At 41.6% G+C, this 69,602-nt stretch overlaps 4 protein-coding genes across 8 annotated transcripts; 1 reads left to right on the forward strand and 3 right to left on the reverse strand.

Moving 5' to 3' along the window:
- Positions 1 to 4,496: 4,496 nt before the first annotated feature.
- Positions 4,497 to 49,522, reverse strand: tbc1d9b (TBC1 domain family member 9b). Of its 4 annotated transcripts, none has more exons than XM_028960766.1 (22): positions 49,245 to 49,522; positions 48,062 to 48,399; positions 47,737 to 47,965; positions 47,031 to 47,289; positions 46,630 to 46,837; positions 46,017 to 46,214; positions 45,755 to 45,919; positions 45,198 to 45,348; positions 44,442 to 44,656; positions 43,727 to 43,844; positions 43,156 to 43,441; positions 42,876 to 43,005; positions 37,933 to 38,031; positions 37,783 to 37,851; positions 37,396 to 37,636; positions 37,145 to 37,210; positions 35,950 to 36,018; positions 34,446 to 34,496; positions 32,692 to 32,748; positions 32,497 to 32,594; positions 32,081 to 32,419; positions 4,497 to 4,604 (listed from the first exon to the last, which is right to left on the reverse strand). In XM_028960766.1, the coding sequence occupies exons 1-22, from the start codon at positions 49,360 to 49,362 to the stop codon at positions 4,512 to 4,514; spliced, it is 3,597 nt and encodes a 1,198-aa protein (XP_028816599.1). In that variant the 5' UTR covers positions 49,363 to 49,522; the 3' UTR covers positions 4,497 to 4,511. The 4 variants fall into 4 exon arrangements, with proteins under 4 accessions (XP_028816599.1, XP_028816598.1, XP_028816597.1 ...); XM_028960765.1 differs by lacking the exon at positions 4,497 to 4,604 and having other exon boundaries at positions 30,359 to 32,419; positions 48,062 to 48,180; positions 48,289 to 48,399; XM_028960764.1 differs by lacking the exon at positions 4,497 to 4,604 and having other exon boundaries at positions 30,359 to 32,419.
- pmt (phosphoethanolamine methyltransferase) lies at positions 13,867 to 25,167 on the forward strand. 2 transcript variants are annotated; one of them, XM_028960768.1, is made up of 12 exons: positions 13,867 to 14,019; positions 15,001 to 15,178; positions 15,631 to 15,786; positions 15,881 to 16,017; positions 16,134 to 16,291; positions 16,385 to 16,573; positions 17,428 to 17,517; positions 17,601 to 17,690; positions 17,770 to 17,892; positions 17,975 to 18,106; positions 19,245 to 19,361; positions 24,950 to 25,167. In XM_028960768.1, exons 1-12 carry the CDS (start codon positions 14,010 to 14,012, stop codon positions 25,058 to 25,060), a joined length of 1,491 nt encoding a protein of 496 aa, XP_028816601.1. In that variant the 5' UTR covers positions 13,867 to 14,009; the 3' UTR covers positions 25,061 to 25,167. The 2 variants fall into 2 exon arrangements, with proteins under 2 accessions (XP_028816601.1, XP_028816602.1); XM_028960769.1 differs by lacking the exon at positions 24,950 to 25,167 and adding an exon at positions 19,568 to 19,628.
- Positions 49,523 to 52,187: 2,665 nt separating the features above from the next.
- Positions 52,188 to 53,685, reverse strand: lect2.1 (leukocyte cell derived chemotaxin 2, tandem duplicate 1). Its single transcript, XM_028960469.1, has 6 exons — positions 53,643 to 53,685; positions 53,317 to 53,419; positions 53,084 to 53,125; positions 52,899 to 52,998; positions 52,672 to 52,817; positions 52,188 to 52,488 (listed from the first exon to the last, which is right to left on the reverse strand). The coding sequence occupies exons 2-6, from the start codon at positions 53,354 to 53,356 to the stop codon at positions 52,322 to 52,324; spliced, it is 495 nt and encodes a 164-aa protein (XP_028816302.1). The 5' UTR covers positions 53,357 to 53,419; positions 53,643 to 53,685; the 3' UTR covers positions 52,188 to 52,321.
- Positions 53,686 to 58,204: 4,519 nt separating this feature from the next.
- On the reverse strand, positions 58,205 to 61,958 carry LOC114768302 (proteinase-activated receptor 4). Its single transcript, XM_028960508.1, has 2 exons — positions 61,545 to 61,958; positions 58,205 to 60,153 (listed from the first exon to the last, which is right to left on the reverse strand). The coding sequence occupies exons 1-2, from the start codon at positions 61,651 to 61,653 to the stop codon at positions 59,123 to 59,125; spliced, it is 1,140 nt and encodes a 379-aa protein (XP_028816341.1). The 5' UTR covers positions 61,654 to 61,958; the 3' UTR covers positions 58,205 to 59,122.
- Between the last annotated feature and the right edge of the window lie 7,644 nt (positions 61,959 to 69,602).

Genomic DNA, 69,602 nt, shown 5'->3' on the forward strand with positions numbered 1-69,602 from the left:
AGGACTTAATTAAAAGACAATTAAAATGACTAATCAATAATAATGCCATGTTGTGTGTGACATGGAAGTCATAAACAATTATCCTGTACAAACTATGCACAGACCATAGGTACCACATGTTGTCATGTTACACTTTGTACAAAGAGTGAGCATCTGATTCTGAAGGAGTAAACAGGATACAGTTATATAACAAATTACAGTTCTCAGAGCTAATGTGAATCAATTAACAGAGCCAATATTCTGTGCATACTTGTCTGAGGACAATAGCAGGAGCTTAACAACCCAGGAACAGATTAAACCAGTCCCACAGGAAATCGGTTCTTCTTACATCACATGAATGGCACAACCATTGAAAATGCTTTAAAACTTAATTCGAACATGCCTGGTGAAATTTCTTAAAATGAAGCCTCAATAAGTATGAGCACAGAACTTGGTTGGTCAGTGAGCATTTGCACAGAAGCTGGTCTGTTATCCCCACTTTTACCATCCCCACTTCTACCAGTGAAGATATATACATGTGTAGGTCTGCCGGTCCCCACCACTACCATTCCTGTCCAGTGAACATATACACAGAAGCTGGTCTGTCGGACTCCAACCTCTACCATGGGACACCAGGGACGACATTGTACACCAGCACAATACTGTGATGAGCCTATATTCAATAGGTGAGAAGAGATCAATTGTTGAAGCAATTATTAAAAAATGGAATCACTGATGATCTCACTCGACCTGGGGCTCCATGCAAGATCTTACCTTGTCGGGTACAAATGATCTTACAAACAATGAGGAAACAACAACAACAACAACATTTATTTCTTATATAGCCCTAAATCACATACAGTATGTCTCAATCGGCTTTGACAAGCCCTACAGTTGACAACCCCCACACAACCCAACAACCCAGAACTACATGGGGGAACTGGTCAACGACCTGAAGAGAGTTGGATAAAAGTTGTATACCTTACAGTTTTTTTGCACCATCTGATTCATATATGCGTCACTGATAAAACTATTAATTTGAACAATGTAGCCCAATCCTTCATTTGACCACACTGACTTTATTTCAGGTTCAAAATATACACACCTCACAACCTCAATGTCTCATGAAAAGTCGCTGTAAGTCGCTCTGGATAAGGGCGTCTGCCAAATGCCTTAAATGTAAATGAAAAAATTCATTACAAAATTATTCAAAATCAGTAAGAGCATTGAAGATGAAACATAACTGGATCTTTCAGTATGACAATGATCCCAAAAACACTACCCAGGCTACGTAAATTTTCTCATCTCTATTGAACCCTCCAACTCATCTTGCTCCACCTTACATTTACATTTACATTTACGGCATTTGGCAGACGCCCTTATCCAGAGCGACTTACAACGTGCTTTCAAGTTACCATCGATGAAGAGATCAATTCCGGTTCAGGACCCCAACTATGAATACAAATAATGACAGGCACCATCTGATTTGCTGCTGAAGATTTTGCCAAATTCATTACAGGGAAGGTTGAGCAAATCTGCATTCTCCACCACCACAACCCCTACTCTACCCCCTGAAGATACCAACGACTGCCATAGAGCAATTTCAACTGTTTTAATGTTGGGGTAAAAACCATTATTTATTGTTTGTCTGATACATGGGTGGGTCCAGGTCTATAAAGACTGGCACAAGTTTTTAGTAAGAGGAATGAAATAGAGAGAAGATTGAGAAAAAAAATTAAATGGAGAGAGTGTTTTTTATTGGAAATTTTTTAAAGGCTGACTTGTTTTATTATTTACACTACTCACAATAAGTTAGTGTCGCGACAAGCTGTCGTACAGGAAGAGGACACTGGACGAGCTGGGGAGGAGGACCGGTGGCGTTTGGTCTGTGAGGGGGAGACTGGCGGGGAGTGAGGATGGGGAGGAAACAGTGGACGTGCCGCAGCGTGGCAGGGAGTGAGTTCTGGATCTGTGGGAAGTCCCGGGCAGAGGAGAACCGGAAGACGCCAGGTTTAAGGATGGTCTGGGAGCGTGAACTGGACGGGAGGACGTCTTGGGTGGCAGGAAGGTAGGGGAGCATGGATTCACGTCTTAACACAAGGGGCAGGCAGGCTCAAGGTCAGGGACAGACAGGAGTCATGGCCAGGAAGTTCAATTCATGGTTTCAAGGGGATCAGGCAATTCTCAAATTCAGGGGCAGGCGAAGGTCGTATTTCATGGGTCAAATTATTTGGGCATGGGTAAGTGAGCTAGCGTCTCCTGACTTATATACTCGACGCTGCCCGCTTTCATTTCCACTTGTCTCCCTGAATTTACTCAATAAAAGTGAGGTAAGAATTTGCACTTGTTTTGTTTGGGTAGATTCTATCTTATATATTTGCGTAAGCAGTACCTAATATTAATAGCTATGACACACTTACAAAAATTAGGTAAGGTATACCAAATATTTTTATATTACTAATTACTTGTAAAAATTTAGTAAGATACTTTAATAAGTAAAAGTTAATCTACTTAATTATTATTAATAAAGATAAGCCAAAAAGAATAATTTCACATTCACATTAAAAACATTTCACAAGTGGGCCACCTTGGAGAAGCGATTCACTATGGTCAGGATGGTGGTCATTCCATTGGCTTCAGGGAGAACTTGGACTTGAAGTCCAAGGGAAGGTGGATCCAGGGACGACAAGGAATTGGAAGAGGATGCATGGAACCAACAGTCTTGGCCCGGGCACAGACATCGCAGGCATCCACGTAGGCCTGTACATCCCACCATGACGATGGCCACCAGGTTGCCCAGCGAATGAATGAGATGGTCTGTTGGTGTCCTGGATGGCCAGAGAGCACTGAGGAGTAACCCCAGTGCAGCACATTGGACCGGCAGGTGTTGGGAAAACACAGGCACCCTGGCCTCCCCCTAACACTGCTGCATCGGAGTGAAGAAGCAACACGGATGCAGTTTCTGGTCTAGAACACTTTGTGAGAGGACAGCACCAGCACTCATCTCTGATGCATTAATTTACATTTACAGCATTTATCAGGCGCCCTTATCTAGAGTAACTTACAATCATTAGTTACAGGGACAGTCCCCCTGGAGCAACTTAAGGTTAAGTCTTGCTCAGGGACACAATGGTAGTAATTGTGATTTGAACCTGGGTCTTCTGGTTCATAGGCGAGTGAGTGTGTTACCCACTAGGCTACTAACACCGCGTCTACTTCCACAACAAAAAGAAAGTGAAGGGTTTGTATGTTGGAGGACAGGGGCAGTGGTGACAGGGGACAGGTAGAGACAAGGGACAGCGCAGATGGTAGAGCTGCGACGCGACATCATCTGCCGGATGGCAGAACGTTGTTTTTAATTCTGCCACGAAGGCTGGATACATCAGCGACGTGGAAGTGGGGGTACTCACTGGCTGACCTCCTGTGACAAACATTCAATGAGGGTGGCCTGCCAGACCACTTGAGCACATAACACAGCAAATTCCATGGGGTTAACCCTGTAAGACCCAAATATAGAAAAAAAATTGCAAAAAAATTTGGACCTCTCAGATATTGTTTTAGTAGGCCTCTGATGTAGGAATTAAAGTTGGGCCTAGTTGTGAGCAGAATTTCTGTATTTGTACTCACTTTGCCTGAACTGGTATACAGAACATTTAAGCATTCATTTGCAGGGTTGTTCACTTATTTAGCCCCATAGCAGTATATATCATAAGTAATAATCCCACAACAATCATATTTTTTATGAATAAGCATTAATTAATAACATTTTTTGGAAATAATTATTTGGTCACATTCAGTGTGGTTTGAATGAAGTCTGTGTTTATTTGCAGTGATAGTCCCTAAGACAGTTCTTTTCATCTGAGAAGCACAGACGAACATTGCACTTCATACTCAGTGTTTGATGTTACTGAATCTCCCCTTGAAAGGAATCATCATTTCATCCACAGAGTTGTGTTCTTCAGGTACCACCTGCAGGCATCTTTCCCTAAATGAATTTAGCCATGGTCTGAGTTTCCAGAGTTTGTCCTTCTTTTCCATCTCTGACACAGTTAAATTGTTTATAAAGTGTAATGAAGTCAACAGAGATTGGAATCTGTTCCGGGACATCACATCAGAAACGGGGGTGTACCGTGTGTCTGTCTCCCAATACATACGGACTCCAGACATTTGCATTAGGCACATCTTCAGGTACATGCCAAGCATCATCTCAATTTCCTTATTATTGGTGTTTACAGATGTTCCATTTTTTTGTAAGCTGTACTCATTTGTGTTTCTTGTCAGAGTATCAATCACATCTTCCGTCACAAACTTTTGGAAGTACTCCAGTGGGGTCAGGAGGGAGGTGGCATCATTGGTGATTTCTGAACCAGAAAAATCTGTATTAGGACTGATAAACTCCTTTTTCAACCAACGAAACCTGTCACGGGGCACTGTGTGTTTTTTTGGTTGGGGCTTGATGTCCACATCATCATTAGCTGAGCAGTCAATGGGTTGGTGGTTTTCTTTGTCCATTTCACTTACATCCTCATTCTCTAAATCACTTGCATCGGTGTCATCCAAGTCCAAAATCGCTCTCTCCTTTTTGGACGGCAGCAATCACATTCTGCATTGGTGGCATTCTGAAACTGAGAAGGTTTGGAAAAATGTAATTAAATATGTGAGTAACACATATAGGTCTTATATTGTAGCAGATAAACAAAGAATAGACAGGGTAGTAGACCATGTATCAAGGGTAGAGAGCTAAGTATTATCCATCAAAGTATAAACATTTCAATGCAAATGCTGATCAAAATTCCACTACATTCAAACAATGCTGTCTAATTGGCATATTATAGTGTACTTATCATACTAAAAGGGACACATGCATCCCCCCCAGAGCACTAACAGGTTCCCATTCACACCTGTCCCTAAACAATGCATCAGGCTACCACTCTGACCCAACGTTGTAGAATTACAATATAGACATAATAAGCTCTAACAGAAGGCTCGGTCATTCTGTCATGGTTCCGGCGCGGGACCAGATTGTGAGCGTGTGTTGTAAGAAATGAGAAACCCTGGTGCGGTTGGACGCAAGGAGGTAGGTAAGTTTCCTACAGTTTAATAAACGAACGACAGCCGGCGTGAGCCCTAACAACATTTGAAACTTTTCTGGCAAGATGGCACTGGTGAGGTTTGCTGCCGTCGTGACTGCTCTGACCTCGGTTAGCTTGTTTTTGTCTTAGAAACTTTTTTTTAATAACCTTTCACCAGAAATCCACCACCATTGAGTGCATTAAGTACAGTAGAGACACTCTTGTTTCTATTCGTATACAATGCACTTACAATACGAAGATTTTAACTGCTCCGGATCCCATTCCATTGAAACCGGACATGGACACTGCCATATGCAAGCTGCATGAGGCACTTACACAACATCTAATGCAACACCGGGACGCCGTGCTTATTGTGGCAGGGGATTTCAATAATGCCAGCCTTAAACGCACAGTGCTAAACTTTCACCAGCATGTCACCTGCCCCACCATGGGGGATAGGACATTGGACCATTGTTACACAACAATTATGGATGGTTACAAGGCATAATCTCGTCCACTGTTCCTCATCTTCCTCATGCCTAAATACAAACCAAGGCTCAAACAGGACATTCCGGTTCGGAGGGAGGTAGCACGCTGGATGGACCAAAACAGCTTTGAGAACATTAACGTGTATACAGAAGCGGTTGTGAATTTCATTGGGAAACTAATGGACGATAACGTGCAGAAAACGATCGTCAGAATGTTTCCCAATAAGAAGCCGTGGGAGGATAAAACCATCCGCGATGCTCTGAGATCTCTGCAGTTTGCTTACCATCCATGCCATCTCTCATCTCCTCCACACAGCACTCACCCACCTGGACACTCGAAAGGGAAATTATGTTAAAATGCATTTAACACGATAATCACTTCCACACTCACCAGCAAGCTGGTGCACCTGAGATTTAGTTAATCTCTCTGTCAATGGATCTCCAACTTCCTAGTTGGGAAACCACTCTCAGCACTGGAGTCCCCCAGGGCTGTATTTTGAGCCCCCTGCTGTACTCTCTGTACACCTACAACTGTGCAGCGACTACAAACTCCACCACCATCATTAAGTTTGCTGACGACACTGTCGTGGTGGGCCTGATCTCTGACAACGAAGAGACAGCCTACCTGGAGGAGGTTGGAAATCTGGAGAATTGGTGCCAGAGGAAAAATCTCCACCTGAACGTCAGCAAGACAAACGAGTTAATAGTGGACTTTAGTACCAAGCAGGTGAGGACCTACCAGACCCCTATCATCAGAAGCCCAGTGGAGAGAGTGGACAGCTTCCGATACCTCTGTGTTCACATCACGCAGGATCTGTCAAGGTCCTGTCACATCAACGCTGTGTTGAAAAAGGGCCGGCAGCATCCCTACCACCTCAGACGGCTGAGAGACATTAGACTGCCCTCCAAGAGAGCTGTCTACTCCTGCACCATAGAGAGCATCTTGATGGGAAACATCTCAACCTGGTTCGGGAACAGCACCATGCAGGACAGGCGAGCACTACAGAGGTCAGCTGAATGATCTTGGCAACATCTGTACCAAGATCCCTGACCTTCAATCAATCTACAGCAAGCAGTGCTGGACCATGTCCAGCAAGATAGTGAAGGACCATAGCCAACCCAACAATAGACTGTTCAATAGACTGCTGTGATCAGGGAAGCGTTTCAACTCCCTGAAGGCCAACACAGAGAGAATGAGGAGGAGCTTCTTCCCACAGGCTATATGAGCTCCCAACAACCACAACACTTCATAAAACTCTAATACACTCCAGCACTTTCACTTTCAATCACTTCTGGACTCACCCCCAGAATCCTTGCACAAACTTTTTACTACAAACTTTTTTTTTGTACTTTTTACTTTACACTCATTTGCACACCTTCACCCTACCTGTAACACATATTTTAGGTTCATTGTATACTTGCAAAATTTGCAATACTGTGGTCTATAGCAGTCGCTAAAAATGTCATATCATACCGTGTATGACTGTGTATGTGAATTGTGTAATTTAAATTTGACATCTGTGTGTAAACTGAAATAATATCTAAAATGCTGTTAACAGCCATCTAAAAGTATTAGTGCAGATGCCTCTTCCAGTCCAGCACAGCTGGAAAGCTCTGATGGGGTTGTGGATATGCCATTCACACGATAAATGAGGACTTTACATCGAGATTTGATGTGTGGGAGAAAACAATGAACCCCGGTGCAGTGGGATGCAAGGAGGCAGGTAAGTTTGGTAGTAGTGGGTAACACAATCCCCTATGAACCAGAAGACCCAGGTTCAAACCCCACTTACTACCATTGTGTCCCTGAGCAAGACACTTAACCCCAAATTGCTCCAGGGGGGGACTTTCTTCCGGTTTACTATGCGATCGAGACCCGGCGTGAGCCGCAACATTACACAGATGTTGTCATTTTTGTTTGCAGAGGAGAGAGGATAGGAGATGAGATGAACAGGAGAGGTCTTACTGGTAGCAGGTTGAGTCGGAGCCAAATCGAGTTGACGGATGTCGATTAATGACTGAGCAGCTAGCAGTGGCCATCTTGTCAATTTATAGGAGTTTATAGGACACAGCAGGAGTCGCATTACCTCGTTTCCGTGTTGCTCTCAGTCACACGGATGGAATCATTTGACAGACAGTTTGTTTTATTTTAGCAGGGGAAAATAATTTGTTAACATTTTTTCTTAAAAGAAATAGGAATAGTTTCCAGTCTCTAGAAAATGAATCCTTTTACATTTTTTCTTTAACAAGAAATTATTTTAAAACATATATCATTAAAATAAGGTTTCTGTTTTAAAAGTGTGTGTGTGTGTGTGTGTGTGTGTGTGTGTGTGTGTGTGTGTGTGTGTGTGTGTGTGTGTGTGTGTGAACATGGGGATCTGTGAGGGGATGCTTCCTACATACCATTGTGTGATATATCTTTTGGAAAAATGGGGTATTCTACCATATTCAGTGAGTATACAAATAGCGTATTTTAAAAATAGGTATTGTGTTTAAACATGTTTAACACTGAAACAGTAGGTCAAGTAAAACCATACACTTTAAAACAGGGTGTGAAGTGTGTGAACAGGGAGTGTCCTGTGTCCGTGAGGTGATGGGGATCATAAACCATCAACAATGGTCATTGCTGCAAACAGCTTCAAGTGAGCAATAAATTGTGGTTGATAAGGTTTCTATTTTAAAAAGATAGTCTAAGGGATGGATGGTGGGAATGTCTGATGGGATGGGAAAGGTGTAATCTTTTCTAAAAGGTTTTGTTCATAAATATATTTGTTTGATAAACAGAAGTCCTATTGGTATGTCTGCTGTTAGAACCTTAAAAACTTTTTGTAGAAAAACAGAAGGTGTTTTTTATAATTACCATTATACCATTATATAATTCACTGTCTGCTTATTCATTTTTCTCTCTGTGTGTAAATTGAAATTATAGTTTGTTAAAGTTTTTGTGTGGAATGTCATATGACAACCCATAAATGAGACACTTTTGGATAGTTCATAAAACAACGTAAGGATTAGTTTTATTTTAGCAGGGGAAAATTATTTGTTAATATGTGTGTGTGTGTGTGTGTGTGTGTGTGTGTGTGTGTGTGTGTGTGTGTGTGTGTGTGTGTGTGTGTGTGTGTGTGTGTAAACATAGGGATCTGTGAGGTGACGGAAGGGGTGAGAAGGTAATGGGAAGGTTAATGTTAGGGAGGGGTGGACAGAAAGAGAGGGAGAGAGAGGGGGAAGGGTCATCAAACACTTTACCTCATATCGACAGGTCATAAATCATCATAAAGTGTATGTAAACACTACTACAGTAGCTTGGAAAATGTAATATATTCATCATTATTATTATCAAGATAAATTATTTCACTATATGGACACATGTTAATTTTCAAAGAAGTTTCATGCTGCAGTGAAACATTGACAGTGTTATTTGCTGATAACCAAGTTCGGCAAGTTCAAGCTAAAATTTTGAACTGAGTGCTCTCTGCATGGGTTTTGCATTTTTTTCACTTTTACTATATTCAAAAGCAAATACAGTTTTATCAGTAGAACTTATTACATTCAACGGGCGAGATCTCACATGACTGATATGGGTTCATAAATCCATCAATAAGGAAAGTTCACATTTACTTTCCATCTGCTTTTCTCCACTTGTTTAAACAGCTTGCGTAAAAGGTGAACAAATCTCATGGAAACAATAACAACATTAAACCAGTGTGTCTCAATCATGTATGCTGAAGGTTATGTTCATTTTAGCCTTACAGCTGGCAACTATTGTGGTTTTTCCAGGAACAGGCTGAGAACATTTGGCCTAAAGCAAAAGAAATGCTCAGCTCTAGGCAGTGCTGGACGAAATATAAAAACATGTACATCAGATAAAGTCGCAATTTTTTTAACAAATCACCAAACAATGACCTGACCGCGAACAGACACAAACAGGATAGTTTTATATAATTGGTCAACACGATTAGGAAACAGGATGAACATGAAACTCCGGTCCAAACTCCAGACCTGGATAAACCCCTGCCGGACCGGATCATGACATTACCCTACCTCGTAGGCATGACTCCTTGTGTGCCATCAAAAACGGTCCATGAAAGGGGGGAGGAAGTTAATAAGGATGAGTGGTGACCTTCCTGCACTGACGGCTTCAGGCCCGGGATAAAGCACGGCTCATCTGTGGGGGACCGGCATCCTGTCCGCCGTAAACAGTGCCTGCCACTCCGGTCAGTCTCCAGCATTCCCCACTGGGAAGTCTGCTGCTCTCCTTGTCTCGGTTATCGCCGGGAGCACTCCTCGACCCCACGGTAGATTTCGTAGGCCACCAAACTCGACACCCTCCACACCACGGCTGCGCCTAGAACCAGTGACAAAGGGCAGCCCAGGCAGAGTCCAACCCTTATTGGGAACAGGTCCGACTTGCTGCTGCACGCTCCTCTGGTACAGGGACTGAATGACCCATCACCTCAGAAAGGATCAAGAGCTTGTCCACAGTTCCTGCTACTTGGCGCATAAGTGCAAATAAACAGTCAGGACCCGTTCCCCAACCCGAAGGCACAGGGAGGCTACCCTCTCGTCCCCCTGGTTAAACCCCAACAAACAGACTGAGAGTCTTGGGGCTAACAAAAAGCCAACCCCAGCCCTCCGCCTCTCATCCGGAGCAAAGGAGAGTGTCCAACATCTCTCAAGAACTTGGGTTTCATTTTAAGCCAATGCTATGTGTCGAGGTGAGTCCGACTATATCTAGCTGGTACCGCTCAACCTCTTCCACAACCTCATCCCCGCCTGAGAGGTGATGTTCCATGTCCCAATAGCCAGTTTCCTTGTCCATGGACCGGATTGCCAAAGCTCCCGCCTCTGTCTCCCACTCAATCCACATTGCACCGGACCCTTCATGTTCCTCCTGTGGGTCCACAGTTGGATGAGCCGATGTATCCGGTTTGGGATGGGCCTGGCCGGGCCCCATGGGCGAAAGCCCGGCCACCAGGCGCTCACTCATGGGCCCCAACCCCAGGCCTGGCTACAGGGTGGGACCCCAGTAACCCTCTGTTCCGGGTACACTTGCTCTTTGTTCTTTCTGTCATGAACAATCTTCTGAAACCTTCTTTGTTTTACCCTTTACCTATGACCAATTTGTCATGGGAGACCCTACCAGGGGCACCAAGTGCCCCAGACAACATAGCTCCTAGGATCATTAGGGCTCTCAAACTCCTCCACCACGATAAGGAGGAGGACACCCAGTGGCGTGCCAGACAAATAATTGCCTGCCTTCTGCCACCAGTGGAGCAAGCGATGCCTGAGCGTGCTTCACCCCTATGCACGTGATGCACATGGGGTGGGGGTCCTTCCCTGATATCATGAACCCACAGGCGACGGGGCAATGGTGGGACACGACGTCCTTTGTCCGAGAGGACCCTGCTGGAGAGGGGTCAGCCATTAAGATATAGGGTGGCAGTAGCCTACAGGGTAACACACTCGCTTATAAACCAGAAGACCCAGGTTCAAATCCCACTTACTACCATTGTGTCCCTGAGCAAGACACTTAACCCTAAGTTGCTCCTGGGAGACTGTCCCTGTAACTACTGATTGTAAGTCGCTCCTACCACCTCACCTTGACGCATTAGACGGTATTCAGAGGGCACCAGGGTTGAGACCACTGATCCTCCACAGAAGCTAAGCAAAAGGAAGACCTCAGTACCTCGAGGAAGGCAACTGCAGGCCTGAATTTTGCAGTGAGGTGCTTGACGGATCGCCTGTGAACTGTAAGCAGGGGGCAGCCACAGTCCAGGCGCTGAGGAAAGTCTGCAGATCTTCATGGGGAAGAGTGCGAGAAGGCCGTTCCGGTGGACTGCAGAAACTGATATAGGGGAGGTGGGGCTCCTGGTGTGCAGCTGCCATTGGTCCATCATGCCCAAGTCGTCCTCCTGAGTGCACGGCAACAAACTCCGCCTAGTTTCCTTTCCAGCCCATATGAATGGAAACGCAACCGGAGTGTAGAGTCACGTCACCGGAATCAGAATGTGAGCACGTGTTGGAGGAGACGAGGAGACCTCTGTGCGATTGAACGCAAGGAGGCAGGTAACCCTCCGAGTTACTCTGCGAACGTGAAACAGCGTCAGCCACGACACCACGCGGATGTTGTCGTTCGCGTTAGGGTACAATAGAGGACAGGACAGGATGAGAGGAAAGAGTTCAGGAGAAAAGGATTCGATCAGGGCAGGAACGGTCTTACGAGGTGGTGAGGAGAGAGGAGCCAAGTTGTGATGACGCATGTCATTCAATGACTGAGCGGCTGGCAGCGGCCATCTAGCCAATTTATAGGAGTCACATTACCTTGTTTCATCATGTGACATGTAGACCCTGTTCTCATTCTCCCTTCAGCCCAAACTTCTTTCCGACGTTGACCTCAGCTGCTGTACGACAATCCCGCTGTAACACAAACACAGTCGGGCCAATAGATGGAATGCTTCAAGCCCACAGACAATAGCACGGAAACCAGAAATTACAACTCTGGTTGCGTTGGCGCTGCTCGCGCCACTGTTGTCGGTGACGTCACGTGTCCCAGTTCCGGGACCTCATCACTGCTGACCGCCCCCATGACTTAAGGTGGGCCCTGTTTATAAGATACACTGACCTACCCTCAACCAATACCCAGTCTTCTCAAATCAATCCATCAGAGTCATTGAAAGTCAGGCTGATGCAACACACAAGTCCAGCCATAGCCAGAACATAGCCAGCCATTATTAAGATTCAATTAAGATTCGCCAGTCAGTGGAAAAGTAGAACAGAAACATAACAGCCATTAACACAGTACTACAATTCCATGTACTTGACACAGGGAGGGGAGCTGGTTACTCTGCCAGTAGGGATGTGCAGCGAGAGGGGCTGGGGTGTAATAAGCGGTTGCCGGAGGGTCAGGGGCCGCTTCCCTGTGCAAGGCAGGGAGCGACGCAAGAAGTGTATGGAGACAGCCCTTGTGCTGTTTTATTTGTGTTTAATAAAGCATTGTTTCCCAGAATGTCCCACCGTTAGCTCATGGACGTAATAGTTGGAGCTTCCCAATGATGTTGTTATCTTCAACAAAACTATTACCAGCCAAGTCCTATGTATTCGACACTTAACTCTAGGGAATCTGTATAGCATAAGAGTTAATATTAGTCTCACAAACAGATGACAGACTTTTTGTGCCATTATGCCCAAAAATAGCATTACTCAGTGTACACTATTCACAAGAAAAGGCACAGCTGTACAATCTGAAAAAAGAACAGTGCTTTGGTGAGGGCAATTGACAGTTCAAGCTGTTTATTACTACTCATTTTAGGTATATAGTTAATAAAATTACTTTAGTAGTAGTAGTAATTATTCACTCAGTTATCCGAGCCATAATAGCAACAAATGTGTAAGGCATTGCAAAGGCTGCAAGTTCATCTTACAAATTAAAATCTGCATTTGTTAGCTTGTTTTCATCAGTGTGAGTAGCCTGGAGGGGCGGGGGTCATCATTTGTTTTTAATGTCATGTGTAGGAATAGTAGGCCACTTGAGTTCTTCTTCTGAACTTTGGAAGTGCGTTGTTGGAAGGACAATAAATCGGCGAATTATCTCTGACACAGTAGTTACACAATGACACAACTGGACTGTTTCCAAGATTCTGATGTAAAACTGGGTAATACCTTCTTAGGTATTTAAATTATTATATTCTTTTTTAAGCGTTTTGCATGCAAATGTCTATGACGGGTGTGTAACTGAATAACCTTGTGATGTTTAATATAGTTTATAATATATGTAGAATGAATGAATAGGACAGACACTGCACATACTCTTCTCCCGTCTGACTTCGTGGTTTCTTTTTTACCAAGCGCATGAGGCAATGTTGCGTAATCCGAACAGAGCCCCCGCATAATGGCGTTCTGGCCTCGTCAGCAAAAGTATGGCGAGAAGCGGTTCAAACCCGGGACAGCAGCGACAATACCGTCAACTAGTTGCGCGCGCGTGGCATAATCACGCATCAACGATAAAGACTTTTACAAATAGGAGGATACCAATCAGATCTATAGCATCTGTGTGATGGCATGCATGTCCATGCGCTGGCCAATAATTTTCCACACACAGCATCGGACGGTCTCCAGAAGCCTCCCACCTATAGGTGTTTACGGCAAGGAAGCTCTCGAGCCAGCAGCACCGTTTTAATCCATTCATAAGGAACCCGGTCAAACTCTCACACCCCTCCGATCCCGCGCACACGAGTGGTCGAACACACCTGCCGGTTCACGCGATTGGACTGAGCCGCGATATTTAAAGAGCGGCGTTGAAAACTTGTTAGTACCTGTTTTCATGGTCCAGTACCTCGCAGTTTTACAACCAAGCTTCGGGACGATATCTGGGCCTTGACACTTCTGTTTTAAAAAAGAAATATATATATATATGTATGTTTGTAGTTCATTTTGAGCAGTAATTAAGGGAGATACATTTTGTTTCCTTGACATGGAAAAAGGTAAGGTTTATTGGAGATTTTTTGTGGCTAAATACAAGTCAAATTGCTAATATTGAATGGTTAATATGGGTTACTTCTAAGTCGAAATCAGTTTCCTTTTGTTATAAATATGTTCTGTTAAACATGATTAATATATTGTATAAATATAGATTACAAATATGAACAATGCAATGAGTTACAGGAGAGTATACTGTCTAACTTTTACAGTCTAAAACAACTGAAAGAATTGTCTAAATTTATACCCAGTTAAAGAATAAAAAGATGGCTAGGTGGCCCATTTAAATGGAAACTAGCACATTGTTAAAAATTAAATGATTAAAAAATAAATGATTAAAATCAATATAATACCTCAACCATCAACAAGCTGCAGTTACCCTGGATGACAAAGAGAAACACAAAAAAAATTTTGTTTCTACTGCCTTACTGTTAAACAAACTTTAATAGAACCCACTTTAATAGAACCCACGCCGCCTGTGGGTTCAGGGAAGATTTCCTTCAAGGGAGCATCCACAGAACCTACAAGTTTACAAAACTGAATGTTTGGGGCTGTTGCACTGAACAAGGGAGGAGAGCAGGTTGCACAAGGTGCAGCTTTATTTTAAATATATTTTCATTAATTAAGATATCCCATCATACCACCCACTGTTTGCTATTATGGTGAAACTCTTGAGTGACAACACTTAGTGGTCAAAAATCGCAGTTAACATGGCAACAATCAGGACACTTGGGTACACTGAGATCAATTTACAGGTTACCTATTTACCTGTTTATTCAGTTGAGGTACTAGTGTGGGGGAAAATAGTCAGTTAAATATATAGTTAATATAGTTTATATATAAATACATAGTTCATTTATATACGTTTCAATGAAACAAATTAGATAAATATTACTTAAATGATATGCATTTCAAGAGGTTGTATGGATTTTAACTTAAGACTTTTTAACTTTCTACAGTATTAAGTTCTTTCTCTCACTCAAAAGGTGCTGAACGTCAAAATATGACAGAATTCTGGAAGGAGCATTCCCAGAATGCAACAGTAGAAGAAATGATGTTGGATTCTAATGCCCAGGTTCTCACTCAGCATGAGCTCCCTGAAATTCTTTCACTGCTACCTGATCTGACAGACAAAGATATCCTGGAATTGGGTTCTGGTATTGGGTAAGTTTTCCTATTCAGAAATAGAGCTTAATATTTTCAAGAACATTCCAGCATATGAAGATTATACCCTAAGATCACACTTACCAAAGGACGGATAATGCACACAAACCTCACGCAAAGTTCTTCTGAATGTTGATGTGCAGGACTAGATATTTCTGTACTTCAGATAATCAAACATTGCATATTCATACCACTGACATAACTTCCTTTTGCCAACCAAAAGTTTTTTTCTCATTTATTTATGTGGTATTTCTGTATCTATTTAGAGAACTTGTAAAGGTCTGCCATTATTTATATAGAAACCTGAAAAATTCTACCAAATTCAGCAAACAGAAGTTTGTTGTTCACCTTGAAATTACTTATTGAGTGGGATTAACGATTTCAGCAGTCAGGACTGAATTTAAAAACAAACATCTGTGAACCTTTTAACCAGTAACCTTTGACCCTTATAGGCGATACACGTGTCACCTCATTCAGAAGGCTCATCACGTGACTGCAGTGGACTTCATGGAGAAATTTGTTGAAAAGAACCGAGCAGACAACAGTCACCATAACAACGCTGACTTCATCCAGGCTGATGTTACCCTACTGGACTTTGACAAAAACAGGTGCTTGTTTGTCAGTGATTCATGATCCAAAGTTCCCGTCCAGCAGAAAACAAATGACAAATTTGCTGCTGCCCTGTCTTTCTTTTCTTCTCAGTTTTGACCTGATTTTTTCGAACTGGCTCATGATGTACCTGAGCAACGAGGAGCTGAGCTCACTGGTTACAAAGATACTGAGTTGGCTCAAGCCAGGAGGATATTTGTTTTTCAGGGAATCTTGTTTCCACCAGTCAGGTTAATTGTCAAATAAAATAAAATTTTCATACTCTTCACCTCTATGCAATGCCATTTACATTCCGCCGGAAACTCATGCTGCGCTGATCATGTGTAATATCATGTTCGTTCTTCAGGAGACAATAAGAGAAATTTTAACCCTACCAACTATAGAAGTCCTGCCATTTACAACGAAATAATGTTGTCAGCACAGTGGAATGAATCAGATGGGACAAAAAAAAAGTGCTTTGGGTTTGACATGGTTCTGTCCAAACCAGTGCAGACGTATATCAAGGTAAACATTTGAAGCAAAAGTGATAAAATCGGAATGTCTGCATTGATTTTGCTACCACAAAATACATTTTTGTTGCACTCCCTGCTGATCTAGATGAAGAAAAACCAGAATCAGGTCTGCTGGCTGCTGCAGAAAAGCCCCCGGAGCACCACTCAGCCAGGAGGCTTCAACACATTCCAGCAGTTCCTGGACAGCCAGCAGTACACACGTCGTGGCATCCTACGCTATGAGAAGATGTTTGGATCTGGTTACGTCAGTACTGGAGGACCTAAAACGACAAAGGTGGGGCGCAAAGTGGGATTAGGATGGTACTAACCTAGAGGGTAACATACCATTGAACCAGAAGATCACAAAGTCGCACTGGACATGGGACATGGACAAGTCTCCTTAAGGGTTTGGCAAATTTATTAAAAATAATAAAACTTATAAAACACATGTACTTAAGAATTCACAGCCTTTGATATGAATCTCAAAATTGAGCTCGGGTGCATCCTGTTTCCCCTGATTATTGTTGAGATGTTTCTGCAGCTTAATTGGAGTCCACCTGTGGAAAAAAACAGCTGATTGGACATGATTTGAAGATGCACACACCTTACTCTATAAGGTCCCACAGTTGACAATTCATGTCATAGCACAAACCAAGCCTGAAGTCAAAGGAATTGTCTGTAGACAGGATTGTCTCAAGGCAGAAATCTGGGGAAAGTTACAGAAAGATTTTCCTGCCGCTTTGAAGGTCCCAGTGAGCTCAGTTGCCTCCATCATCTGTAAGTGAAAGAAGTTCAAAACCACCTAAACTGAGAGATGAGGAGAGAAGTGCCTTAGTCAGGGAGCTGACCAGGAACCCAATGATTACTCTGTTAGACCTCCAGAGGTCCTTTGTGTATATAGGAGAACCTTCTAGAAGGACACAGTCTCTGCAGCAGTCCAACAATCAGGCCTGTATGGTAGAGTGGCCAAACGGGAATCACTCCTTAGTAAAAGGCACATGGCAAAAGGCACCTGAAGAATTCTCAGACCATGAGAAACAAAAGTCTCTGGTCTGATCAGACAAAGATTGAAAGGGGAATGACCCTAAACACACAGATATCTGAGTGGCTGAGTTGTCTCTTATATTAACTCTTTGTACCTCTGGACAGGAATTTGTCGACCTCTTGAATCTAACACCTGGCCAAAAGGTTCTAGATGTGGGATGTGGCATAGGTGGAGGAGACTTCTACATGGCAAAGGTTAGAGTGTCATGCATTTATCATTCATATCAGCACAGGTCTAGCATGCTTACTTTACTCACTGTGTGCTTTTGAATTGATAGAATTTTAGAGTTGAGGTCTTGGGAATGGACCTATCATCCAACATGGTGGACATTGCAATAGAAAGGGCAGTACAGGAGAAGTTGGCATTGGTAAGGCATCAATGCTGAGTGTAGTTTCATTATTAAATTTCTCGTTTGACAGGTCTTAACGAATAACTGCTGCTTTCAGGTGCAATTTGAGGTAGCTGATGCCACAAAGAGGGGTTTCCCAGAATCATCTTTTGATGTGGTTTATAGTAGAGACACCATCCTGCATATTAGTGAAAAACTGGACCTCTTCAAACGCTTCCATGTAAGCATGTGCGGCCTATGATCACAGTTTTATTGTTGAAGTGATCTTTCCATCTCTCATCAATGGGTTGCCCTTTTTGCAGTCCTGGCTGAAACCTGGAGGCAAGCTGCTGATCAGTGACTACTGTTGTGGTGAGAAGCCCTGGAGCCTCCAGTTTGTGGAGTATGTCAAACAAAGGGGCTACATCCTCTACACCCCACAGAGATATGGCCAGGTATAGCAGATATTAGGAAAAGCTATTGTGCATGATTATATGATATGAAATGTGTTGATACAGTTGAGGCCAAAATTATTAGCCCCTTTTATGAAATTAGACGACACTCTTGATTTCTCCATGAAAATGACCATTAACAACAAGTGTTTGTTTTTTTGGAAACAAATAGTCAATAAATAACAAATTAGGATATTTTATTGATACACAGAGCTGAAACAAGAAATGGCCAGACTAAAATCCAATTGAACATCTTTGGAGAGGTCCTAAATCCTGTGCATGACACTTCTCATCCAACCTCATGGAGCTTTAGAGGTGCTGCAAAGAGGAATGGGTGAAACTACCCTAGGATAGATATGCCAAGCTTGTGGCATCATATTCAAAAAGACTTGAGGCTGTAATTGCTGCCAAACGTACATCTACATCTACTTATGTACATGTGATTTCTTTTTTATTTTAATAATTTTTCCAAAACGTGATGTTCAAAGAGATGTTCAAAGCTGTTCATACTTTCTGGATGCACTGTATATAAATAGTTTGCAGCATAACAGCCTATACTGGGACTGGTTTTACAGGATCATTTGGCTGACAGTATAGTGTGAACAGCAGGGGGCAGTCCCGTACTACCTTGATGTGACTATGCAATTACAGCCACGGCCTGTTTAGTTTCATACAGAACTTGTACCTGGCAATTATGCAACATACAGCAGTTCTAGACACTGTGAATCTCTTGGAAATAGCAGTGTAGCCATTATCATGAGCCTCTACTCTCTTCTTTCTGAGCTCCAGACTGATTTTCTTTGTTTTTGGCAACATGAGTAACAGTAGTCCCTCTATGTGCAAGTGCCCTATTCATTGGAGTGGTTTCAAAGCTGGTTGGTTAATTAATGTAGATGTGTTTTGAAAGCAAACATTCATATGGGGCTAATAGTTTTGATGACCTAATTTTTAATTATATTTGTTAGTAAACAGAATTTTATATTATAAAATGGATGAGTAAATACCACTGGTAAATGTTTGATTATATCAAGATTCATCAATGCTGCAAACATTTGGAAGAGGTTTAATAAAATGTTCCATAATAATTCCTGGGGTCTAATGATTTTTGCCTCAACTATATGCATCTCTATTTATTGACCAGATGCTTGAGGAGGCTGGATTTGCCAATGTACATGTTGAGGACCGAACCGCACAGTTCATTGAGGTGATACAGGATGAGCTGCTGAAGGCAGAGGCTATGAGAGAGGAATTTACTGAGGTGAGAAGACCCTCCTCCTCACCATACACCAGACTTCACACTTGACTAAAACCATGACCTACAGTATTCACAGCACTTCACAGATTAAGTAACAGCCTTATTCAATATGGATTAAACTCATTCTACCTCAAAATACTACACACAATACCCCATAATGCCAGTGGTTCAACATACAGTATAGGCCACTGTGTTTTCTTTATTTTCAGGAGCATCTACATTGGTAGATTCTCACTGAAGGCATTAAAACTATGACTGAACACATGTGGAGTTATGTACTTAACAAAAAGTGGAGACCTGGCCTCCACAGTCACCGGACCTGAACCCAATCGAGATGGTTTGGGGTGAGCTGGGCCACAGAGTGAAGGCAAAGGGGCCAACAAGTGCTAAACACCTCTGGGAACTCCTTCAAGACTGTTGGAAAACCATTTCATGTGACTACCTCTTGAAGCTCATCGTGAGAATGCTAAGAGTATGCAAAGTAATCAGAGCAAAGGGTGGCTATTTCGAAGAAACTAGAACATAAAACATGTACAGTGGGCAAAAAAGTATTTAGTCAGCCACCAATTGTGCAAGTTCTACCACTTAAAAAGATGAGAGAGGCCTGTAATTTTCAACATAGGTATACCTCAACTATGAGAGATGAAATGAGAAAAAAAAATCACATGCTGATTTTTAAAGAATTTATTTGCAAATTATGTATTTGGTCACTAACAAACAAGCAATATACCTATAACTATATATAAATATAACTTATTCTGTAAAAGGCTCCTCTGCCCTGCACTCTACCTGTATTAATGGCCCCTGTTTGAACTCATTATCAGTATAAAAGACACTTGTCCACAACCTCCAACAGTCACACTCCAAACTCCACTATGGAGCTGTGTAAGGACACCAGAAACAAAATTGTAGACCTGCACAAGGCTGGGGATCTCCCAAAAGAGTAAGGGCCTAGCAGACCCTGGGTACCTCTCGAACACCATCCAAAGTCTCTTTATATAGGTGTAGGTGACCAATAGGCAGATGGTAGGTGGAGCTGGTAGGTCAACTTAGGTCAACCTAAAAGAGACATAGGTAAGCAGCTTGGTGTGAAGAAATCAACTGTGGGAGCAATAATTAGAAAATGGAAGACATGCAAGACCACTGTTAATCTCCCTCGATCTGGGGCTCCACGCAAGATTTCACCCCGTGGGGTCAAAATGATTACAAGAACGGTGATCAAAAATCCCAGAACCACACGGGGGGACCTAGTGAATGACATGCAGAGAGCTTCTGGATGATCCAGAAGAGGATTGGGAGAATGTCATATGGTCCGATGAAACTCTACTTGTGTTTGGAGGAGAAAGAATGCTGAGTTGCATCCAAAGAACACCATACCTACTGTGAAGTATGGGGGTGGAAACATCATTCTTTGGGGGTGTTTTTCTGCAAAGGGTGACTGATCCGTGTAAAGGAAAGAATGAATGGGGCCATGTATTGTGAGATTTTGAGTGAAAACCTCTTTCCATCAGCAAGGGCATTGAAGATGAAACATGGCTGGGTCTTTCAGCATGACAATGATCCCAAACACACCGCCTGGGCAACGAAGGCGTGGCTTTGTAAGAAGCACTTCAAGGTTCTGGAGTGGCCTAGCCAGTCTCCAGATCTCAACCCCATAGAAAATCTTTGGAGAAAGTCTGTGTTACCCAGCAACAGCCCCAAAACATCACTGCTCTAGAGGTGATCCGCATGGAAGAATGGGCCAAAATACCAGCAACAGTGTGTGAAAATCTTGTGAAGACTTTGACCTCCATCATTGCCAACAAAGGGTATATAAAAAAGTATTGAGTTGAACTTTTGTTAGTGACCAAATACTAATCTTCCACCACAATTTGCAAATGGCCTCCATGATCCACAAATAAAGAAATTTGGATCCACTAGGACTTTTCCTAGTGTCTTGAACCTGATTGAACATTTTCAGAGCTCTGAAAATAATTGAGCTTGAGAGATTCTGCAAAGATGAATGGGAGAAACTGCTACAAAATAGGTTAAAAAGAAAAAACTTGAGGCTGGTATTGCTGCCAAAGGTGCTTCAACAAAGTATTGACAAAATGTGGCAAAAGTGAAGTGCTGTGTTTACTACATTCTACATTCTGATCAAAGTCCCAATTTACCAATTCTGTATGTTATGTATACACAGCTGTACTGCAAATAATTGACTGTTGATGATTTATTGATGAATTAAAACTTTTATTTTGCCACGGCAACAAATAGAGAATAGTAAGTTCTGCATGAATGTCAAGATCATTTAGGATGTCCAGATATTTTTAATTTGGCTTCATTAAGAGACAGCGCTTCAGCTGTCAGATTGTTTTAGAGATTAATCCAAAACATGTGAATGCGTGCGCGGCAAATAGTAGTATGTGTGCAACGAAAAACTGGTGAATGTGCGAGCTTTGTATATAGATGCATAAGGAATACCTAATGTATATGCAAGCTAATATTATAATGAGGACTGTGCAGAGAACATTGCCAGTGGTTGGCTTGCCAAGCTGCTTGAACAGTCACCTTATCGTGGCGGAGGAGTTTGATACCCCTAATGATCCTAGGAGCTATGTTGTCTGGGGCACTTGGTGCCCCTTGTAGGGTCTCCCATGACAAATATGTCTTTGGTAAAGTCAAAGTGAAGTGATTGTCACATGTGATACACAGCACAAAGTGCACACAGTGAACTAGGCCCCCACTGCCACCACTGACCACTAAAGGGTGAAACAAAGAACATTTCAGAAGATCTTTCATAGTAGGAAAAACAAAAACTCCTAGTACCCAGCCCGGAGGGTTAACAGGGTCCTACCCTGGAGCAAGGCCTGGGATTGGGGCCCGTGAGCTCTCGTCTGGTGGCCATGGGGCCCGGCCAGGCCCAGCCCGAACCAAATACATGGGCTCGTAAAATTGTGGACCCACCACCTGCAGGAGGAACATGACGGGTTTGGTGCAATGTGGATCAGGTGGCAGACCGAGGTGAGAGCTTTTGGTTGACCCTTTTTGAAGTCCCTGGGACGAGTGGTAACAGCATGACCTGGAGGGGCGTGATTGGGAGAAACGGCCGGCCAAATCTGAACTCGAATGGTGTTTCGTTATTGGACTTCTGTGCAAGCCACTGTTTGTCCATACCGAATGTTCATATATAAAGATGGCCATCGGTACACTTGGTACCAGGGCAGCCTAGGTTGCAGGTTGATTATTGACTTTGTAGTCATATCATCTGACCTGCGGCCATATGTTTTGGACACTCGGGTGAAGAGAGGAGCGGAGCTGTCAATTGATCACCACCTAGTGGTGAGTTGGATCAAATGACAGGGGAAGATGCCACGTAGGCCTAGCAGACCCTCTGGTTAGGAGGAGGTTAAGGGAGCTGTCAAGGCTGAAGAAGGAGGCCTACAGGGCATGGCTGGTCTGTGGGTCTCCAGAAGCAGCAGAGAGGTACAAGACGGCCAAGCAGGGTGCAGCAGTGGCAGTCACCGAAGCAAAATCTTGGGAGTGGGAGGACTTCAGTGAGGCCATGTGGAAAGACTACTGAAAGACTACGCTCCAAAGAGGTTCTTGCAAGCCATCCAACGCCTCAGGAGAGGAAGGCAGCAACTCGCTCACACTGTTTACAGTGGCGATGGGGAGCTGCTGACGTCAACTGGGGCTATAGTCGGGCGGTGGAAGGAATACTTTGAGGAGCTCCTCAATCCCTCTGATGTGCATTCCAAGGAGGAACCAGGGCTGGAATGTCCAATCTCAGGGGCAGAAGTTGCTGAGGTTTTCAAACAGCTCCACAGCACTGGAGCCCCAGGGGTGGATGAGATCCATCCTGGGTATCATGACTGGTCCCCATTTTTAAGAAGTCACAGGTAACACTTTATGCTATTTCTACACATCCTATTTTACCCTAAACAAGTGAGTTTTCAGCGGCTCAAACCTTATGAACCCTAGTAAGAAATTTCTCACCTGGTAAGTGTTACGTCCCTGGATGGATGCTCCCACGTTTTCTGTGTGGCTGGCTGTGTTTTTGTGACCTGTCTCTTTTAGGTTGACCTAGGTTGACCTACCAGCTCCACCTACCATCTGCCTATTGGTCACCTACACCTATATAAAGAGACTTTGGATGGTGTTCAAGAGGTACACAGGGTCTGCTAGGCCCTTACTCTTTTGGGAGATCCCCAGGGTCCACGGAGATCTGCAACAGGCTCCATTGGGGATCTCTTTTGTGTGTCTAGTTGCTTTGTGTGATAGACCCTTTTTTGTTAGCCTGTGTTTACATTACATTTACATTTTACATTTACATTTACAGCATTTATCAGACGCCCTTATCCAGAGTGATTATCAGTCTTACAATCAGTAGTTACGGGGACAGTCTCCCTGGAGCAACTTAAGGTTAAGTGTATTGCTCAGGGACACAATGGTAGTAAGTGGGATTTGAACCTGGGTCTCCTGGTTCACAGGCGAGTGTCTTACCCACTAGGCTACTACCACCCTTGTTAGCCTGTTAGCTTTATGTGCCCTTTTCGTTAACTTTTGTGCGTGTTTAAGTTATCCCTGCAGGAACATCTCTTCCTTTAGGCTGTACTGATGTTGGTTAGCTGTGCAGAGTCCACTGTTATATTGTATCTGTTAGCTCACTGTAAATAAAAGCACTGTTTGTATGCTTTGTTTGGTTTGTGTATAACAGTGGACCTCCTCCTCTCCACACCCTTGTCGCGTTTCTTAGACCCCTAGACTTAGGAACCTAACAGTAAGACATTGCCATTCATCTTAATCCAATACACGGGTGAAATTTTCAGTGAATAGGGTGTTGAGCAAGGCAGGTACAATTGATAATATTTAAAAATGTTGAGCGCAGACAGAGATCATCACTACATACAGATTTAAAACATTCTTTATTCTTTATAACTTTCATTTCTAAAACAGATTTCCTGACTGTAAACCTCGCTCAACTCCCGGTATTATGGTTAGTGCAACCTGCTGATCGGCTTTTAAGGTGAAACTGTGAATTCTAATAAGGAACTGCCAATAAGGAACTAACTTCAGCGTGGTCTGTGACAATGCCATTAATGGCTTGACTCTCAAGTGATTCCTGCCATTTTTCCATGATGGTTAAATCCACTGTCTCTATTCTGTCTGAATGTCCAGAGCCCACAGGACCAGCTGGGCACCCGGCCAGTGGCAATGCTCTCTGCATGGTTCTCATTATAATATTAGCTCGCACATACACTATGTATTCCTTACGCATCTACATTTCCTTGCACACATACTACTTCTGCTGCGCACACATTCACATAGATTTTTTGCACATCACATATGACATTTTTGAAGAATATATGGTGTATGCTTGAGGTTTGAATGTAAATGTGAGAGGAATATAGGGTGTGTGTAAGAAGTTACTATGTAGATGTGTGCAAAATATATGCTGTATTCTTGAGGAATATATGGTGATGCGTGAGGAAAGGTGTGAGTTTTTCTTGATATATGGGCTAGGCAGTTTTGGCAAATGGCTTCATGCTTTCTGCAATCAGCATTCAATCTCGGGTGTGTAGGTGTTTGTCTAATTAAAATGAGTTTTTCAGGAATTCTCATTGGAAGATTATGATGCCATAGTGAACGGCTGGACTGAAAAACTACTGCGCTGTCAGAAAGGGGACCAACGCTGGGGACTCTTCTATGCCACAAAAAACTGAAACTGAGAGGGAGAGAGAGAGCGAGAGTGAAACCATTGTACATTTTTGCTTTCTCAGAAATGTTCTTTTAAAAAAAAAATAAATACTTCTGTGTTCGCCCAAATAAACTGTCTCTGAATGTTTGAAATGCCTCATGTCTTTGAGAGCAACGTTTTGAATGATTTTAAACACTTCCGATACCTCCTGGTCATCGGTGCAGACTGTGCGTGATGGCCTAAAGCGCTGCAGACGGTGGCCACCGCCTGTGACAGGGTGAAAGGGGAAAACGACTGAGCTGCTGTGTAACAGTAACTCCATGAGCCATACCTGGCCCTTCAGCGCAGTTGCAGAATTGGTTGGTAAGGACTATGCGTTGCACTTTAACATCTGCAACTCTGACAATATCCATATCATGTTCATATCCACATTAATACTCTATGTATTATAGTTCATATATGCATGTCTTGTTATAGTTCATAAGCATTATGCATTATCTGTCTCTCTTTGTCAGTTAATGCATCAGACCCTGGTGTTAAGGCAAAGCAGATTTGGATAGATGTGCTCTGCCTCAATGACCACCAGTGCTGAACATTCACAGATAATGGCAATGGCATGATGCCTATGAAGGTAAGGAACAACTCCACTAAATCTCCTTTCCATTTTTCTCTCTCTTTAAATGAACACTAATTAACACTAGAACTACCAGGTTTTTCTGACCCCCCTCAGCCCTACCAGAGGCAGACCAAATGGCCCCTTGATTTCAAACTAAAAACTCCATCACCGACAGTTGGCTCCCATTTATTCGTAAATGGGTGGTCCATTGGAATGTGTCACTTCGATTTCACCCCAATAAAACATGTGAAACATGTTCGATTTCTCCCCCATAAAACATGTAAAAATATTTGTCCCCGTGTAAAAACAGCTGAGCCACATGGCCCCTCTCTGGTAGAGCTAGGGGGATGGGGCCACTGTAGGGTATGGGGAGGATGATTCTTTGCTCAGTGGCACATTGGTGTGTGAAATCGAAGATTCGAACTGGTAACCTTCCAATTATGGGTCCACTTCCTTACCTGCTAAGCCACCACTGCCCCATAATCATGAGAGGTTAGCATGAGAGGAAACTGTCATCTATTACAACAAAAAAAAATCAACAACTATGCAGCCATGTTACATTTTCACTTACGTTACGTTCACGTTACGTCATACGTTGTTTTGGTTGCATAGGTCTTCAGTAGCAACATAAATGTATATTTATCTGTTTATATTTATTTGACAAATCTGCTGACACGATTTCTCCCCTTAATGTAAATATCCATTTCCTTCAATATTATTTCATGCCTTGTCTGCACCTGCAGTTTAATTGAATAGGCTAAGAACTAGAAAATCAGGTGTAGAAAATGAATGGGTATCACACTACACTTACTTATAGTGTAAACTGATTTATAGTTTACTGTGGGAAGTTTTACTTTTTCCTCCTAGATTTGTCTGCCAAATTTCTGAAACAGTGTATTTAGGTGCACGTGCACAATGATCATTTTGGACATGAGCAGTGTGATCGTGCTGCAAGTGCATTTGGTGGCAAAAGAGATTCAGAAACCTTCAGCTTGACTGTGGAATCGTTTATTAAAATATGTTTCATTGTAAATATTCAATTTTAAACACAAATTGTATACATTAATTTGCATTATCTGCATAACTACCATATACAGTTTATAATATAATAAATACTGTCTGACAGTGGTGTTTTTCACAAGAGCAGGTCCATTTCCTTGTGTGATAAAATGTTCTGCTATAAAAAAAATTCTATGCTCTTTCTATATAAATCCAGTTTTGGCTTCAGCGAGAAAGGCTGTGGAAAAGGTGGACATCAGCCTATTGGTGTCTACGGCAATGGCTTCAAGTCAAGTCAAGATTCTCTGATCTTCACTAAAAACGGCGGAGGCCAGAGTGTGGGGATGCTATCTGAAAGCTTCCTGCAGGCCATCAAGGCACAGGCGGTGATTGTGCCCATTGCTCCCTTCAACTAGCAGACCAATATCCTTTCAGTACTCAGCCCATCTTTGACTGTGAGTCTATGAACATAATATGGATGAACTAGGGTATGATGAACAATACATCTTGTGCATTTCAAGATGAGTAAAGGTATTATCACACAACTCTCTATTGTAATCTCTATGTTACAATAGATTTTTCAGTTTTCTTATTCATTTCAGTCTAGGTTTAGGAGTGCATAATTCATTTCAGTATGAATTTTATGATCTGCAAAATAAAAACACTGATGCTGCTCACGCACTGTCCAGAAAACTCTGCCACTGCAGAATGCATGAATGGGGTTGATAAAATTTTTGCATATGTCTATCTTACTGATCAGAGTGAAGATCGAGAAGCTGGAAGTATTTAGATATTTAATGCCAAGCCTATGCTAACCTTACCAAACAGCTGCCTTATTCCAGGAGTGTCCAGACTTGTTTTAATGAGATGGAAAACTTGAACCAATTTTACTTTACTTTATTTTATTTAGCAGACTTACAAGAGGAAGACACCAGCAATTCTCGTTTGATTTCTATAGGATTTTGAATTTACAAAACTAAGAGCCCTGATAAGGTCTAACTTGTCAGCAAATAGCAATTTTATGTGTGGGACATGTTTCATTATATTTTTAGAATTAGCTGAGGGCAATTAAAAATTAATCTTGGGTTGCAGCTAGCCTGTGGCCGTGGGCCATATTTTGGAAACCAGAAAGGTCTTTAAGGCCCTTGCATTTTGGTGCAACTAATAATAAAAAAATGTGTCTATCACACTGCATCCAGCTACTTTGTTACATCTCTTATAACATGAGCATGTGTGTTAACTCCAGCAACTGCCTGCTGTTTAGCTCCTTTAACCTCTTTTTTTAATTCCACTTTACTTTGTGTAACATCAGGGATTTTTTCCTTAAACCCATGTTTATAGCATTCGGCTGTTATAATGGCATGTTAACCTGGTGAACCAGATGACTGTGTGTACAGTACGTATATAATTAAATGAAAATTAGGGATGAAATAAAACTGTATAAAAACACTCAGGAATGTTTTAATTTCCTTAATATTAATATTTCAAATAAAAAGTTCAAAATCAATAAAAAAAAATATCGGTGCCACACCATGACTGCACCCAACCACACCTCATTAAAAAAGCAGAAAAAACACACAAATGCATGTGCTTTTGTGAAGAAATGGATTATTGACCTTTGGGGCAGCCCTATAGTCTACCAAGCTAGTACTAAAGAACAGTGGGAGACAGGACAGAAAATAGTAATCATGCCCAATTATATTTAAATTGAATTGATATTTAAATTTCCCTGGTATACAAAAGACAACAAATAAAACGGATTTAGGCATTGGTCCAGAATCAAAACACCCCAAATTCATGGCTTTGCAGTTTAATTAATAATTCCTCTTTACCCCAATTTTACACCCCTCAGAAGATGAGAAACCAGAATTTGACTTCTGACAGAGATGAGTTTGACATCCGACTGCCAGAAATTCACTCTAAAGAGGTCAATGGGAAATTAAAGGGGACCATATCTGGGACTCATAGGACTGATAACAACGTGCCATCCATGGACAACTCACAAAGAGTGAGTCACTGATCTTCCTTCACCATGTGGATCAACTGTAACATGTGTGTGTTGCCTACTGTTCCATAGAAGTGAAGCCTATACTTCTCTGCTTTGGTGTCAAACTGTGCATCTTCCGGACTTTCTTTCCAAATGTTTTTGCACCTTCTTAGTTGCAGGGTGGGATGACAGGGGAATAAAATCAAAGTAATTGTTTGAATTAGTAAGTTCAGAACTAAAACCTACATTGCAGTTAGCCAGCAGGGGCGCTAGTCCAATGTATAATGTTAGCTCCCTGCATTTCCCTGCACCAACTACACTATATAAAGACCCACGTGACATCACATCCTTTCTGATTGTCGATCCAATCTGACATGTGTTTGACATCCACTAAAAAAAGTGGGTAAGGAAGTGGACCTGTAATCAGAAGGTTGCCAGTTCGAATCCCGAGCCACCAAGGTGCCACTGAGGTGCTACTGAGTACCATCCCCACACACTGCTTTCACAATCAGAATGAACGTGTCACTATCACATTTGGGTTTAATCGAAAGAACAAGGAACATTATGGCATCAGGATGTATCATAAGATTCGACTCAACAAGTCATATGAGAAAGTGGGCTGCAAGTTGAAGGTACCATTATCGGTGTGGCTTTATTAGCTTTAAATGGATCAAATACACATTCACATGGAGGATGATTGCTACTGACTATGTCTTATTTGCTGATTAATGGACAGCCTTCAGGCCAGAGGTCAGGTGTTATAGGAGTCAGGGTTATAGGAGTCATCGAATGCAATTTCCTGAAACCAGCTCACAACAAGCAAGACTTTGAATACACCAAGGAGTACAGGTGGGCTTGCCCTTCCTTTTCTCCCCATTCCCTGAGTTCATTACTTACATCGTCATCGTCGTCATCTTCCTCCGCTTATCTGGGTCCGGGTTACGAGGGCAGCATCCCAAGTAGGGAATCCCAGATCGACCAGTAAATCGAGAGCCTTGCTCTCTGGCTCAGCTCCCTCTTCACCAGGACAGATCGGTTCAGCGTCCGCATCACTGCAGACGCTGCCCCAATCCGCCTGTCAATCTCCTGCTCCCTTCTTCCCTTACTCGTGAACAAGACCTCGAGATACTTAAACTCCTCCACTTGAGGCAGGACCTCTCTCCTGACCCAGAGTTGGCAAGCCACCCTTTAATGTCGAGAACCATGATCTCAGATTTGGAGGTGCTGATCCTCATCACAACCTACCCAGCAAGAGCTGAAGGTCAGAGACTGATGAAGCTAGGAGGACCACATCATCCGCAAAAAGCAGAGACAAGATTCTCATGCTAACAAACTTGACACCCTCCACGCCATAGTTGTGCCTAGAAATTCTGTCCATATAGGTTATGAACAGAACCAGTGACAAAGGGCAGCCTTGGCGGAGTCAAACCCTCACCTTCCATGCCCCCTCCATCACCCTAGCAAGGATAAATAGCTGGTCCACAGTACCATGGCCAGGACAAAAACTACATTGCTCCTCCTCAATCTGAGATTATCGATCGGACCCTCATGTCCAGTACCTTGGATAGTTAAAACACACCCTCTGGTCCCCCTTCTTAAAAACGGGGACCACCACCCCAGTCTGCCACTCTACCGGAACTGTATATCATTTTGATGAGATTCTAGAAACTAGAATATTTTTTACCTCCTCCAGCAAAGGGAAAAAAAAAAAAAAGGCAATGTACATTCACGTACATTAATTTATTAGACAAAACATGGTACAGTACAGGTTAAACAAGCATTAAAAGCATCTAGATCAGAATTGGACAAGCTTACTGGAATTACGTACAGATGCACTGAGCACTGTGTGTGTGCAACACTGAAAGAAATGCACATCTCAGCAAAGGTGATCTGTGATATTCTGCCACACATCACCAGTTACACCATCTAATGTATGAGTAAGAAACCATTAGGATTCATTGTATCAATGTAGAAAGTTTAGGGATGGTTGGGAGAAGAGACATAAGAAAGAACCAACAGACTTTGAATCAATAAAAGCCTTTACATAAGAAAGAAACACTGATAAGAAACTATGTACAACATAAGACAATCTCTGAAACTGCTAAGTAACAAAGAGCATGAACACAGATGGATGTTTCACGACTAACACTCAATGTTACTGCAACAAGGCCAGAAAATGTTATAACTATAGTCATTAGAATATAATTAGAATATAAAAGATCCTCAGAATTGATTTGGAGGATAGCTGAGTTAGGTGCTTTAACCACAATGTTATGGCATAATGCATACTGATTCTCTGTGTGTATGGGTTTGACAAGCCTAGTTTTGGTAGAGAGTACATGTCTTGTCTTTTCCTAGTATGGACTTTAGTTACTGTGACATGCACAGCCTTTGTACAGTCAAATTAGAGGTAGTTTGAATAAATGCACGTTAAAATAGTCATTTTATAGGGTAGTGGCATCTATCTTTAATAACCTCATTGTATTTATAAAAACATTATTACAATAATCTGCAGGGGAACTTTGCCTTTCTATATCATCAGAGGCAGAAAGGATTTTTATATATATATATATAATGTATGTATGTATGTATGTATGTATGTATGTATGTGTGTTGTGTATGTGTGTTGTGTGTGTGTTGTGTGTGTGTGTGTGTGTGTGTGTGTGTGTGTGTATTATATATATATATATATATATATATATATAAAATAAAATAAAATAAAAAAACATGCTAAGTGCTTTGAGGGACTTTACAGATTTAGTGTCAGGTTAACTCAAGACTGAACTCTATATGTGGACCTGAGTGAAGGCAAAAGATGACCTGCAGTCACTTGTGATAAGACACTACTTCACAATAAATGGGAGTGTGTATAGTGTTGTAAAACAATGGTGAAGCAAGATTTTTAAGACAGCGAACGAGATGTAAGGCGTTACAGTGACAAGTATACAAAGCCTGACCAATTGAACAGTTAACGTTAAATCAGCCATTCTGCGGCCCCGGCAATCAGTAAGTAGAGGTCGCCCTGTCCCTTACGTTCTGTTTACTGGGTACATATATATTCCCAGCTCTCATGTGAGCATTAGTGCAAACAGACACATCCCCCTCCAACTACACAGACACACACGCTAGGCATGCACGCATCTGTGTGTGGACGTCTAACAGGCAGGGTGCTGGGCAAGCTCGTGGTCACTGGCAGAGCTGACTTGCCGCTCCACCGCTCTCTGTGTCTTACAGGAAGCCATCTTGCCTCGGATGTCACCCCTCTTCTCAAAGTAGTCCACCAGCACCGGCTCAGTCAGCAGCGAGGCAAGCACCTGCTCAAAAGTGATGGACCAATCACCTTCTGAGGCGCTGACACGCCTGCGGTCACTCACAACTTTATCACAGCCAATCAGAACAAGGTCGTCGGTGATGTCCTCGCACTGCAGAGAGCCGGTGCTCACCACAGAGTAGGATGACACCGAGGTGTCATCCTTGCCTTCTTCATCCGAGCCTCCAGCCCCAGGTGGAGGGAGAGTCTCCAGCTGTGCCTCAGCCAGGGCCTTACACACCTGGGACTGTCTGGAGCTGCCATCCTCAGACAAATCCTCTCTCTCAAGCCGTGGCGGGCTGCCTTTGGGCTCAGGCTTCTTGTTGATGCCGTTATTGGTAAACCTCTTGCCTACCTCACCAATCCGCAGCAGCAGACTGGCTACTGTGGCGATGGCATGATAGAGCTCCTGCTCCAAGGGATCTTCGCTGAACATGTTATACAGAGTCTTGCACAACTCGATGAACTGCTCCTGCATACAAGGGCCACACGGCAAATAAGCCACAATATGTGTTGTAATATGCCAGAACAGTGAGGAGCCTCACTTACCTGGTTCATCCTGGGCAGGTCTTTGATGGTTTCTTTCTTAGGCTCCTTCTCCTTGGCCCACATCCTAAGGTAATATTTATAATCCTTCACCTTCTCATCTGCAAACCATCCATTAACACACAAAAAGAAATGGAAGACATTATGTACTCAGTAATAATCTGAACCCTGAATAAGTTTGAAGCTGGTTTGCTGTACCTTTCATCTCCTCCGAATCTCCATGTCTAGTGTCTCCTGCATCTTTTATCTCTTCTCCTATGTACACAAAGGTATCACAACACCATCAGTTTCATGGTCCAAACCACTACAATCATAAAAGGAAGATTAATAAAAGTTGAGATATTACAAATATGATGCCACATCCACTCTGGCCAAAGTTAAAGAGCATAGGGATTCAGTGAAATAAGACGCATGCATAAGATCAAGAACTGAAAAGGCCTTTGCACAAATATCATTCAAAAATTAAAGTGAAAATGAAGTGATTTTCATTGTGATACACTGCATTACAGCACACGATGCACACAACAAAATGTGTCCTCTGCTTTTAACAAAACCCATGTTTATAAGCATCTTTTAGTGTTGCAGATAAATGGGTTTCCTGAAATTAAATATTTTATTGTTGTATGTGTAAGGACACATAGAACACATGAATACAACTCAAAAATAGAATTAGAAATATAAGTCCCAATTGGAAGTCCCAAGATGCTGCAGGCTTGATGTCTAAAATTGTTTCAACAAAAAAATGTAAAAGGAAAAAGTGAACATTGCCTGTTTTCTCTCTAACTTTCTTTTACATTTGAAATTAAAGACAACATGAATACTTTTTAAAACATTTAAAATTAGGGTTGTGGCAATATGCGTATTAATATGTGGGGCAGTGGTGGCCTTGTGGGTAAGGAAACAGACGGTTTTAATCGCAAATGGCTGCCCACTGCTCACCAAGAGTGATGCTTAAGTGCAGAGGACACATTTTGTTGTGTGCACCGTGTGCTGTGCTGGGTTTCAGAATGACAATCATTTCACTTTCATTAAAACATGACAACACGTTTCTAGTATTATATTATCTGCATGGACAAATAATGCACTTCTTAGTCATATGACTTGTTAGCTCAATGTTAACGGTAACACTGCAGTGACATTGCACAGGGTGGTAATAGCCTAGTGGGTAACACACTCGCCTATGAACCAGAAGACCCGGGTTCGAATCCCACTTACTGCCATTGTGTCCCTGAGCAAGACACTTAACCCTAAGTTGCTCCAGGGAGACTGACCCTGTAACTACTGATTGTAAGTCGCTCTGGATAAGGGCGTCTGACAAATGCTGTAAATGTAAATGTAAATGTAAATGTCTTGCTGCCCTGGAGGGGGGTCTCTCTCTGAATTACTTCCCAAGATTTCTTCCATTTTTTTCCCTCTATGTGAGTTTTCTAGTTGTTTCTTGTGTCCAGAAAGGGTATAAGTATGAGGGGTGTCATCTGTAGTGGTGGTAACATACTGTTTGTGATTTTTGGCTATACAATAATAAATTGTTGTTTATTATTATAATTTTTTTAATATGCAAGAGAACAAAATCAAAACCATATTTCTTAATCAGTGTCACAATTTCCTGATGCATGTCCTGTAGGAGTAAAGACATAAATAAAGGTTTTGCTAACAAGAGTCAGGAGAGGGGTCCAGTGCTTCCCATATGTGTGAATGAAATCACATTTTTGGCAAAATATAGTAGTGACACCAGTCTGCCTACTATGATGTTCATGAAACGTTTGCAATAATTGGGCAATATTTTAAGGCAAGTCAGAATTCAGAGGGTTCATCGATTTGTTTAAATTGTTGTGATTGCAACATTGTAAAATTCTGAAGGGTTCAAAGTTTGGTTTTAGTAATATTATAAAAATATTTGTCATAGAATACCATACTAGCAGCTACCATATTTCTATCATAGTAAAACAAACCTGAGGAGACATCCTGAACCAGCAAATCCAGATGAGACAGGAAAGGAGAATCTGGAGTGGTAAGACATTTACAATGAAACAAAGAAAGAGAAGGGTGCAATTAGGAAAAAAAAACATTTTGAACAGAAAGGTGATAGAAGGCAGAAAATAAAATAAAATCTGAGAAAGAGCAACAGTGGACAGGCTCAGGTTGATATTGACTGCAGAGTTTCAATTTTTCACACCACCCATCTTGAGGACAACATTTATAAATAATAATAGCAGAACACTTGTGGAAAACACTTGGGGAATAGCTGTTCAGTACAGAAATGATCCGTTGGCTAACTTATTGTTACTTTATTTAAGCTTTTAGACCATAAGAACATTTTGGCTAAATAGGTGCCTAATTATGCAAAATAGCTCTTGCAATCTTGTCCTATAGCATCTTCCTTTGTATCAGTTTCTTTCCCTTTGACTTTTCTGACACTAGCCAGTCATTGCTCTCAATGACATTCATTGCAAACACACAACAGTCCTGGTGTACACGAATTTGTCTCAGCATTACTGAGCCAAAAGATAAAAACATGGAAGGAAGGGATCATACAGGACAGAGGTAGATGTAGACAAAGCAAAGAACCATGAAGACTAAAGATAATGACATTCTGATATAGATTCATAGGAGTGACTATGTAATACAGGCCAAAAGTTTGGACACACCTTCTGATTCAATGTGTTTTCTTTATTTTCATGACCATTTACATTGGTAGATTCTCACAGAAGGCTCCAAATCTATGAATGAACACATGTAGAGGTATGTACTTAACAAAAAGTGGAGACCTGGCCTCCACAGTCACCGGACCTCAACCCAATCGAGACGGTTTGGGGTGAGCTGGACACATTGAATGAGATGTTGTCCAAAATTGCCCTGTACTGTATATATAAAAAGGGGAAAGGAAACAAACACACCAGCAGGTACTGTGGCAATTAAAAATATGTGAACCCTTTTGAAACATTGAACACTTTCATGGTATTCTGTATTAATGTGTAATAAAATGTGATCTAATCTAAGTCAAGGGTATTTACACTTGACATGCTGATCTTTAATACTGGACCAGGGATACTTTGATAAAATCCACTCTGACTGACTTCAGAAAAACAAAATCCTCCTTTTGCATTGGCCAGGTCAGGGTCCCGACAAACGGTATAGATGCTATGATGTGATTATCCAGGCACATGAGAAGTTCACAGAATATGACCGAGCTAAAGCAGTTCTGCAAGAAGAGAGGGACTGATTCCTCCTGAACCATGTCCAGAGAAACAGAGCGCTTCAGGTTATTGCAGTCAAGGGGGTTCAACCAGTTATTTACAGTTAAGTTGTTTACAGTTGTTCTCAATAAAGACATGAAAGTTCATGAAATTAATGTAAAAAAAACATGACATTTAAAAGGGTTCACATACATTGGCCTTGCACATGTGTTTTAAATATGCACTTGAGGTGCAATGGAGAGGATGAATGAAAACCTACCTTGTGGTGTGCTATCAGTGAAGAACTGCGTGGCCTCAAGTGCAGACTCTGCTTCCTCTGGCCCTAAAGCTATGAGACAGAGGGTAAGACATGTCAGTGTCCGGGACTCAGACACAGTCTCAGTGTTTAAATCCAATCTCAAAACCTATCTGTTTTCTTTTGTTAAAATCCTAGACCCTCATTTCACTTCACTTTGACGTGTCAAAGTGTCAATTATAAAGTCCAGTTTATCACAGAGTCACCCTGTTAGACACAGACAAAGTTAAATTCACCCTAGTTATGCTGTCCTAGTTAGGGTACCGGCCCACTGTAGAACCAATATACCACTATAACCACATATTTCAGTATCGGTCGTACAGTGCCACCGTCTGCCGCTGCTTTTGTTTGTTTTTCTCTGAGACACGGAATCAAGCACCCAGACTACTGGCAGACCCCAATGAAGAGACCAGAAAATAAATCCTGGTTCCTGACAACTGCTTAACAAGGACATTCCATGAAACAAACCAGAGGGTCACCACAGCCACCACCACCATTACAACTATAGCTTCAGGGATATTCAAGTGGACCAGTAACATCATTATGGACATGTAATCTAGACCATGACACTGACTACATCCTGGACTTCTCCAACCCTACAACTGTAGGACTTATTATTATATCATCCCCAACCCTGCACTGACACCATTTGCAGGCTCACTCGACCCTGGAAGGGGGTCCTTCTCTGTATCACTCCTTCCCAAGGTTTCTTCCTTTCTTTTTTTTTCTCTCTCCTAGAGTTTTTTTTGTGTGGAGTTTTTCCTTGTGTGCAGAAGGGTCAAGTGTGGGGGGTGTCAACTGTAGGGCCTGTCAAAGCCCATTGAGACATACTGTATGTGACTTTGGGCTATATAAGAAATAAATGTTGTTGTTGTGTGCGTCTACACAAACCACACACACACAGAATATTCATTCTTATGGACAAAAAATTAAGACAATAACAGGTCAAATGACCAAGTTTAAAAACAGGTCTTGAAAGTATGAGATTTATTGAATCTTAAAACATTAAATTTGAGGTGGCCTAGAGGTTAAGGAAGCAACCCCGTAATCAGAAGGTTGCCGGTTTAAATCCCGATCTGCCCAGGTGCCACTGCAAAGCACTGTGGACATACATGAACATGATCTTTTGTAGACACAAAAAGTGGAACTTGAGACTTACCCGGAGGCAAGTGGAGTTTGTATAACAGCTTCAGTTTTTCAGTCATGTCCCCATGATACATCCCACCTAGGAATAAATCAAATTACACCATAGTCTGGCTTTGTTCAAGTAGATGATAACAATTTTTTTTAGTTTTTAGTTAAAAGTAATTTTGTAACCCATAGATGTCCCCTAGTATTTCCATAGACCAGTGGTTTTCAAATTCTGGTGAGGTCATGATCCACCAAATTGCAAACCTGCAGTGAACTTACTAAGGCCAGTTACAAACTCCTTGAAGTTGATGAGGCCATCTTTATTCAGGTCCAGCAGACGGAAAAGCCTGGAGGCCAGAGTTTGAGTATGGACACCACAGTTCCAGGGACCAAGGGCTGAGAAGAGCTGGCAAAACTGGCCCATGTCAATTCGGTACTGTTCCAGATAGGGCAGGCTGGGGTCATGGCGCTCTGCAGCTGTGCTACTCGAGCCCCAGTAGCAGCTCATGATGTGCTTGGCCTAGAAATATACATGCATACATACAAAAGATAAGAAAAATACTATTGATGTATGGGAAGATTATTAATTTCTTCATTGTGGTAAGGCAACAACAGCAGCACAGGAAATGTTAAAAAAAACCTCTCTGATAACATCAGACCACAAACCTTAAAGAGGACATAAAGTTCCTCTAACTCCTCAATGCTGAAGGCTGAATCAGTCATGATGGCCCTGACCTGTATTTAGACACACACTCAGAGACCATGCTTTCAGTAAAATAAAACTGATATAAAAACACCTTCTCAGGATATACTCACCACACTCCGCTTGGCCGTATCCTCCAGGGACTGGATGACCTTTAACCTCAGTTTGAACCGCATCTGCTCAATGACATCAGCACGGAGGCTGCCAAATTTCTGTTTAGGAGAGTGAGCAGAGCGATGCAGATCGAGAGTTAGGCTGTGCATTCATCAAGGTAAGGCAAATACATGGAGGTTGCCCTCCATGTAAGTCAGTTTGACAGGACATGCTAATTTAACCAGTAACACCAAGTCCTACTCCATGCAAGCAAGCGAGAACAATGCTTTTCAAAACACTACAAACATAGCTTTTCAATCAACTGCACTTCAGTCAAAAGAAAGTCTCAGTTATTCTCAGAAAAGCATTGTGTTCAAACCATAAAGAAATATACAAAAGACAGAAAGTAACAGTCTCTAATAAAAGATCATGACCCTTCTCTTTGAAAACTGGCCCGCAGGGCAGTAAAACAAAACTGACTCGCCGGAGCCGAGACCAGGCAGCAGACAGACCGGCTAAACTGAGCGTCTGCCACTTGCGTAGAGTCGCCACCCAGTGTGTACAATATTGACACTGTGTCTTTACCTCGCTCTATTAAAACAAGAGATTCTACAAGAAACATAAATAATAAAACTCATAAATATGCTGACACTGTGTCTGTTCCACGGGCTGGGCGGGGTGTCTGTTTCAGCAACTTACTACCCGTTACTATCACTCCTTCTGAACCTACCACCAGCACCCCCGATATAAGAATAGGATTATTAAATGTTAGATCTCTCACACCTAAAACGCTCATTGTCAATAAAATGATTACAGATCAGGGGTTCGATGTACTGTGCCTGACCGAAACTTGGTTAAAACAAAACAAATTTGTAGCATTGAATGAGTCTAGTCCTCCTGGATACAGCTATGTACACCAACCTTGCTTAACTGGAAGAGGAGGTGGCGTCGCAGTAATTTATAAGGATAACCTCAGTATTACTCAAACCCGGACAAGGATTTAACTCTTTTGAGATTCTACATACCAATATAACTCATGTCATCTCACAAAATAAAAATCCTAAATTCATTCCATTGATTATTATTTATAGACCCCCTGGACCTTATTCTGAGTTTCTTAGTGAATTTACAGATTTTGTCTCCAACTTAGTTGTATCTGTGGATAAAGCCCTAATTGTCGGCAACTGTGATAAATTAGAAGACTCACTAAGAACAGCATTCCTGTCTTTATTAGACTCAGTTGGAGTTAACCAACATATAACAGGACCTACTCATGAAGGTGGTCACACGCTCGATCTTGTACTGACCTTCGGTTTAAATATAGAAGATCTAGTTACTCTTCCGCAATCTGAAATGATCTCAGGTCATTTCCTCATCGCTTTTAAAATATGTCTCAGACACAACAAATCTCAATCCCCCTCGTTATAGAGACAAACAGACAATTACATCAAGTACGGCACAGAGGTTTATTAATACCTTACCAGATTTATCAACGCTGATAAACTCACCGTCAGACCCCGCTGAACTTGACCAAGCGACCAAATGTCTAGAATTAACACTGCGTAGTACGTTATATATAGTCGCTCCCCTCAAAAGGAAGATAGTAAGAGATAAAAACTTAATTCCTTGGTATAATGATCACACGCGCTCGCTTAAGAAGACCGCCCGGAAATTAGAACGCAAATGGCGTCAAAGTAAATTAAACATATTCCGAATAGCTTGGAAGGAGAGCCTACTTAACTATAAGAAGGCTCTTAGCACAGCTCGATCAACATATCTGTCCTCGTTAATAGACAAAAACAAAAATAATCCGGGATTCCTGTTTAAAACTATAGCCAAACTAACCAGGAATAAGGCAGAAATGGATACTACCACTCAATATAATCATAGTAGCGATGATTTTATGAATTTCTTTAATACTAAAATTGTCGCGAATAGAGAGAAGATTAAAAGCACAACAAATAGCTCCGCCGATATTTCCATGGAAAATAATCTTCTAATAGACGACCACCGATTAGAACGATTCAACCTTATTAAAGAGCATGAATTAATCAAATTAATGCTTACCAACTTTCTCCTGTTAAACCCTGACAAGACAGAAGCGCTTGTACTTGGTCCTCAAGCAGCCAGGCATAAACTGGCTGACTACACAATAACCCTGGATAGCCTTTCTATCTCACCAAGTATTGAAGAGAAGGATCTAGGTGTCATCATTGATGCAGGTCTCTCATTAAATTCGCACGTAGATAATGTCACAAGGATAGCATTCTTTCACCTTAGAAATATTGCGAAAATAAGAAATATCATTTCAATGCATGATGCAGAAAAGTTGGTCCATGCATTTATTACATCAAGGTTAGATAACTGCAATGCATTACTGTCTGGATGCTCTAGTAGGTGCATGAGTAAACTCCAGCTAGTACAGAATGCTGCAGCCAGAGTTCTAACTAGAACCAGGAAATTTGACCACATCACCCCAGTCTTACAATCACTGCACTGGTTACCCATCAAATTTAGGATTGACTACAAAATCCTACTTTTAACCTATAAAGCTCTATATGGTCTCGCCCCACAGTACCTGAGTGAACTTTTGGTTCTTTACGAACTGCCACGCCCCCTTCGATCAATGGGTGCGGGGTCACTACTGGTAACAAAGGTGCAGAAGGTCACAGCTGGGAGCAGATCCTTCTCCTATAGAGCTCCGCAGTTGTGGAACAGCTTGCCTGTCAGTGTCCGGGACTCAGACACAGTCTCAGTGTTTAAATCCAATCTCAAAATCTGTTTTCTCTGGCTTTTTGCTAAAGTCCTAGACCCTCATTTCACTTCATTTTGACACAGTGTCAATTATAAGGTCCAGTTTATCACAGAGTCCCCCTGTTAGAAACAGACAAAGTTAAATTCACCCTAGTTAGGCTGTCCTAGTTAGGGTACCGGGCCACTGTAGCACCAATATACCACTATAACCACATATTTCCGTATCGGTTGTACAGTGCCACCATCTGCCGCTGCTTCTGTTTGTTTTTCTCCAAGACACGGAATCAGGCACACAGACTACTGGCAGACCCCAGTGAAGAGACCAGCAAATAAATCCTGGTTCCTGACAACTGCTAAACAAGGACATACCATGAAACAAACCAGAGGGTCACCACAGCCACCACCACCGTTACAACTACAGCTTCAGGGATCTTCAAATGTACCAGTAACATCATTATGGACACATAATCTAGACCATGACACTGACTACATCCTGGACTTCTCCAACCCTACAACTATAAGACTTGTTATTATATCATCCCCAACCCTGCACTGACACCATTTGCAGGCTCACTCGACCCTGGAAGGGGGGGTCCTTCTCTGTATCACTCCTTCCCAAGGTTTCTTCCTTTCTTTTTTTTTCTCTCTCCTAGAGTTTTTTTTGTGTGGAGTTTTTCCTTGTGTGCAGAAGGGTCAAGTGTGGGGGGTGTCAACTGTAGGGCCTGTCAAAGCCCATTGGGCTATATAAGAAATAAATGTTGATGTTGTATACCAACATGATATCGACTCCAAAAGAATACCACTACTTTGCTAAAGAAATTGAGGGTGAAGGTGCTGGAATGGCCAAGCATGTTTCCAGACCTAAGCCCTATCTGTGGGGTTTGGAAGGTCCCACCAGCTCTGTCATGTCATCATGGAGGAGTGGAATAAGATTTCAGTGGCAAGCTCTAGTGACCTCCATGCCCACGAAAGTTAAGGTAGTTCTGGAAAAACATGATGGCCACACAAAATATTGACAGTTTGGGCACAATTTTCAGGGGACAGTAAAGTTACAGTGTCATACAAGCTGCACGCTGACTATTTTACATGGTATCAAAGTGTCTCAGGTTAAGATTAGGGCTGCACGATTTGGGGAAAAAGACATATTGCGATTATTGAGATCAATATGCGATTGCGATATGACAAAGGACACTTGCTTGTATATCAATGAAAAGTCACATACTAATAGTGAAATGTTTAATTTCAAAGTGAAACATACAAACTACTTATAACAACCTGAAATGCCCAGTGCTTTCAAAATACAATATTCTACAAAATTAAATAAATCACAAAGAACTCTTTTACATTACTGTCGAACGACAAACCCTGGAAAGGCTAAACAACTCTTTTGATCATATTTGGCCATTATAAAATCCCGTATTATAGCTCTTACGTTTAACCAAAACATTGTTTGGAGGCTGACTTGAACACAGGGATGCATAGCTTTGCTAGCTTAGCTAAAGTTAAGATTTGTAAACAGAGGTGAATTTCTTTAGGAAACCTTCAAAGTTTGAGAAAAGTTAACTAAACAGCTAAGAACAGTCTAAATAGTTAATGCCTACATTTAGCCAAAACATTGTTTGGAGGCTGACTTGAACACAGGGATGCATAGCTTTGCTAGCTTAGCCTAGCTTAGCTAGGGGTTAAGACTTATAAAACGGGATTTTATAATGGCCAAATATATTCAAAACAATTGTCCTTACCTATGAAATGTAATCCCCCAGGATCTGGTTAGGAGCGTACAGCGGTTTGTACAGCCCCAAGCAGCACAAGAGTGAGGCATTTTTATGCACTTCTCCCCATAGACATGTATATGTTTCACGCCACAGCAGAGTCTATCGCAATATGGCGGCGACATTAACGTACGATGCAGCGCGTCATGCGGCGTCTAACCATATGTCTCCGAATCGAAAGTCATGTGACCAAAAACGTCACATCCGACTGAAGTGAGACTTCAGTCAGCTCGCAAACTTTGAGAGAATGAGAGAATGGATCGGATATGTTGCCGATCCAATCCATGTACTAATCATTTAAATCGCAGCTTTTTGCATTCATGTAATCACACAGACTGACATCACGATTACGATTAGATTAATCGTGCAGCACTAGTTAAAATGTAAAAAAATATTTACAAAAATGTTAGTGGTGTATTCAGTCGTGAGTCTCTCACCTCATAGGATGCTTTGATAAGGTCAAAGACATCAATCTCAGGTGGTGGCTCATCCCCACTGGTTAAAAGGGCATGGAGGTGGGGAATGGGTGGGGACACTGTCTGCTTGTTCACAACATTATCCAAATACCTGGAAGATGATCTTTATTAGTTTCATAGTTCCATATCTGAGGTATGTTAAGAATGATATATAATTTAAATTTTTTACGACTCTCTGGCTGGCCCAAACTTTTGTGCTATCCATTATGATCTTCTACAGACAAAAAAAAACATATTGCACCTGCCCAAGATGGTCATAGCCTCTCCTTCATCATTGGAGGCCAAAAGCAGCTCCATGTTGGCATGCAACACAGCCAGGGAGACCTGAAAAATGACCTTGATGCCCTCATAGAAGAAGCAGTCAACAAGCAGCACAGCACTGTGGAAGGGCATGACACTGAGGAACAGAGTAAGGAACCAGGAGAGTGAGATAGTAGAGATGACGCCCAGCTCCTGCATGTGCTCATACAGGAGGGGCAGGCACTCCTTGGTCAACTCTTCAAACACACCTTGGTCCACCAGGGCACCTACAATACACAAACAAAAGCATTATCATTAAAATCAGCTAAACCGCAGTGGTATTAATGTTGATGGTAATCCCTATAAGAATGTAACAAACATGAAGTAATCTACCAAGAACAGAAAGTAATCTTGAACAGTGAGAAATTCCATGCCATTAAAATAAAGTGGTATTTTCTGCATTTCACCAGCTTGAAGTGCAAACACACATTAATGCTGCAAAGTATTGTTATTTATAGATTGTACTCTTCAGTCAACCACCGATGAGCCACTGGTCCTAAACACACACTCACCCACAACTCGGGTGTTGTAGTAGTCTGGTAGCATCCTCTCACAAAGAGCAACCAGAAGCCAGAAAGCCTGCTCTTCGGTACAGTATAATAACAGCACCGATGTCACAATGTTCATTGCCTAGCAATAGACACAAATTTGTTATGGTCGTTATACGATATGGTCTACATCATACAGTTTGGCATCCAGAGGGTATAAAAAGTTTGCACACCCTTAAACAAATTTGTCCAGCCAGAACCTAGACCTAAACACTAAATCTGTGTGCTAACCTGAAGAGGGCTGTTACATTTGAGGGCTGTTGTTTGCACCTAACCTTATATTTTATAGTAACCACTGTAGTCTCTGTGTGTGTGTATGTGGTCAAGTTGAGGGTTGGCTGAACTGTGAATGCTGACATTTTAGAGAGGTATTAACAATCAAGAACACTTTCTCCTGCTTCTGCTAACTCACAGCCTACTGGCTAAAGAGTGTGTGAGATCATGTGATGTTTGTATTTTCAGATTGTATCCTACATACTGGAGTCTCAAGACTATTTCTCATCAGTCACAACAACAGAAGAACGTAAGTAAGGGGAGCACAGTGGCGCAGGGATTAGCCACAACGTTATGAGTTTGTATCCCAGCTCATGTACGTGGAGTTTACATGCTTTCCCTAAAATGTGTGTGTTCACGCCATGAAAATTTGTGAAAATTACATTGGTTAAAAGAGGACCTTTACCTGGCAGTAGCCAATGTTGGGGTTGCGATAGGCATAAGCAGTCAGTACTCTGCGAAGGGCAGCGATGCCCATCTCGTTCTGGAAGGCATGGTGCTCAGGCATGGAGCGGTGAAGGTCTCGCTCAATCTCTTCTGTGGCTAAAGTGCAGCGGCCCATAGCCTGTTCCACAAGCTCTGCATAGTACCCCGGATGAGTGTCTATCTCATTCTGAGCACCTAAAAATAAGAAATAGACATTTACAAATACCCTCCATTAGTTGTTGCTTTTTGCTGTGAATACAGCTGCAGCAGGATGGTGCATGACCCTGGGTCAAGTATCCACCCTGCGCTCTATGGCTCAGGCTGGGATAGTGAACTGCTGAATACAATGTGTACATACAAACCAGAGAAGGAAGATTTCAGTATTTTTATGGACCAAAGAAGGGGGAGAGAAGAAAATTATTCCACATCATTAGCTCTTAAAATGTAATACAGTATGATAAATTCAATAAAATATCAATTTCATAAAAAATATTAAGAAAAAGTGTTATAATTATCAGAATAATAAAAAAAAACTCAAACAAACAGGTAAGAAACTGCAGGATTTACTGCAAAGAAACCTTGCTTTTCCTTCATGAGCAAGGCCACAATGAGTCAGAATGAGGTCAACAGATCATCTCAACAGTCATAATGGCCTTGTTAGTCTCTTGTTGGTGGCAGGCACAGATTCAGTTTTTGTTACTCCTCAAAACCTATGAGCAAACTCATATATACCTACCAGAGAACAGCAGCCACAGCTCTCCTCTCAGGCTCTCAGGGATGCCATTAAGCACAAGCTCTCTGGTCTTGGAGGTCCGATACATACACACACCACGACCAAACTCAAAGAAATGGATCTTCCATGATTCCTCCTTCATCTTCTCTTTAGTCTGTGGGGAGAATCAAAATGAAGACTGATGATCATTTGTAATACAGAGATGTAAAAAACATAGCAACAAATGAAAAGTACAAAAAAAAAAAAAAAAAAACTCTGACACACACTAAAGTCAAATAATATGTTATAGTGTAGAGAACTGGCTCCAGAAACAACGAGCAAAAAAAAAAAAAAAAGTACCAGGAATTTAATGACCCCCATGAAAGTGATTAGCACCCTGTGTAGCCCATTCCCCGAGAAAACAGTGGGCAGCCATGAACTGTGTGTGCGGGGACAGTTCTTTGTTCAGCAGCATGTTGGCTGTTTGGGATTCGAACCGGCAACCTTCCGATTACAGGTCTGCTTCCTTACCCACTAGGGCAACCACTGCTCCATAAGGAATGCATTAAGGGAACACTCACTGCTTTGAGCCCCAGATCCTCAGGAGAATCCTTCAGGTAAATCTGTAGTAAACCCTGCTTTGCTGTGGGCAAGCTAGGGCTATAGTGTTGTGACTGGGGAGAATCCATTCCTGGAAAGGAGGGCGGGGCGGACGGAACAGTGGGAGTGCTTGGGCTTGGGGTTTCCTGTTCAAGAAGGATAAGTGTGTAAAAATCACACACAATAGAACAAAATTAATACAAATATGATCCAAAGTGAACACAGTATCTATCCCAAACTCACCGGTTGGTTGCCAATGGACCGCTCTTTGACATCGCTCCAGAGCCTATCAGGTGTGCGCTGAAGAAAGTCTGAGATACGCTGGACCAGGAAGTCCCGGTCTTTGAGATTGGCGAAAAGAAAGTTCATCTTGTTTTTGGTGCTGATTGACAGTGGGCTGGGAAGTACACTACTGCAGTCTGCCTTTTCCACGATGGATACCTGGACAGAAGACAAGCCTGAAGATATGGAGATGTGCAAGACAGTACTACTACTTATGAGCCTCAACCATAAGTGCTGAGGCGTCTAGTTATGCTGACCAGTGTCACATACAGCTGAGGAACACTAATCTTGAAGAACTTTCATCATATTGTGTTTCTTTTCAGGACCTGGTTTATTATACATAATGTCCATGAAAGTGTTGAACTGGAAAATCACTTGTTAAAACGTGTTTAAGAATAGGTTCAAGATAAAATTCCTGTCACCAATGGTTATAACAGCAAAAATAAACCCCAACTGGTCCTTTCACTTTAAGACATTTATGTTTGGTTTTTACCAGAGGGAATCTGATGTTATTATGATCCTCCTTCACCTCTCCTGTTTCAATGTCTGTTTGTACTTCTGTCAGTTTACTGACCTCTCTGAGCGGTATAATAAGTTGGCACAGATCTTCCTCACGACTGGCGAAGCAAATGTAGTTATTTGAAACAAACATTTGACCGATAACATGCATCTTGGCAAAGGGCGCCCAGAGCGTGCAGTCGGTGTGGCCATCTAGGCGCTCCTCATGAGTCAGGCGGAATCGTGCCCGGTAACGTTCATTCTTCGCACGGGCATCAAAGTCTCTAAAATTGGGAAAAACACATCACCGCAAAGAGTGTATATCATTAACTTAACTACTAGGGAATATTATGTCTTTACAAAAAAATAAATGACTAAATGACCACAAATAGTCCCAAAGAGTCAAGAGACAAATGATTACAAAAAATGACTCAGAGTTTCACCTTTCTGCCTAAAGTTTAAGTAGGTGCTATTGACCTTTTTAGGGCTGAGACGTTCTTGAGAGTCTTGCACGGCTTTGGCAGAAAGTGGTCAGCAGCAAAGCCCTCATTGTCCAGAAGCTGGCGCATGGCAAGGTTGGCCAGCTGTTCCATGAGTTTGAAAGTGTCATTTATGTTGAGAAACATCGAGAAAAAGTGTTGTGTGTCTCGTGTGCTCACACACACGCTCTCAGGAAACAGCAGGGTGGCGTTCTTTTCCAGCTGAGTCACATCAGTCCACTGCACCACTACTGTCACTGTGAGGCAGACAAAAGAGGCAAGAATCAGGGATGGTATGCACAGCCAGGGAAAAAGAGAGTTGAACAGGAAACATGTAATGTAGCATTAAAACAAGGAGCTGAGGGCTGAGGAACACCAATCAGAGAAAATTAGATTAGCCAGAGGAATTCCAGAGAAGGGAAGAGAGGTAGTGTTGAGAGGTGCACTTCATCTGGCTAGCACTAAATCGCATACATTCTCTGACTCATGCTTACAACAGCAGAACATTGTTTTATTCCCACTCGCTACATTTGGCATATAATTCTATGCAGATGTTAATTGCACAAAACTCTTCAAATTGCTATCATAATTGTACCAAATGTTAGAATTGATTCATTGTATTTATACTACATAATATGTTCGTTCATCTTACTTTAAACAGAACCGGCCAGTGGGAAAAATGTAGATTTTTTTTTTCTCCTCACCTTCTTTCCCGAGCAGGAATGAATAGAAGCAGAGGTGATTAACGCTGAGATACAGCCAGCCCTGACGAGGCACCCTGCCCTTCCAGTAACTACAGGAGTAGTAGTTCACCAACTTCTCCTCCTCAGGCATCCCAAAGAGCTTCCTCATCTTCAACTCTGCCTCACGGAACTTCCCAGGCTCCTCCTCTTCCTGTGCCTGCCGGCTCTTGTTCTCCTCGGCAATGATGCCCTAGTCAGAGAGAAGACAAGCATGATAAATCATAAATGTTAACACTTAAACATCAGAAATGTTCTCCAGATTACAACAAAAACACTAGGGGATTACCTGAATCTTCCCCTTGACAAATGTAGTGATGTCGTCTTCATTGTCAAATATTGACAACGTCTGTAGCAAATTGGCTTCCAGCCATTCCCAGTGCTCAGTGATCTCTTTCCTGGAGGAGCCTGGAATAACAGACACTGCTATTTTCCATATGCAGAACACACACACACAATATGCATGTAATATCTGAAAATGACTGCATGACTGAAACAGCAGCAAAGCTAACTGACCACATGCAATACTCCAGTAGATCTGAGAGTCACCAGTCTGGTGGAGAATCCTGTATGGAGCCACACGAGCACTGGAGTCCAACACCACATCCAAAGTTCCAACCAGTAATCCTGTAATACAGGAATTAAAAAATCAGAATTGCGTTTATTGGCCATGTATGAGAGTGAGGAATTTGATTCTGCTCGATTATGTCTTTCAAGCACAGTACAAAGAACAACAATATGCAATACAGTAAAGATCTTATATACAAAAAAATTACAGAGTCAATAAAGTGCAGTTGCAATGTTGTAATGTTGCAGGTGATAAGCATAATAATAGTCTGACAATTCAACTTTTTATGAGCATGCTGGTGAGGGGTTGAAAAGGATGTAATTCAGCAATCTGGCACAAATCAATTCAGCATTTAAAGCAGCAATGTTACTACTTCCAATGTCTTAATCAAGTAGAAAAAAACCTTAACTTAGAGATACAAACCTGTCTATAGAACTACCTATAATAAACATGTTACATACATACATACATACATACATACCTCACTCTTTCTTCAGGACAGTTTGTCCCTCATTTGACACTAAACTGAGTCACCAATTTACGCTCATTTTCATCTTTTACTGCTCCTATGATCGGTTAATGTGCAGCTGAAGTGTAAACAAAGGTAGATTTATCGCACGCAATGTTCACCTCAACAGGCCTCGGTGGCAAATAAGCAGCCAGAGAACTCAGGCTAAACAAGATGCAATAAACTACTTCAAGACGTTAAAGTTTCCTTCGCCCTCTGAATAACATCTGTAGCGGCCGCTTCTGTTAGAGGTTATACTGCTAAAAAAAAAAAAAAAAAAACACTTAGCAACTAGCATGCTAAGCCGCCAAAAAAAACACGATGGAAGGGGGGAGGTTAGCACAGCAGCCTCGACAATCTTAAGGCAGGTAATGTGAGGTAATATTAAAGTCATACCAGTGATGCCTCCTCCTTTTCCGTGTCCCTTTCTCCGCTGAAGAATGAAGAAAGGGTTGGCCCTCTCGCTCACCCACAGCGCGTTGGCCAGCAGCACCTCTTCTGGCGTTATCCACATGTTGACATGAAAAGCAACGCAATTTCACCACGGTCTTACAACGATTTCACAACGTTTTGTTTTTTTCTTTTACGGCCAGTCTGACAGACTTGCCGTGCGCGTTTCTGAGTTGAGGTCCATGCGCCGTCAGCTGACTGAGACGCGCTGTTGTCGCTGCAGTTGTCCCGCCCACTTGATCTTACCCCGCCCCATTTCGTCCGCTTATTTGTGAGAAATGTAGAGGTGTTACGCCCATCAAGGAGGGGAAACGGAACGCAAGTTTCTTAGAATGTACGGCAATGTTTTCTCTTTCAGTCATCTCTGGATCATTTCTACCAAACCATATATTCATGCAGATATATTATCTGATATTGTATTTAGGAATTCTGATTTAGGAATTGGTTCCCTGGTGAAATACTACAATCCAAGAAGGGCTGCTTCTAAAATTGAGTAGAACCCATTAAATTGTTTAGATGTTAATGTCATTGCCATTACAACTCTCTTAAAAAATATCTTGACAAATTTAACAAATATCTGAAATATGTTGTTGCTTTAGAATTTGAGAAATTAGAATTATGAACAATTACCTTCAAAATATTAGTACCTGAAGATTAGTACTGAAACACTGAAAAACAGGACAGGAAAACAACACAATAGCACAGTTTATGGGACACAAAACCTTTTCTGAAAAAAAGTAAAAAGCATACGTTTTGGGAAAGATTTAATTCACCCTGACAATTTATGACACTATCCTCAATTAATTGAATTCTTTATTAGAATTCACAAATACACAAGAGACGCAACACAAAAACAAAGAGTAAAAAGTAATTAAAGGTGGGAATAATAAATCATTCATTGAACAGCCTATCAACATTTAGCAGCTTTAAATGACCACTTTGACGTCTCAATTATATCGAAACCAGACATGCATCATTCAATTATTAACCAAGTCCAGCCAGAAGATGGTGCTGCAACACATAGACACTTTAATCAAAATCTCATAAATCAGTTTTCCACAAGTGTTTCTGAATGGAGAATCTAGGACTAGGCTCAATCCACAATTTTTTTTTTTGTCTTAAACCATTGTAAGGGATGATATGCAACACAATATGTTTTAAAAATGTATGTCGCAATGCATTACATAGACTGTTACATTTAAGGCATTTTATCAGATGCCTTTATCCATTGGAGACACTCAGGGTTAACCCATGACAGGTGCCCAGGAGGCAAAAAAGATTGTGCTTTTGCTCAATGGCCTCAGTGGCCAGATTCAAACCAGTAACCTTCTGATTACAGGGCCTCTTCCTTAACCGCTAGGCCACCACTGCGCCTTCTGGTTCATTGGCAAGTGTCCCACTCACTAAGACCATCTTACATTAACAATGGTTAATAATAAGGCCTGTAGATGTTCTTGATTAAATAAGTTGTTTTTGAGTTAAAAGTATGTTACATACAGTATATTTTACATATTGATCTGCCTTTGAGTCTGACCACTTATCAGCTCTTACAAGAAGTCATTAAGCGGGCACTTCTCTCATCTACTTCAGAAACCCTCATTACCCAACCCACATGACCTACCCACATTGTGTTCCAGCTAATGCAATTCTTTGCCCACAATTTCAGCCTGAAATTGAGTGTCTACAAACAATATATATATATATATGTATGTATATATATATATATATGTATGTATGTATGTATGTATATATATATATATATGTGTGTGTGTGTGTGTTGTGTGTGTGTGTGTGTGTGTGTGTGTGTGTGTATATATATATATTGTTTGTAGACTTATTCCACTTACAGTAACATCATCTGATCCCTGTATCACAGAATCACGCTAGAATTAAATGTACAAACAAATGTAATTACAAACTAATTACAGTCATGGCCAAATGTTTTGAGAATGACACAAATACTGTCTTTCACAAAGTTTACTGCTTCTGTGCTTTTAGATCTTTTGTCAGTTGTTTCTGTGGTGTATTGAAGTATAATTACAAGCATTTTATAAGTTTATAAGTAAATTAACTTCTGGGACAAATCCTGACAGATGGCAGGCCATTCCTTCATAATTTGTGCTGGGAGTTTGTCAGAATTTGTATGTTTTTTTTTTGTCCACCTGCCTCTTGAGGATTGACCACAAGTTCTCAATTGGATTAAGGTCTGAGGTGTTTCCTGGCCATGGACACTCAACACTCACACCACACAATACAACAACAAAAAAACACAATACAACAACACCACTTACCCAGGCCCAGAGTTTAATTTACTCAGATTGGATCTGTTGGTGCGGACCACACCAGGACACATTTCGACAACCCTTTAAAATTGCTGGCATGGACTGCACTGGGTCTGCTAGCCCACCCCACACACACACACACACACTCCATGCTCTGGGACTGGCAATCATGCTCAGCTAACGCTGGACACCAGGGAGGATCGTTACAGATTAAGCAACATCCATATCTGTTTTGAAATCAGGGCAAATCCAACATGTAGAGGTTGCTAATGAGGAACAAAAGTGAGGAACAAAGTAGTTAAATGCAATTTCCCTATTTCTACATTTCTACATTATTTGTTTATGACGGTTAGATGCGGCCAACAAAACAAAACAATAATACATAACAAAAAAAGCACAATACATTTTCTAAAGAGTAAACAGTACTAGGACTAAGGCTCCAAACTTCCAAATTAAATAATATCAATTCTAAGTGATGTAGATTGTAAATCACTCTGCCAAAAGATGTAAATGTAAATGTTTGCATATTACTAGCCATTTACAAATGTATATATTTGAGGCCATGCTTTTTTTAATAAGTACAGATTAAATAAACCATAGACAATGCTTTGGGATTAATGCAGTTTTATTAGAATGATGCATGTTGGATAAAGATAAAAAGAAAAAACAACAATTATACTCCTTTGCCATTTAACTGAATGCCTGTGATACTAAAACTTTGATGATGTTTGCATTTACATTTCAGAAGTATTTAGTGGGGTCTGATTCATCACACATCTGAACGTGGATGTGTGAGGTTATCCCAGGATAGACCTTCTGCATGGGAAGGAGAGTTCCAATCTTCTGGCCTTTCTTCAGAGAACCACTGTATTTGTCTGGTTTCACATAGAAGAGCTTAAAGCATAAACCTGTGAGACAGATGGTTCATTCAGTCAGACCCCATTTGATCTTTAGCAGTTCCTCATCACCACAGATTTTCTTGCAGAATGTGTGTGTGTGTCATTTTGAGACTGTTTGCTGTTGATTCAGTGTAAAAATATGTGCTGATTTGTGATGGTTTCCCTGTGTACTTCAGAAAATAAACACTTCACCTGCCCCACTGAGTTTGATGCCATTGTTGATGGCATTGTTATGCCGATATGGAACAGCCTTCCCATTCAGCTTGACATCAAAGGGTGCATAGATAGTGGATCCATCAGCACACACAATATCAAGACCCTTGTGCTTGCCATGTGTACTACATGACAAAAAAACAAGTACATTTTAAAAGTTGCTTTTTAATATAACTACACAATCATGTAGGGTTTTCTTTTTATACCGATTTGCACCAAAAGCACCACATCCCTTAGAATCACATCCTCTCTTTCTATTATTTGGGTTTCCACTGCAGATAGGACCAAACTTAGTCATCTCAAAATCTGGTGTTCAAAAAAAGACAAAATTGTGTTTTTAATGAAGGTGATGCCTAAAGGCATGAAGAAAATATGTGTCTGTTATGCTTACCACCACTGAAATTCTGATCTCTTGGTTGGTTGATGCAAAGAACTGCAAAGTGTTCACATGTTACAAAATTGGGAAAACATGGAATATAAGACAACACATAAAATACCATGTATTACCAGTTACATATTTGATTAGATTTTTTAAAGGAAATTGATGATCATTTGACTTAATTGATGTCATTTGAAATTGACTATAATGGACTTTTTAATGGATATAAGCTGTAAGGGACTTACCAGCAGCTACCAGCAAAAGTAGAATAAGGATGGTTTTCATTTTGCAGCTCCCAGTATTGCTCTGTCTTGTGAATGTTTCTCTGTATATTTTTGAGCAGCATACCTTTAAACAAATGGGCAATGCTTGTGAAAATACCTGCTAATGCAACATGTAGCCCTGCCCATGAAAGAATGTACACACTGCACACACACACACCTAAAATATGTGTGAAATATGTGATACCCCTTTCAAAGTAGTTAAACTTTGCTTATAATACTTAAGTATGTTTTACATTTACATTTACATTTACAGTATTTATCAAACACCCTTAGCCAGAGCAGCTTACACTCAGTAGTGACAGGTACAGTCCCCCTGACACTCAGGTTTAAGTGTCTTGCTAAGGGACACAATTGTAGTAAGTGGGGTTAGGTGTAGTGTATTTGAGGTCTTCTGGGCTACACGGGTAGGTTACTACAGCATAATGTAACAGCATTTTAATGTCCTTTACAACTTTTACAACATAAACATTATAATGTATTACCAGTATGTTGTGTATTAATAATGAAAAACCATCAATATAAACCTCCTCAAACAAAAAAAGTGCTTTTACTAATGAGCTTGCTCAATGCAGGGACCACAAGTGACATCAAATCAACTCTTCTTTCTTTAAATCCTTCCTAGTTTCTTTTCTATTGTGAAAACGAATGCAAGTATTGCATCATTTTGTATGGCATAATTTTGAGCTTATTATTATGGCATAATTTTGAACATATTATTATGCTATATTACCACACAAAATATCTTGATTTAACAGATGTTAATGTTACTCGACATAAGTAAACATTCACTTACAATTTAAGTAGGTAATCATTTCAACCAAGATCATATATTTCAAATATTTTTATACGTAAAATTACAGTTAGTCACATACATCCCAGTTCTGTAAAGATTCTCAGTCAACCAGGTGAATTTGTCTGAAAGTTGAGTCATGGCAACTTGACAATCTGAGTGAAGTTCTGTGAATGCAGAATGAAAAGTCTCTACCTTAAAGAAAGAAAGTCTAGTTGCCACGACTCAACTTTCAGATACATTCCAGTTTTAATATTTTTTTTACTGGCTGGTGTAAAATTAATAAGGACCAGTTCAACTATCAGCATCCTCTTCATCATATTGCTTCTTCTGTTTTTCTTCCTCTGTTTTGCTGTCTGCCTCTTTTCTTGTCTGGGTGAGAAAATACATTAATTTTTATTTCTGTAGTAAGAACATGTGTAAGACCGAGACGTTATAACGTAAAGTTCATCTTGCATTACATAACAATTTTATTAATTTATTTGCATTGGTCTGAGGTAGAATAGAGCAGATTTGTAGTTTCTTTTAGTTCTGTGTATTTTGCAATCCTTAGGAGTTAGGTTTTATTGACCATTCATAATCTGCATTTCAACCACTACTTCAGCAACACTGATGACCAAGGGACAGTGGTGGCCTAGCGGTTTAGGAAGCAGCCTTGTAGTCAGAAGGTTGCTGGTTCGAATCTCGAACTGCCAAAGTGCCGCTTAGGTGCCAATGAGCACCTAAAAAATGCATGGACAGGGTTATCAGAAATTATTCACATTTAAACTTAATAGGTACATAAGTGCCTTTTGTTAAGCACCCTTTGCTAAACTGATCTCTGGAGCATCCGATTTTCACTGATTGTCTGTTAGAGCCCTTTCTATGGCATGGTGGAATGTAAAAAAAAGAATTTGTAAATACAATTATGCATTAATAGAAGTTATTGCATTTTGAATTATTTGTTTGAAGAGCACCTTAATAATTAGGACATTTGTAAGTGAATGTTGCTGTAGTGTGATGCATTTTTATTCAGCGTGCTGCGCTCACATCTTCCTGGATATGCTTCTACAACTTTACTGGAGTTATAGACCTGTTGTAAATTCAGTTGGTTGAACATGATTTCAAATGGCCCACAGATGCCTATATCTCTCACAGTTGACAGTGCATATCATTGTTAACCTATTTGATAACACACAAAGTCAAACCACACTTACTGCCATTGTGTCCTTGAGCAAGACACTTAACCCTGAGTGTCTCCATGGGGATTGTCCCTGTAACTACTCCAAGGAATTGAAAGAATTTTAGAGACCAGATTGTGGCAAGACACCAGTCTGTAGAAGGATAAAAAAAATCAGCATTGAAGGTCCCAAAAAGCACTGTGGTCTCCATTATTCAGAAATACAAGAACTTTAAAACCACCAGGAACCTTTCTAATTGGGGCAGAAGGGCAATGGTCAGATGGGAGAACCATACAGAATGCAGTGTATGTTAGAGTGGATGGATGAAGACTTGAGGCTGTGATTGGTGCCAAACGTGCTCCAACAATACATTAAGCCATGAGTGTGAATACTAATGAATTTATGTCTTGTTACCATGGGGTACTGTGTGTAGACCTTATATTTAAATCAACTGTAGAACAAGACTGTGTGCTCTGCTCTGTTTCTGCATAGTGACAATGATTACCATGGTTTCAGTAGTTGGTTTTGTTGAAGGCACTTGTCCCTCTTCTGTTTGTGTTACTCTCCTGTAAACATGCATTAGATGATAGGACATCCACATGGTCGCAGAGGGAAGACGAAGCTGATGGGGAGAGTAATTGCTATGACCCACAGGGCTATGAATTGAGTAGAAACAGCATGCAGTAAAGATCTCATCATCCTTCAGGAATGTGAATTTGTTTACTGTTGTCATGTGGCATTAGTCTTTGTTTACATGTAATCCCTTGCTGACATTTAATCAACGTTTAATTGTTTAACATTTAAAATTTCCCAAGATCTTCCCAAGAGCAGATCCGTTAGCTTACAACAGAGGCATTTCAAAATAAAACATTGCTTGTCCTTTATTTTACATTGCAATGTGTTTATATTGCTTAATGTGACCCTTTATGACCACATAGAGTCTCTTAAGAGGATTTATGAAAATTCCCATTTACCGTCAGTTTGGATTCTGCCTGGCTCCAGGTATAGATCATTGAATGTCCTATATAAAATAAACTTTGTTACTGAATAATTATATACATGCAAGATGTGCATCATAGCATTGTGAATTTTGATCATGAAAGCATCATTTTTTTGAAGGCAGGAAGGTTCTTGCATCCATCGACATTTGAAAGAGTCTGCACTGTATACCTCATACAACCTTAAATTTAGATTATTTGATCATTTTGATCAATTAGGAAACTTTCAACATTATGAGCAAAGTAAACTGGTTGTGACACATAAAATACTGAACTGCATGTGTGATAAAGACTTGTGGAAGTGAATTTATTTGTGGAGGTGAATGTATCAGTCCAATAAACTAGCATTGTCTATGATTTATCTGATCTGTTTTAAATATTTTAAATTCAATGATCTATAAAACAACTGACACTCGAGTCTAGAGCTGACAACTGGCAAATGATGTATTGTAATTATAAATCCGCACAAATGATTTATCATTTGTAAACACATTTTTGGTCAAACTAATTTATATTCAGAGCCACTGAGCATGACTTCTGATGTCAGTTTCCGTCTAATGCTCACCTCCATCTTTAATAAGTTGGATTGTGGAGTTTCATGTTAGCCTTGTGCAATGTTCTCTGATCGTGTTCGCCTGTGTATAATTATGAGGGTATAAAGCTGCCCTGTTGTGTCTGTTAGTCGTCGGGTCATTGTGTGGTGATGTTTTCCCTGTCCTGTGTATTATGTATTAAACCCCTGTCCTGTGACGTCGTGCATATGCGTCCTCCTTCCTCGCCATGTCCAGCCATCGTGACAAGGAACGTTGTTTTAAAGAAACAGACCAAATGAAAACATTTGGATAAGATTAGATAACATTGTCAAGGAAAACTATCATTTTTAATCCTGTAACTCTGACTGTGCACCCAAAAACACAATGGCACAAAGCTCCAGCATACTTAATTGCTTTTCATATCCACAGGAAGGTTGTCGCTTTTTCCAAAGTACTGCTGTGTTATCTCCCAGTGAACAGCACTGAAAATTACCTACCTACATTTACCTACTTGCAAACACTTAATTACACTCACCAGAAAGCAGGAGAACATAATGGCTTTCCTCATTACGTTCTCTCCAGATGACCAAATAAAGTGGTCTATGACCCTGGTCTATGGTCTACAAGAGTTGACAGATTTGTATGTAGGTAGCAGGTGTTTTTCTTGGAAATTGGTGTTCATCTGCCATTCATATCACTTTTTGTTTTTACCCAATAATTTTTTTTTATTTGCTCCTAAATAAATCTGCCTTGACTAAATCAAGCAGCTCCCTGTTATTAGTGGCATACAGATGTTCATTGAGCAAATTATTCTCCATTGCAGAACAATGTAGAGATACACCATTTGCAGCAAGATATTCTTTCGTATTTCTCACAACATTCTGCATATGCGCCCATCTTGTATTTTTCTTGGCCTGCCTGACCTGTGTTTAACAGCAACTCTTCCTGTGACTCTATTACAGTAGTAAATGAGAGATACTGATACTGAACAATCTATATTTTCAGATCTTTTGAGAGTTGCTTTGAAGATTCCATGCTGTCACTCTTCAGAGGAGAGTCAAAGTGAAATGCAACTTGCAATTGGCCCTTAAATACACTTTTTTTTAATGATTTAATACATCTGCCAAAGAGGCTCAAGGCTTAACAAGCTATCAGTGACAATGTACATGTACAAAAATGAACAACATATGATTGACATATAAATAAAGATTGAATGATTGATTTAACTTTATAAATTTCATAAATACTGCTTCACTAAAAATATTTGTTCAGAAAACATCCCAGTACTCAGATGATATAAAATGAAAAACACACAATCGTTATGCTTTTTGGTGAAAGTTATAAATTATTGTGCAGCCTGAGAGGGGCTTCTAAATGTATTTATATGACTGAAACCTATAGTTAAGACTGACAGGAAAATAAACAAAGAAACGGCGCCATCTGATGGCTCAGGGGCATCAGGATAGCTACATGAAATAAAATTACTATGTAATGTGAATGTGGAGAGTCTGCTCACAAATTTCACAATTAAGTATTAAAAGTTGTACAATTGTGCCCAGTGGCCCGCACACACTGCTCACTGGGTTCCTGTCATGGCTGTCCACTTCTCACCAAGGGTGATGGGTTAAAAGCCGAGGACACATTTCGTTGTGTGTACTGTGCTGCAGTGTTTCATAATGACAATCATTTCACTTCATACAGTTACAGAACAATAAAATAGCTGTGCTTATGCAGTGTTGTTAGTTACTTGTAATACAATTGAATATTCTAGTAATTTACTGTTAAATTGTTTGTATGTGTTATGGTAGTTGTTGTTTTCTTGATATGTGTGAGACAGCTTGGATTCTCCATTGGTGAAACACTAACTATAATCTCCCTCCCTGGCCTTCATCATCTGAGAGGGACAATACTACAATGTACATTCTCTGTATTTTTATTTCATCACTTTACTAGACTGCATTTTTTGATAAAGAACTGCTAAATAATACTTCATATACACTCATGGACATTCAGATTTAAAGCATCTGCATCCATAATCATTAATACACATTAGGCCCTTTTGCTTTGATTTCTCCCGGAAATCAGCATTGAAGCCCAGATACAATTACAGACATTTGCAAGACTGGATGTTGTGGCCAGAACACATCTAAGCACTAAGCATATATAACTACTGATATATTCCCATTAGAAGTACATGTGCAACACATACTATTCATGCAGACATACAGACAGCTTTACATCATTTTTTTTTACTTCTGCAGTCAAACATTTGGACAGTCTGTCGTCCTACCGTGTTTCGGGTAGAAGTGTAATCTTGGATTTGCAAGGTCCAGAGGATGAATAGGTCACCTTATTAACAGTGGAGGTGTCCTGATCCAAACCTTCACAGCAGAGCATCTGACGGACCTTGCCACGAAACTCCTCTGACACATAGTAGAAGATGAAAGGATCCAAACAATTGTTGAAAGTGCTGATTGCCAAGCTGATGGTGTATGGTACATAGAAATCTTCTGATTCTTTTTCAGTAGCCTCTGAATTCATAGAATAATGCACAAGAAGCAGCACATTGCTTGGCAGCAGACACACAACAAAGACCACAAGCACCAGGACAGTGACAGAGACGGCATGGGCATAGCGACGTCCCGCAGCCACTAGGGTGCACAGCACAGCACTGTAGCAGAAGAGCACAACCAGCAATGGCAGCAGGAAGCATATGGTGAAGAGGGTGGCAAAGTAAGGCAGGAGAAAGAACTTCTGGGTATCCATGGGCAGTACATCATGGCAGGTGGTAATGGGTGGTTCATCCAGAGTATAGGACTGTTGTGTGACTAGTAGGGGCACCATGGCAGCCAGCACCACAAACCACACAGCCAAGCTCATGTAGATAGAGATGCGGTGACTGCGTAGTGTCCTGGCCCCGAAGGGGTGGACCAGCGCAATGTAGCGGTCAAAGGCAATAAATGCCAAACACACCACAGAACCATAGACATTCCCATAAAACAATGCAATCAATAAGCGGCAGAAAGGTTCGCCAAAGATCCAGTCATTCTCCCTGAAGTGGTAGACGATCCGGAATGGCAGTGCCACAAGCAGCAGGAGGTCACAGGAGGTCATATTGATGAGCAGGATGGTGGAAGGAAGCTTCTTGGTCCGGAAAAGCAGGACCCACAGGGCTATGAAGTTGGCTGGGAATCCCACCACAAAGACAGCTAGAAACAGGAAAGGCAGTACACGAACAGAGAGCTTTGATTGGATCTGTTCAATCTGTGTTGTTGTGGTTTTATTACATTTGTTTGCCAGTGCATGGGCACGCATGTCTGCAAAGTAAAGAGAAAAAATCCAATTCATTAGGAAATGTAGGCCACTGTTCTTCTGTGAATTTTACAGCCAGTACATGGATGTTAGCATAAATGACGCTAAACGTTTATCACACATTCACTATGTTTAAATTATACTGCAGGACATTTTATAGCAAGACCACTCATGCTGTCTGATTGAAACAGTGAATCTAATGTGAATCTTTTTTGGCTTTTCAGTGCATGACCTGTGCTGGCTGCCTGGTCGTTGCATGTGCAGAGTCCACTCCCATTCTGCCTCAATGTGTGATCCTGTGGCTGCCTGATCTGTATTCACATGCACAACAGTGCATTCAGTTCTGCTTGGTTTATAGGGCTGTGGTATTTCTATACTGATATCTGGCAGACTCTGCCTGATCAGGGAGAGCATACATACACTGTAAATGTAAAAATTTAGTTAATATTAACACGCAATTTTTGGGGCATTGTAAAAATAAACAAATTCATGATTTAGTCTCATGTATATTTCAATGCTGGGAAAAAAGTTTCTGCTTGTGTTCATAAGGTCTTATGTGTCCATGTGAGGATCTGTTTGCCCCATTAAGATTTATTAAATCCCTGTGAGTTGTTTGTTTGTGTCTTTTACCTGCCCCAAATTTCTGACACATGCACATGCAGATGGACAAGGAGTTGCAAATCATGCAGCCACAGATCCGTTGCAGATCTTTTTCAAGGCATCATGCGATGTGCCGTAACACTCTTTTTTAAAATTAAGTTGTTTAAATTATTCTGGACAGATTCTGATGACAAGCCAAAAATTTGTTTTTATTAATCATGAACCAAACAACTCTATCCTATCCCAGCCTAGCCACATTTTCCAAAATTGTACAATAAATGTACAATAGTAAATGCTAGGGAAATATTTTGTTTAAAAGTATATGATATTATTTTATGGAACACTCACGACACAGTAAAATGTAGAGTTGAACTATGCAAATACATTAAGTAAAAAGAAAGCATTTAGGGAAACTGAACTTTACATGAACTTTACACAATTGCAGGTTTTTATGGTGATGCTTATTAATCTAATACACAAAGAACAGTACTAGGGTCTTTGCATCAGGATCAACATAACAGCAAGGACAGATATTATGGGATGCTTGGACTGTGGTGCACACATTGTCCTCCTAAGATTATTTATAATTTTTGAATTTCTCAGTGTTTTCACTAGGTGCTTTGCCTGTCAAAAATCTTGCGGATTGTTGTACTTCAGTAGTCCCCTGTGTCTATTTCACCCCTCATTAGCTAGCTATTTTCCTCTGAACCCATATCCATGTTTGCACAAACTAGAATATTTACAAAAATAAGCTTAATCACACAAAAACAGGAATAGTTCATTTGTAATTACTTACAGCGGTAAATTGGGTTGCAGTCTTCTGCTGTAGACGTTGAGGAGACACAAGCAATCCCAGAAAGACAGAACAGAAGGAGAACAGTCGGAATGTTGAGAAGTGTGGCCATGGTCTATCTCTCTCTAACCAGTCTGCTTTTAAAACTGACAGCACAGCAATTGCCGATTAAATTCCTCTTTCGTACTCGCACTATACTATTTCTGCGAACAGCAGACTTTAATTTCCTGTTTCCTGCTTGATGTAGGAAGAAAGCTTGTGCAGTAAGGTTGCTTTAGTCTATACAACTGTAATGTAAGCCACAGCACTCAAGAGTGCTGTATGTTCTTGTCTACTCTATGATCCCGTTGCCTGGTGATGTCTGTTTCTTCTTCTTCCCTGTTCTAAACATGAGCTCAGCTTTCCAGTAAGTTCTTCGGGTCTCATTAAAATTTCCACCAATGGTCCAATTTTTTTCTTTTTCCTTTTTTCCACGCGGCTGCGCACTTCCGCAGCCTGTTTGCATGACAGTGTGTGTGTGTGTGTGTGTGTGTGAGGGTGTCTGTATATCTGTTGTATACAGTACATTAAGGTTGTGGACAGCTGTAGGTTAAAATATACAAAATTCTTATCACACATGAACTATGTTTAAAAGGTCCTGCAGAATTATTCACAGCAAGAGCACTCAACCATTAAAAAAAAAGTGTTCTTTAATCAATAATGTTAATTTAGTGTTACTTTAATGTACTGTATAGTTTTTATCTCATTCCATGGTCTCAAACATTTACAGCCCCCTGTGCTCTTGACCTAAAACAGCATGAAACGCAGAGAAGAACCATTTAGTTCAGATTATGACCACTGTGACCAGTGGTGTATAGTAACGTCAATATAAATGTAATTCATTATTGTACACTTAAGTAGGTAAAAAGTGGTTCTTCTACCACCCTACCTCAAGTCAGCCAGACCTGCAACAACCCCAGGTGTTGGTGTAATTAAGACAAGAAAAAGGCACAGAGCGTGACTTTGGTCCAGGCTCGTGTACAGTTCTGGATCAGCAGCTGTGTGGCGGGACCCCTCCTGTCGGGTGCTTGATCCAAACAATGTCCTGGGGGAACCGATGAAAATGGACAACGCGCTGAAGGAGCAGGGAAGGGCAACCGGGTGTACCGCTTTGGAGAATCGGTCCACAAAGGTGAGGATGGTATTTATGCCCTCCGCCATGAGGAGACCGGTGACGTAATCCAGCCTAATGTGGGTCCAGCGTGATACGGGACGTCAGGGTACCGGAAGCAGTTGGAGCGGACCTGCAGGTGGAGTGGTTGGATTTTGGCCCGAGCGCATACCTCGCAGGAGTCGACGTAAGCCCGAATGTCCTGACGCATTGGTGGGCTGAAAGAGGTGGTTTGTTGTCCCACAAGGGCAGAGTAGAGTCCACACTGCAGAACTGAAGGCCTGGGATCTGGGTCTCCATGGGATCTGGGTCTCCAGGATATGGGTTTCCAACGACCACAGGAGAAGACCCACAATTCATGCTGAGGGCAGAATAGGTGCGGGAGTCAGGTGAGTTTGGACGGGAGAGTGCGTCTGCCTCGTGTTTACTGCCGGGTCGGTAAGTCAGATAGAAGTTGAACTGATCAAAGAACAGCGCCTACCTCACTTGCCGGGGGTTGAGTTGCTTGGCGAATGGTGATCAAGTTCTGGTGGTCGGTCCAGACCAGAAAGGGGGTTGCCACTCCACGAGATCCCACTTAACTGCTGAGTCAGGGTGAACAATAGTTACAAAAGTAACAAAAGTAACAATACAAATGACATTTCTGATCTGGACCTTGTTGTGACAAGATGGCACCAACACCCACATCTGGTGCGTCCACCTTGACGATGAATGGATGGGTTTGATCCGGGTGCTGCAGAATTGGTGATCCAATCACAGAGAGTGTAGAAGGCTTGGATGGCGACCGGGTTCAGGTGAAAGGAGTGTGCTGTGGTCTTTGTGAGAGCAGTGAGGGGTGATGCGACTGCCCTGATAAAGCACGGATAAAACATTGATAAAAATTCATAAACCCAAGGAACTGTTGCAGTTTTTCAGGGTCGTGGGTAGGGCCCACGATGCCACTTCCTTCAGCTTCTTGGGCTCTATGGCCACGCCCTGAGGATAGATGGTGAAACCCAGGAATGTGGTGGAGCACTGGTGGAAAGCGCATCCAACTTACAATACAGTCATGGGCGAGGGCGAGGAAACATTTCAGGACCGCTCTCACATGTTGACGTGTGCTTCCAGTGTAGGTGAGTAGATCAAAACATTATCGAGGTACGCATACACCCACCATCCAAGCATGTCGTGGAGGACTTTGCTAAGGAACTTTTGAAAGACGACGAGTGTATTGTAGAGTCTGAATGGAATGACCAAGCTCTCCTAGTGACCAGTGGGTTTGATGAAAGCCGTCTTCCACTCTTTGCTCTCTCGGATGCGGATAAGGATATAGGCAGACCAGAGATCTAATTTGGTGTTTGTCTGTGGCAGAGGTGTTCAGTTTTTGATGGTAAATTTATTCAACTCCCGGTTGTCGATGCAGGGCCGCAAACCACCATCCTTCTTGGAGACCAAGGAGAAACTGGTGGCTGTGGGTGAGGTGGACGGATGGATCATACAGTTGTGGAGTGCTTTTGCCAAAAACTTTTCCATAACCTGCTGTTCCAATTTAGACAAGGAGTAAAGATGGCCTCTGGGTGGGGTGGTAAGTGAGGAGGCAACTGGGCTGCTTTCATGGGGCTGAAGACGGCAGCTGACCAGGAGATGGGGTTCATGGATGGCACGCCATGGGTAGCCCAGGATGACTGGTGAGCTGACGATGGGGGTGATGAGGAATGTGATGATTTTGGTGTGGGCATCCATTCGCAACGTCAGGGGTGTGGTCTGGTTGTCCAGGACCTACCAGCCGGCCGTCTACAGAAGTGATGTGGACTGGGCTGGAGAGGCACACGAGAGGCACAACTGTTCGTTCGTATGACAACTGGTCGAGGTGGCGAAGGTGTTGTCCTGGGAGGTAGAGGATGGTCCAGGGGCCTTGTGGGTTCATTTGGGACTCGGCGGCAAGGGTCCAGAATCTTGCTGTGAAGTGTCTGACGAGGAGCCCTGGCGCAGGTGGTAAAATTTTTCATGCCTTCCGGCGGAGTGAAGGTGGCCTATAATTGACACAAGGTGAGCCACTCAGCCACTTGTCCTGTCAGGAGAGATTTAAGTAGGGCAATCTGGCTATGGGAGGAGGGGTACCGACTGGGCTATAACTCAGAATTATGAGTAAGAGTAGCAAACAAGGCATCGCTGATGCCCTACTGGCTGTTCCACTGTTCTGGTAATGCCAGGCTGGGTTACGGGAGCGCCAGTACTTGAAAACGAGTACTTGCATTTCAGTACTCGCCGATACCGATACCGAGAACTTAATAAAAACAAGATTTAAATTTACAGGTAACAGCTTTAGTCATGTGATTTAGCAAAAAAACAAGGGACTAGTTTGGAATTAAAAACATTTATTTATTTTATTATTTATTTAAGAACATGGAGGAGACGCAGAAATCGCACATTTTCTACCTCCGGGAGTAGCTGACCACTCAATGCAATGTACTTGATAATTGCCTGTGTTATTTTCACAGCACGTAGATTGTCTCTGGACATTTTCTCTCGTCTTGCAAGAGTTTGCTGTTGTGTGTCAGATGCACAGCTGCTTAAATGCTCTCACATTACTCATCTCCGTGTTCCTGGTGCATGTGAACGGCATGATGTGACACCTGCTGGATGTGAAGCATGAAGTAGACCTTATACAGTTCTTAGCACATTGATAATGTATTCCTCTAATAAGTTTGCAGTGTAATTTTGCATATCACAAAGATTTGTAACTACCATGGCGACCAAAAAAGTCAGGAACCAAACAAGCTATAGAGCTATATTACAGGAATATTACAGGAGCTATATTACAGGAATGCATGCCAAGTACTGGGGGCAACAAATGGACCCAAGTGATGGGCGGAGCCATCCCAGCCCCGACCGCCCACCAATCCACGTCCTCCATGCTTTCGTCGTCCGTGTCCTCCCACCGGTTATCCCAAGGGTCATCCACACTTCTGACATTCCAGACCCAGGGTGCGATCAACTTCCATGGGCAGTACTCCGGCCATTCTGTCTGGTGTCGGCCCATCTCTCCACTGGCGGAATGCCTCCGTTGCCGCTTCTGGGATTGGCGGATTCTCCAGGGGTCATTAAGTGGCACTGCTCGCCACTCAACCCCTATTTCGTCAGGAAGAAAGCACTCAACCAGAACGGGTGGGTCGTATCCCGGTCCTGGCGCGCCTCGCCGGGGATCTTCCCGACGCCACGGGTGTCACTCCAGCGCTCTTTGCTGGCGCCCACACTCACCGCGCCTGACTGTGTTCTTCGTGGCGCACCTTCTATGCCTTTTTCCACTGCACTTTTGGTTAGGGTTCCGACATTCTGTCACAGTGACGAGCTGACGAGGGAAGGAAGTGCAGAAATGGGACATTCTGGGAAAAATAATTTATTTATAAATAAAAACAAATGTGATGGCCGAAAACAGTGAAACAAAAGGGAAACAAACAAACTAGTCCGCAGCCGTGTGGTGATTGCCAGAACTCAAAAATCTTCACTCAAAGAGGTTCAGGGTCCACTAAGAGTTCACCAAAATGTTGGAGCCACCGGAGGGCAGAACCATGGTGCCTCTTATCCACTGTCTGAATTGGCCTCCCATACAATTTCATCAAGAATCCACTATTTAATCTAAGGAAACATGTTGATGTACTAAGTATGATGGCTAAGTATGAAGTATTTTGAGAAAAATGATCGTGCACACACAATTTCCATTCTGACGTTGCTCAGAAAATCTGCTTCAATAACACATATTCTGCATATTATAGGTTATACACAAAAACTGCATATTATAGGTTATAATGCAACTTGTATCTACAGAATGGATCACATTCAGTGAGGCAACTGAAGCACTGCATTATGGGATCTGTAGTTTGTGTTATGTCAGTGCTTCCTATCACGGGCCATAAAAAAATATATTTATATTAAATTATCTTGTGGGCCGGATGTAATCGTACGCCAGGTCGGATGTGGCCTATGGGTCACAAATTTTACATGCATTGATTGCCTATAAAGGCATGTGAGACGACTGTGCATAAACAAGCCAAGTACAGTACAGGAAATGGAAAACCATTTCAGCTCATCGAGAGCCCATCGAGAGAATGCCAAGAGTGTGCAAAGCAGCAATCAGAGCAAAGGGTGGCTATTTTGAATATATACTAGAATATAAAACATGTGTTCATTCATAGCTGAGAATCTACCAGTGAGAATCTACCAATGTAATTGGTCATGAAAATACAGAAAACACATTGAATGAGAAGTTATGTCCAAACCTTTCCCCTGTGCTGTATGTCTGCACAGATCTGTAGATGAAATAACTTAAAATGAAAATGAAGGGTAAAAATAATTATACATTAAGGGATTTTTGGAATTATTGATCATACAGAGGGTACAATCATAGTACAAATATGCAGCTGTATCATGTACACATTGTATCATGCACAGTATAATGGAGTTGTGCTTGTACCCAGCTACAAACATGCAGACAGATTATCAGTTTTCAAAAATCTGTCTATGTAATGGAATCTTATTTAATTTTGCAGTGCAAAATGAAAGTGATTGTCACTTGTGATACACAGCAGCACAGCACACGGTGCACACTGTGAAATTTGTCCTCTGCATTTAACCCATCACCCTGAGTGAGCAGTGAGCATCCATGACAGGCACCCAGGGAGCAGTGTGTGGGGAAGGTGCTTTTGCTCAGTGGCACCTCAGTGGCACTTTGGCGGTTCAGGATTCGAACCGGCAACCCGCTGCTTATAGTATACAATTCAAGCCGTTATATGATATACTGATAACCCCAAAAAAATATATTGTGAATACAGTATTAGATGAAAAACAAAATGTGCCAAAACTATAAAATATAAACTACAGTCTCTGAGCAAGCCACTGAGTGTCTTCAAGGGTGACTGTATGTGTCAATACTGACTTTAAGTTGTTCTGTATGGTAAATATACAGGGAGTGCAGAATTATTAGGCAAGTTGTATTTTTCAATAATTTTATTATTGAACAACAACCATGTTCTCAATGAACCCAAAAAACTCATTAATATCAAAGCTGAATGTTTTTGGAAGTCGTTATTTTTAGCTATTTTAGGGGGATATCTGTGTGTGCAGGTGACTATTACTGTGCATAATTATTAGGCAACTTAACAAAAAACAAATATATATCCATTTCAATTATTTATTTTTACCAGTGAAACCAATATAACATCTCCACATTCACATACATTTCTGACATTCAAAAACAAAACAAAAACAAATCAGCTACCAATATAGCCACCTTTCTTTGCAAGCCTGCCATCCATGGATTCTGTCAGTGTTTTGATCTGTTCACCATCAATATTGTGTGCAGCAGCAACCACAGCCTCCCAGACACTGTTCAGAGAGGTGTACTGTTTTCCCTCCTTGTAAATCTCACATTTGATGATGGACCACAGGTTCTCAATGGGGTTCAGATCAGGTGAACAAGGAGGCCATGTCATTAGTTTTTCTTCTTTTATACCCTTTCTTGCCAGCCACGCTGTGGAGTACTTGGACGCGTGTGATGGAGCATTGTCCTGCATGAAAATCATGTTTTTCTTGAAGGATGCAGACTTCTTCCTGTACGACTACTTGAAGAAGGTGAAACTGGCAGTAGGACTGGGAGTTGAGCTTGACTCCATCCTCAACCCGAAAAGGCCCCACAAGCTCATCTTTGATGATACCAGCCCAAACCAGTACTCCACCTCCACCTTGCTGGCGTCTGAGTCGGACTGGAGCTCTCTGCCCTTTACCAATCCAGCCACGGGTCCATCCATCTGGCCCATCAAGACTCACTCTCATTTCATCAGTCCATAAAACCTTAGAAAAATCAGTCTTGAGATATTTCTTGGCCCAGTCTTGACGTTTCAGCTTGTGTGTCTTGTTCAGTGGTGGTCGTCTTTCAGCCTTTCTTACCTTGGCCATGTCTCTGACTATTGCACACCTTGTGCTTTTGGGCACTCCAGTGATGTTGCAGCTCTGAAATATGGCCAAACTGGTGGCAAGTGGCATCTTGGCAGCTGCACGCTTGACTTTTCTCAGTTCATGGGCAGTTATTTTGCGCCTTGGTTTTTCCACACGCTTTTAGCGACCCTGTTGACTATTTTGAATGAAACACTTGATTGTTCAATGATCACGCTTCAGAAGCTTTGCGATTTTAAGAGTGCTGCATCCCTCTGCAAGATATCTCACTATTTTTGACTTTTCTGAGCCTGTCAAGTCCTTCTTTTGACTTTTAATTTGGGTAACGCAATGTAGAGTTACCAAAGGTTAACTCTACATTGCGTTACCCAAAGTAAAAGTAAAATTTACTCAAGTACACAGTTTGTGTAAAATACTCGGTCAATCAAATGTAATTACATTGTCAAATTCCCAAAGCACAAAATCTATAAACTAATATAGATCTTCATAAATGAACAAAAACAAAAGTACAAATACAAATCCCCCCTCTGAGGTGGCCCCCTGTGGTGTAGTCCAGTTACTGGCTTCCTGGATAAAACAGCTCAGCACCCCAGGGCTCATCTGTAGGATTAGGCCCTGCAAGATATCCCCCCAGCAGCAGCATCCAAACTGGCAGTGGCAACCTCAGGACTGGTAACTCAAAATTGACTTAAATGAACCCAGACAGAAAAAAATAATGCTGTCAAAATAAACTAAATGAGTGTGCTACAAATGTATTGTCAATCATTCAGAAATAAATGAGGTTTACACCATGAAACTGGACTACATTTTGGACTTCTCCACCTCTACAACTGTAGGCCTTTTTCTCTTATTGGACAATCACAAACCCTGCACTGACAAATAAATGTTGTTGTTGTTGTTTATTGAATTAAACTGGACTCACTTATGTAATAATAATTTATACACAATTTAAAAATAACATTCAGAGGCCTTTTTTTTTT

Source organism: Denticeps clupeoides, chromosome 18, assembly GCF_900700375.1.
Source record: "Denticeps clupeoides chromosome 18, fDenClu1.1, whole genome shotgun sequence".
NCBI classification, from domain to species: Eukaryota; Metazoa; Chordata; class Actinopteri; order Clupeiformes; family Denticipitidae; genus Denticeps; species Denticeps clupeoides.

Excerpts from the sequence above, each read along its gene's own strand:
- pmt (XM_028960768.1), top strand. Across the intron at positions 15,179-15,630 it reads GAATTGGGTTCTGGTATTGG|GCGATACACGTGTCACCTCA; the intron begins GTAAGTTTTCCT and ends TGACCCTTATAG. Across the intron at positions 17,691-17,769 it reads TACAGGAGAAGTTGGCATTG|GTGCAATTTGAGGTAGCTGA; the intron begins GTAAGGCATCAA and ends TGCTGCTTTCAG.
- tbc1d9b (XM_028960764.1), bottom strand. The coding sequence starts at position 49,362 with ATGTGGATAACGCCAGAAGAGGTGCTGCTGGCCAACGCGCTGTGGGTG. Across the intron at positions 32,595-32,691 it reads AGATTCGGAGGAGATGAAAG|ATGAGAAGGTGAAGGATTAT; the intron begins GTACAGCAAACC and ends GATGGTTTGCAG. Across the intron at positions 32,420-32,496 it reads ACCTGCCCAGGATGAACCAG|GAGCAGTTCATCGAGTTGTG; the intron begins GTAAGTGAGGCT and ends CCTTGTATGCAG.
- lect2.1 (XM_028960469.1), bottom strand. The coding sequence starts at position 53,356 with ATGAAAACCATCCTTATTCTACTTTTGCTGGTAGCTGCTG. Across the intron at positions 53,126-53,316 it reads ACTTTTGCTGGTAGCTGCTG|TTCTTTGCATCAACCAACCA; the intron begins GTAAGTCCCTTA and ends AACACTTTGCAG. Across the intron at positions 52,818-52,898 it reads GGTGCTTTTGGTGCAAATCG|TACACATGGCAAGCACAAGG; the intron begins GTATAAAAAGAA and ends TTTGTCATGTAG.
- LOC114768302 (XM_028960508.1), bottom strand. The coding sequence starts at position 61,653 with ATGGCCACACTTCTCAACATTCCGACTGTTCTCCTTCTGTTCTGTCTT. Across the intron at positions 60,154-61,544 it reads CTGCAACCCAATTTACCGCT|ACATGCGTGCCCATGCACTG; the intron begins GTAAGTAATTAC and ends TTTACTTTGCAG.